Source organism: Vanellus vanellus (assembly GCF_965231255.1).
Source record: "Vanellus vanellus genome assembly, chromosome: Z".
NCBI classification, from domain to species: Eukaryota; Metazoa; Chordata; class Aves; order Charadriiformes; family Charadriidae; genus Vanellus; species Vanellus vanellus.
Window position 1 is genome coordinate 24,796,579 of NC_138908.1, and position 71,107 is coordinate 24,867,685.

At 52.6% G+C, this 71,107-nt stretch overlaps 1 protein-coding gene across 1 annotated transcript; it reads left to right on the forward strand.

Moving 5' to 3' along the window:
* Window positions 1-21,331: 21,331 nt before the first annotated feature.
* LOC309683168 (tektin-3-like) lies at window positions 21,332-26,447 on the forward strand (the record flags this gene model as incomplete). Its single annotated transcript, XM_082497369.1, has 7 exons — window positions 21,332-21,889; window positions 22,437-22,520; window positions 22,983-23,053; window positions 23,303-23,446; window positions 23,935-24,157; window positions 24,984-25,138; window positions 26,231-26,447. 7 exons carry the CDS (start codon window positions 21,332-21,334, stop codon window positions 26,445-26,447), a joined length of 1,452 nt encoding a protein of 483 aa, XP_082353495.1.
* Between the last annotated feature and the right edge of the window lie 44,660 nt (window positions 26,448-71,107).

A 71,107-nucleotide genomic window follows, 5' to 3' on the forward strand; every position in this document is an offset into this window, starting at 1 on the left:
ACCGAAGCGTGGAATACTAAGAACTACGTAGATACAGCATTTCCATCGCTTGAGCCTGCACTTGTTTGTGGCCTCAGAAGGGTCCGCACAGCTCCGTCATTTAAGAGAGCTGCTGCTCTAAAGGCAGGCACTCCAATGAAGAATTCTCAAGCAGTTCACCACACTCCATCATGAAGCTGCCTCTCCTGAACAATGCAGAAAACCAGGCTGCATATAAGGTGTTTCTAAGGAATCATTTTTCTGGTACTGGTTCAATAAGTCACACACCTACCTAAGCACTAAGGCTCTGCCTAAGAAAGCAACGGCACAGAGAATTGCTCACACCACAACTAGAAAGCACAAAGTTAAATCTTATCAAAATGAAATGGAAATATTGGAACGGTCAGGGGGTTGGGTTTGTTTTTGGTTTTTTTTTTTTTTAAATTTATTGGATGTCACCAGGTCTCTCTTTAAGCCATAAAGCACTGATTCAGCTGATGAAGAACATGACATGACATCATTGAGGCAATGAGCTCTGTGCTTGAGTTCTCTTCCCTCAACTCTGAAGGCACAGAGAGTCCCCACCAAGCAGCAGATCTTCTCTGTGCAACACCAGGGTGGGTCTGGCGTCATCTTCAACCACCCATTGGGTAGCTGAGGCAAGAACCGGCCGGGGACAGCAACCCGCCATGGGCCTTCCCGTCCGCAGACTGAACACCCCTCCTCCAGGCCCCAAGGACCTCGGTGGCCCTACAATGGACTCCTCCTGTCACCCCTGCGCAGCAGCATGCACCAGGCCAGGCCCTCTGACACTGTGGCCGCTGTCCTGTTGAGGCCTGGCACAAGGAGGGGGCTGGAGCCCAGGGCACACCAGGGGACATGGAGGGCAGACCCACTGCTCCAGGGGCAGCCTTTCTCTCTGGAAGCAAAAGGGCTGCCCGCAATGGGGCCTTCAGGGCCTCAGGGGCCCCCCTCCCAGCCACAGCAACGTCCGTTGGTGACATCACCGGCTGGCCGTTAGGCAAGCAGGCAGCCCTGTGGCTGGCCCACAGCTCGCTCAGCAGCCAGACACACTCACGCCAAGCCTGCTTGCGAGAGGAGGAGGCGGCCAAGGGAGGCGAGTGCCCACAGTGGGTGGCACCAGTGCCTACATTGAGTAGGCCCAGGGCCAAGAGGCTCATTGGAAGCCCTGAGGATGCCTCCCCAGCCCAGGAAACGCCAGTGGGCTGGTGCCAGCAGCAGCAGCCCTGCCCGGCGAGATGAGCCCATGGAGGTCGACCCACCAGAGAAGAGGGATGAGGAAGAGCCCATGGAGGTGGATCCCCCCGCAGATGACACAGAGCCCATGGAGGTGGATCCATCTCCCGCAGGCCTGGTGGGGCACACCACCACCACGGCCAGGCTGCCTCCAGCAGCACGCTGTCCAAAGCGCCGCAGGACCCTCGCGGGCTGCCAGGGACAGCCACAGCGCAACAAGCGGCGCCAGCCGCGCAGACGACGCTAGCCGTAAGTGGGCAGCGGATGGAGGGAGGTGATGGGTGCCCTCTGCTGTGTCCTGCTCTGGGCTCCCCCGTGCCAGACAGAGATGGCCATAGTGGAGAAAAGCCATGCCCCGGTGCCTCCCGGTAACCACCCAGCTTCCGTTGAGCTCCCAGTGTTTGTCAGTTGCAGCCAAGAGCCACCAGAGACAGCAGGATGGAGCTGTGCTGGCCCAAAGCAGCACCAGCAGCAGCACCCCGCATCCCATCCTTACTGTGGCTGCCTGGGCCGTGTCCTTTGGGCACGGCCAGGGTCCTCCAGTCCCGGGTGGAATGGGCCAGGCCAACTGCTGCTGTGGCTCTAGGTGGGCTCTCCCTGGGGCTCGGGGACACGTGGGCATGGCCGGGCCCCACAGCAGCAGCCTTTCACATACCCACCACTCTCTGCTCTGCAGGGAGCCTCTCAGAAAGGGCACGGCGGTGCTGAGCGTGGATGTGTGGTTGAGCCAGGGCTGCAAGAGAAGCCAGAGGTGCCTTTGCCTCCTCCAGCAGAAGCTGCTCATTGCCAAGTTGCAGTAAGTGCCTGCAAGCCCAGCCGCCTTTCCCCCAGCCCTGTCCCTGGCAGCGGGGCAGGGACACCCTGGCACCAGCCTCAGCCCCCGGGGGCACCTTGCTGCTGGATGCACCCATGTCTGCCCCAACAGCAGGCGGGGGACAGGGCTCCGGCAGGCTCCACCTCCAGCTCCCTGCCTGCCTCTCCGCTCTTCAGATGTGGCACCACCCTGCGCCCACAGCTCTGCCTGGCCCTGGACCAGCTGTGGGTGCTGAGTGCTGACAAGGAGGCAGCAAGAGCAGAAAAGGAAGGAAGTGATGAGGATGGGACCTCCATCATCCTCTCCTGGCCCAGCAGCTCCTGTGTTGCCACTTTCAGGTGAGTCATGGTGCCACGTCCCATGACTGGGCAGGAGAGGTTCCCAACTGGGCCCATAGCATCCTGTGAATGGCCTCTGCCCTCCGAGCAGAGCCTGGGCAGGGAACAGGCAGCACGCTGGCACATAGGAATAGGGGCATTTCTACATCCTGAATCCCCTGGTCACCTTTTGGTGCCCAGAAGGGAAGGGCAGAAGAAGCTGCAATGCCAAGAGAGGGGAGAAGAGGCAGCTTGGGCTTGACCCAGCTCCCTCCCTGTCCCTTCCTGGTGCACAGGACACCAGAAGGAGACAAGAGAGCCCGGGTGAGCTGCCTCCCATCCATCAAGCACCTGGAGAAGGAGCTGAGCCGCTGCCACGCTGTGAGTGTTTCTGTCCCTGAGCACTGCTCTTCCAGCCGAGCAGCAGATGCATCGCTGCTCAGCTTCTTCCACTCCTTCTTGCCCAGTGGAGGACATTCAATCCCAGGAGCCTGGAGAAGCTGCTAGAGGTCCAGGCAGAGGTGAGAATGGCCTTTCCCCCACCGCTGGCTGTGCCAGGATGTGTGGTGAGTGGGGTGAGCCCCGGAAGGCAGAGAGTCCCACCGCTAATGCTCTCAGGCTGCTGGTGCCGCCTGGCAGCTTGCCAGTGGCCCTTTCTGCTGCGAGGCTGCTCTCTAACCGCTCTCTGATTCTTGTAGGATGATCCCAAGCAAGCACCGCTGCTTGCCCCATCTGTCAATAAAGGAGGACATCACCGCTCAGGTAAGTTTTGGAAAGAAAGGCAGGGAGGGCCTTTTGTCCTCCTGCAAGCGGCACGTCTGCAGAATTGAGGATGCTGCTGCCCTTCACCCGGAGGAAGTCTGTGCCCATCACGCTGCAGCAGGAGAGAGCTCAGCCCTTGGTACCCTTCGACATTGCGGAGCGCTTGAGGTGCTTCCTGCTTCACTCCGTCCCCAGAACTAAATTGACCTCTGCTCCTCGGCCAGAGCCGGGAGGAGCCATGCTCACTTGTCCCTTGAGTGTCCCTATGCAGGTGTGGCAGCCCAAGGGAGGATGTCACCTGGAGGAGCAAGGGGACCCGCTGGGCAGCGGCTGCTGGACCTGGTTCTGCGGGGACACGGAGCCTCTGCTGCTGCCCACAGCTTGGATGAGGAGGGCAGGGCAAGGGCTGGGCAGGGCTGTCATGGTGGCATGCCGGCTCTCAGGAGCATCCCAGCTGGAACTGCTGAGCCAGAGCCGCGGTTCCAGCTGCTGGCCCCCTGCCCGTCCTGCCCCATCGCACCACGCTGCAGGCAGGGCAGGGCAGGGCAGGCTCTGGGAGCGCTGGGCTGGTGGTCTCCATTGACGGGCTCTTACTCTGTTTTCCTTTGCAGCGGGAGGGAGCAGCAGCAGCAGGAGGAGGAGGGGGCTGCCCTTCCCCCAGGTACAGGGGTAGCAGCCGTGGTGTACCAGGCAAAAGCTTTCCTGGAGGCACCACCCTCTCTGCTAGTCCTCAAGGAAGTAGAAGTGGCAGATACGGAGGCAGGATTGGAAATAGCAGAGGTATGGCAGGTCCACAAACACTGCAACAATGTGTCTCGTGGAGGAGGGTATGTCTTAATGAGTCCAAGGAGCTGCTGTGCCTCTTCCCAGCATTCATTGCCATGTGGCTTTGTATGGTTTTTTTTTATCCCCCAGAACAGGGCAGTGTAAGTGAAAGTGGAAAGGTGGTTTCTCCAATGCGTTAGGAATGTGCTTATTCAAAGGAAATACCTACAAAATACCTGCAGAAGGACAGACTCCAAAAGCAAAGCCTGCCACCGCAGAAGGGGGTGTTGCACCAAAGGGGTATCTGCAGAGTTCTGTCTCGGGAGGGCAGAAGAAACGGCAGGAGAAAGAAGTGGGCAAGCCTTTTCTTGCCCGCAGGGGACCGCAGGGTGTCTGCTGAATGGCCCCTGCAAATTAGCAGAGTGTCACACACCTGTGAGAACGTTGTGTTCGAAAGTGAGGCCCTTGGAAGAAAGGGCTAATGCCAACCAGCCCAAGGCACCTTCTCTAGAGAGCTAAGGGAGCAATTTGCCAAAAAATTGCTTACTCCTCCAGGGCATCCCTTGCCACCTGCTAACGCCAACATTTCTGGTTTAGGCAACCACCACTTTTCCTCCAACCGCCCCCGAGACCACGACAGAGTCCCTGCGATGTGCAGAAGATCAAAAGAACCTTTCAAAGGCACAAAGGTAAAAGGAGTGAGCTTGGGTTAAATGGAGAACTGATTGATCCAGTTGATCCTGGCTTTACCTCTCCAATCCACTGTGGGATGGAAAGGTTTGCAGGCTCCCTCCAGGAAACCGAAAACCAAAGCAAAAGGAAGAGACCAGAGGCCTGGGAAGAGGAGATGGAATGTAAACAAGAAGAAAAAAGAAGGAAGAGAGGAAGAAGACTGCGACTGAAGAGAAGAAGAAAGGTCCAGATGGTGAAGAAGCCCAGGTGAGTCCCAGGCTCTGCTGCCCATCTTTCCCAACTCCTTAAACTGCGCTAAGTCAGTCCAAGGGGCTGGCAAGGGTCGGCCAGGGATGGTGCCGTGCAGGCTTTGGGAAGAAGTCCATGGCAGCTCCCCAGGGGCTCCCGACGGAGCCCTGCTGCGTGGCACAGGCGCACTGTGCATCCCTGCAGACGCACAGTCTCAAAGGGCGTTCCCCATGGGGACAAGGCGCCAGAGCCACCCCCTGCTCAATGCCAGCTGGGCTAGAAACCCTTCCTTGCCGGCTGTGTTTCCCAAAGGAAGGGGAACCAAGTCCTGTCTCGTCCTGCCTTTGGGCTTTACCAGCGTTTTCTGACTCTGTCCTTGTAGGTGCCCGTTTCCTGTTAGTGCCTGAACCCCTGTGACTCCTGGGCTCCCGCACGCCATGTTCACAATAAAAGGATCTTTTCTCTCTTAATACAGTTGTGGATATAGTGTGCATGTGTCTTTAGTTTCTCTCTTTTTTTTGGTTGAGGTTTTCATTAAAGTAATTTAATTTCTTTTTTAAACGTGTAAGTCTCTTTTCTCTCTCATCCTCTCCCTCAGAGAGTTAAACTTACTGGAGTTGTGGGAACTTGTGCTGTGTGCCCAACTGCAAAAGATAACTTATGACGCCCTGGCAGAAACACGTATGACATATCCTGCACCACAAAAGGGGTAACCTGTCCGGCCTTCCCCACCCAGACCGTTCCTGTTTTCTGTCTTTTTAACAGACATGATGTACTCCACCAATGCCATCATGGGACAAATAGCATCTGTCCTTGTTTGAAGTAAAACGGAACCGATTCTCTCTTCAGTCACTTCACTTTTTAGCTAAGCCTCTTCTAACTACTGCAGAGAGCAGCCTATTATGCAGAAACCGTTCACTCTCAGAGTGACGAGACCTGTGTTGATAGTTGATGCCAGGCATGGTATGCAGAGAGGCTCTTGCTTAGACTTAGGGCTATAACACCCAAGGGCAGATAACGTGGTTATTTGCCCCGTTGGAGGGTGGGAAGCGGAAAAGCGCAGAGGGGTCGCACCTGCGGGGAGGAGCGGACTAGACAGGTGACCCAAAATTGCCCAACAGGGGATTCCATCCCATCTGCCTCACGCGCAGTAGAAAAGCTGAGGGATCAAAGGGTCAGCCCTCTTTCTTCGATGGTCGACGCCTGAGGAGGACTCTGTCTGTTCGTGTGCATTTGGTCTCGATCCTGAATGCAGCTCCGGAATCCAGTTCCCATCCGTCACTGAGTCCAGTCTGGGGCTTCCCCAGGGCCAGCTGGCGAGGTGACTGTCATCCTGGGAGCTCGATACGGTTTTCTATACATTTCATTATTTCCTTTTTACTTTTCTATTAATATTTCATTAAAGCCGTTTAGTTCCTTCTAAACTCGTATCTCTCTCTCTCTCTCTCTCTCTCCTGCCTCTCTTTTTTTTTTTACTGAAGAGAGGGAGCGGGGAGCATCTGTCACTTGCCTTGTGGCCGTTTTGGCCCAAACCATGAGAGGCAGGTAGAGTGTTTACAGGAGAGAGAGCAATATTCAAAAGTGGCATGAAAACGGCGACTTGGCAATGTTATGGGTACGTGTAGACTCATGACGGATGCTATAAAAGATCTGGATCGGGGTATTTTCAGAAGGGCAGCTTATGAGCCAGTGTAATCCTGTAGTAACGGACAGCAAGAACGTAGCGCTGCAACAGAAAGATGGACAGCTTTTGGCAGTCAATTTTGTGCTTAGGTGTCTAAGTAGTTAGATTCTCAGGGAGATACTTAGAGAAGTACTACTTGAACTAAGTAGTTTCGATAACTAGGCAGACCTGGGCTGATGTGCAGAAAATTGGCGCCCCTGCTTAGTATCTGCCGCACGTTTGCACCCTGGGTTTTCTTTTTTGGGACAAACTGTCTCCTCCCATGTCTATCAAAACTGGACATGCCTTAGCGCAACTGGGAGTGGTAGTTTTGTAATTTTAGTGAATTTGCTGCTGTTGGAGCTGTAGTCAAAATTAAGGAAGGAGTTTAATTACTTGCATAAAGGGAGAGCATGCGAGTAATCTACTGACTTTGGTGTGGTCCCCAGAGCACGAGGGATTTGGGGACCACTTACTACTGGGTGTAGTTGAGAACTTCGTGCTGGAGAGTCACTGTCCTGGTTTGAGGTAAAACAGAACCAATTTTGTTCAGTAACTTCACTTCTTAGCTGGGCCTCTTCTAACTACTGAAATTAACTGCATATTGTGCAGACAATGTTCACTCTCAGAGTGATAAGACCAATTGTTTGTAGCTGATGCCCAGACATGGTATGCAGAGAGGCTCCTGTTTATACTTATTGCTATAACCCCCAAGGCCAACCAACTTTGTTATTTGCCCCGTTGGAGGGTCGGAAGCGAAAAAGCATAGTGGAGTCCCACCTGCAGGGAGGAGCGGACAGGACAGGTGACCCAAAACTCACCAACAGGGTATTCCATCCCATCTGCCTCATGCTCAGTATAAAAGCTGAGGGATCAAAGGGTCAGCTCTTCCTTCAACGGCCGACGTCTGAGGAGGACTCTGTTTGTCTGCCTGTGATCCCGATCCTGAATCCAGATCCAGAATCCAGTTCCCGTCCGTCACTGCGTCCAGCCTGGGACTGCCCCAGTGCCAGCAGGTGATGTGATTGTCACCTCGGGAGCTTGATACGGTTTTGTATGTATTTTTCATTATTCCTTTTTATATTATTAATAATATTTCATCAAAGTACTTTAGTTCCTTCTAAACTCATAAGTCTCTTTTTCCTCCTCTGCCTCTCTTTGAAGAAGGGTAGAGGGGAGCACCTGTCGGTTCCATCTGGGGTGCCACAGGTCCCCAGTAGTGGATTTTGGCCTAAACCACGCCAGATTAATTGGCGCCCAACGTGGGGCCCGAGCAGTGCTCGATCAGACCTGTGATAAATTGCCCAAATAGTTTGAGTTCCAGCTTGCTCAGAGATTAGAACAGACAGCTTGCATCGTGTCATTCTTAGACGAAATCTTGTATCATGCCTTTAAGCAGCTTTGTTCGACCTTAATGCAGTCAGCTTGGTTTAACCTGCCAAATGTGTTTCAAAGTTCATTTATTCTTTGGCTTTTTATGTGAAGGTTTAAAGGTGCTGTTTTGGTGTGGTTCGCAATTCAGATGTATAACACGATGAGTTGGGTAAGGGCTCTACCTGTATATCTCGGGCCTCTCATGATGGATTCTGTGATTAATTATACATTCGGTTCTACCTGGGGAATGTTTACTTCGCCCTTTGATAATTATGCTAATGTGACACCATCAGAGGTGGGGCACGGCAACCTTCTGGGCTCTGAGGATAAGGATTGGTGCCCTGTTAAGACCGTGCTTTTGTTGTCAGTTTTCCTGAATGTGATGCAGGGGTGGTTTCATGTGAAACACCGGTGCAGGGAGAGCAGTAGGGGGACCGGGCGCTGCCGCCACTCAGACCCGCGCAGCCGCTCGGCGATCTGCAGCGGCGCAAACCGCGGCCCCGCCCGGCCCGGCCGCAGCCGCCCCCCCCCACCGCAACGGCACAGGCGCCTGCACCGCCGCGCCGCCGCCGCCTGCAGCGGCACCGGTACCACCGGCAGCCGACCCCCCCCCACACGCACACCGCAACGGCACAGGCGCCTCCGCCGCCTGCAGCGGCACCGGTACCACCGGCAGCCGACCCCCCACACACACACCGCAACGGCACAGGCGCCTCCGCCGCCCTTCCCGGCGCAAGCCCTGCCCCCGCCCTGCAGCGGCACAAGCCACGCCGCCGCCTGTCCCGGCACAAGCTACTCCAGCCACTACGAGTGTGATAAACTCAGTATCGTTTGTTCACCAAACCTAAAAACTTACATTTCCACAAGAAGGCAACTGCTTAACAAGAGGTGGCAAGATGGCCAACATTTTACTGTGTAAACAAGATATGCATGATTGTGCAGGCAAAACTAAGCTGCAGGGTCAAGTTATGTAGACAAAGTATAATAAATTGTGAAAAGACTTGAAGGAAAGAAACCTTCACCCCAAGACCACTGGCAATACTAGTGTTTAAGATGTTAATTTGTGTAATTTTAAAGGTGTTCGTTTAGTACTGCCAGAGTTTTAGAGATACCTATAGCACTTAGATAAATACTTTGAGAAAATGTTAGATGAAGAATCCTTATAGAATTTACTAACTCTTTAGAAAAAGGGGGGGGGACTAAGTCAAAGATATAGTACTAATTAACTAGTAGTAATTCATAACCTAAAAGACAGGCCTGATAAAAAATGGACGAAGCAAGAAGTCTTGAGGCATTGCCAAGGACAGCTCCTGATAACAAATAAAAGAAGGCCTTGAAAGGCGGCTGAAACCAACCCTGCAGTCTGGACAGAGACCAAAAAGAAAAACTGAGTCTGCGCAGGCACAAAAGGTTACTTGAAGTGATGAAGAAGAATTTGCAGCCTTCATCCTCAAGACCCTCAGCAACCACCACCACAAAGCATTGCGCAAGCACAGTTAGGAGGAGTTTATGAAAATGACTTCTTAAAGCTAATTTTAATACGAAGCGGGGATAGGTTATGCATATGTATAGCCGTATTAAGAGATCTTATGATTATGTAAAAAGTACCATATATATTTGAGAAAGCCGCTGCATTGAGTGCGCGCCGTCGGTGGAGTGAGACTCCCGGGCCGCCCAGCGCTGTTTTGCTTGCTGCCGCTTGCTAATAAATACTCCAAATTTTAATTGACTCTGTCTCACGTCAATTTTGTGAGATCAACTTATAACACGAGCAGTACCAAAACTACTCAATCTCCATCAAAATCGGTACAAGCTGCCCCAGTAACCAGGAAGAAGAGAAAGCAGTCAGATCGTTCCCCTGTCGCTCACGACAAGGACCAGCTGTCCCAAGACAGCTTGGGAGGGAGTTCTGAAGGAGATCCAGGAGAAGGCCCTTCTAGAGTAGATCCAGGAGAGGGTCCTTCAAGCAGCCAGGGACCAGGTTAGGAAAGCTAAAGGCCTGAAAGAATTAAATCTTGCCAGAGAGGTCAAGGGCAACAAGAAAAGCTTCTACAGGTATGTCGGTAATAAAAGCAAGACTAGGGAAAATGAAAGGAAGAGGAAAACATTAAAAATAGAAATGATCCAGAAAAAGCCAGGTCACTGAAGCCTACAAACAACTTAATACCTTGCAAATGGATAATGTTAGTTATACACGAATTTCAAGTCTTTGATCTAAAACACAGGACACAATTATAGTGTTGATCTTCTCTGCTAAAAGTTTGCTCCTAGCAAGAAAAAAAGCTCCTATAGAAAGTTCTTATTTCGGACAAAAGATGCTTAAGCACAAGGTGCATTAAACACAGTCGAACCACATCCATTTTTAGAAACACTTTGTGTCTGTTTCACAGATATTTATGGCCTACACAGTTGATTTGATTTCTCAGGCGCAAAGGATATTGCATTCTTCCTGACCTACACTATGTATTTTGAACCTGGGGCGTTTCCACACAAACAGATTGTTGAACCGAGTCCTGTGAAAGTCAGTGTGCCTCTGAGCAGGTGAAGAGCCTGCCAATACAGATGAGCCTAAAGGTAAGGATTGGAAGCCCACGTGCTTATGTTGTAGTATCGGAGGCTTATTTGCAAGCCAAGATGAGTCCACACTTAATTCTGACAGCAGGATGAAATAGATCAGCCTTTCAAGGTCCACAGGCCACTTGCTGTGCTTGTTGGGGACGGCAAACACTCCTTCATTAATGAGCGTGTACAGAGTTGGAAGTTTAACTTTAATGCTGCTTTACAGTTTGGGGATTTTCACTGCATCTCTTTTTTACGCCAAACTCTGTCTTTATTTTAAGAACTGCAACGTGACAGCGTCCTCCTTTATTCCCTTAACAATCAAACCAACTTTCGATTTAACTTAAATGGACATTTGTTCCTTAATGGAAAACTTTGTCATAATTTTGTCAATATCGTCCCAGAGCAGTTCCGTTTACCTATACAGATCGGACCTTGCAGACTATCTATGGAAACGACATCGCAGTTACTGTGGCTCTTCTCCTTTACTGATATCGGTCAGTGCTGTCTTGTCTCTCTGTCTTACTCTTTTCCACGCTGCAAAAAGGAAAAAGCAGACCTCGAAATCAATGCGAGTTCCTCTTTTCCCCAAATTAATCCTCAGGCCTCCTCTTTTGAGAGTGAGGGGAACAGGTCTCTCTGAAGAGCAGCAACAGTGACACCCAGTGGCCACCTACAAATTAGACTTGAAACAGCCCTCAGGGCACAGGAGGTCTGTGTTGTCTACCACTGAAAGTGAACAGCTCGAAAGAGTAGTTTAAAGTCATAACGGCCTGGGCAAGCTGGAGAGGCGGAGCTGCCGGCATCCCCAGCAAGGGCAGCTGTGGGGGTGCTGGGGAGCTGGCCCACGTTGTGTGTGGCAGGGCTGCCGGAGGGGGCTGGGCTGGGTGCAGGAGACCCTCCCCGGGAGGCAACAGGGCTGCCCTCCCACCCCCCAGGAGCATGGATGCCCTTCAGCTCCAGCACATGGTGGGCCCCCCTGCCGCACATTCGTGTCACAGCGTTGACAAGATCGTTCACAAACATCGCTGTGCGCTTACGTAGCAGGAGCCGCAGGAGCCAGACCAGGAGATCTTTGTCCGGTCCAAAGCTGACGAGGCAGGACAAGATAATGTCCTCTGCGATGGACGCCTGCTGATGGTGGTCCTCAAACATCAGCTCCAGCACCTGGCGCAGCCAGGGCAGCAAGTGTTGCAGGAGAAGCGAGTACTCCGCGAAAAGGCTTGCCCATTCGTGAGCCTCGAGCCTGTCCACTACAGCCATGGTCAGCTGTCCAGCAGCCCGTGGTGGAGAAGCTGCAGGGCTGTGGGGGGCCTGGTACGGGACGGCTAGTGATGCTGGAGGTGGTCTGACGGGATACTGTGGGAAGTAATAGTCCGTCTGCACTGAAGGTATGACGGCATCCACCTCCCTCTTGCAGAGGGGGTACTCGGGCTTTATCTCAGCCCACCGCCAGAAGCAGACGAGACAGAAGTGGTGGCAGCATGGCAACACATAGCTGGCTTCCTCCCAGCTGTCCAGGCATATGGGACAGTGGTCGTCCAGCTCTGTGGCCATGCTGTCTATCTGGGGAGGTGGGCTGGGGAGAGACAGCGATCACAAGCTGCTCCCTCTCACTGGTCCTCGCAGCAGCAGATGTCGCACTAGAAAAGGAAGCGAGGCCATGCTCATTGGCTGGCCTGGGCAGGGGTGGAGGAAATGCCCAGGCCCCTCAAGAGGGAAACCCTCCCAGTTCCCCAGGGTGAGGTTTCCCCGTACAGCTCACCTCTGCTGCTGCAAGCACGCCTCCTGGCTGCCCCGGCTGCCCGAACCTGGCAGGGCCGGGGAAAACCAGAACCCATCGCTCAGTGATGTCACTGTCCCTTCCTCGGGGACATGGCAATGGGCTGTCCTTGCCCACGGCGCTTGCCCTGGCAGTGCTGCGGACCCAGCACATGCCTCGGGGGTTACCGCAACGCCACTGCTCATTCCGTCTGCCACCTCTGGTCCCGTGCTCGGCGTCAGTGTTTCATGCCAGTGAGGTCTTGGCTGTGTCTTCCCAGGGTCCCGTCAGGTTCCGGTGGCCGTGGTACATATCTCCAGGCACATACAGCAAGAGGGTTCATTTGATAATGTCCCATGCCTCCCTGGGAGGCTGCAGGACAACGTCCCACAGGCTGTCCACGTACTCCAGGACTGTTGGCCAGCCCTTTGGGCTCCCCTGCTTCCTCCCACAGCACATCGAAGAACCAGCGCCTAAGGACAAATAGAAAGAGGGGAAGAGGCCTCCAAAGGCTGTGCCTCTCGTCCTCTGCCTCACCTCCAGGAATTCTTTTCCAGACTGGGTGGAAAGACATGTTCAGCTGCTGAGAAATATGCGCCTATGACACCATACACGGGAATGGGTGAAATCAATTCTATTTTGAAATAAAAATCTTCCTCCCCGCCTTGCTTTGAACTTTGCAAAATTTTTGAGATTTGTTGCTCCTGTTTACAACAGAGGATTTTATCTGGGATGCCCTGAATACCCCAGGGAATGCTCACAAACTCTGCGTGGAGACCAGTGATGCAACTTGATCAAAACAATTCAAGGATAAGATTACTTACCATATTGCATGGCCCTTCTCCTCGCTCACAGTGCGGTTTAGGGGGCACATTGCTATTCAGGAGTTAAAATCATTCCATTTCTAAATGAATACAGTGTGCTATAGGGAGTCTGGAAGCAAAGCATGGCCTCTACCTGTTTCTATATCCCCAGGTTCTTTATTTGAGTCTGACATTCTAACATATGTTGCCTCACGTTCTAACGTGATATACGTTTCCGCATGGGGAAACATATAGAAAAAAGAGTGAATGCCTTGCACTATCAGAAGCTGTCCTCTAATTTGATGGTATAGTTATAACCTGCTGTGCACGTGGTCACAAAGCAACCAACAAAGACAAGAAAAACAAGCCAGCAAGCAAAGTCTCACAGTCTCTCCCCACGCTTCAGCACTGCTGGCCAGCCCTCTTGGGCTCCCCTGGTTCCCCCCACGGGGAGTCAGGGGCAGCACTTGGCTCTCTTGCAGGGAGTTTTTCCAATTTTTCTTTCCTAGCCAGAGGGCGCAAGGCTGATCACCTCTGCTCAGCACCCATCAGGCCTCATCTGGGCACTGCGTCTTGTTTGGGGTTCAGCAATGGGCCCACGTTTTCTCTAGTGCTTGAGAGAACAGACCGGTGAATGTAGCATTACAGCGTTGGTGGATAAGGGAAGAGCAACTATCACCTACCCGGAAAGGATTTGACGCTGTCACACACAACGTTCACGTCTCCCAGTTGGAGAGACATGGGTTCCACGGATGGACTACTCGGTGGAGAAGGAATTGGCTGGGTGGCTGCACTCAAAGAGTTGCGGTCAACTGATCAATGTCCAAGTAGAGACCAGTGAGGAGCGGCATTCTTCAGGCGTCGCTATTGGGACTGGCGCTGTTTAGCGTCTTTGCCGGTGACATGGGTGTTGGGATGGAGCGCACCCTCGGCAAGTTTGCCAATGGCACCCAGCTGCGTGTTGCAGTCGACACGCTGGAGGGAAGGGATGCCATCCAGAGGGACCTGGACAGGCTGGAGAGGCGGGCCCGTGCCGAGCTCGTGATGTACAACAAGGCCAAGTGCAAGGTCCTGCACGTGGATCAGGGCAATCCCATGCACAAATACAGGCTGGGTGGAGAATGGATTGAGAGCAGCCTCGCCGAGAAGGACTTGGGGGTGCTGGCTGGTGGGAACCTGCTTAGCATGAGGCGGCAATGTGCGCTCACAGCCCAGAAAGCCAACTGCCTCCTTCTGGTACCTTCCTCATCACCACCTACCTGAAATATCAATAGTGGGTAGTAAGCTGATGTCTTAACCAGGGAAGGGAGTTTTCTCTGTATGTCCTTAATTCTGGCGCCAGGCAGGCAGCTGACTTCCCTGTGGGATGTCTCCGGTCTACAGATAGGGCCCTCTGTTCCCCTCAGAAGGGAGTCACCTACTACAATTACCTTGCTTTCTTTCTTGGTTGAGGAAGTCCTGAGGCGTGGGGGTGGGTGCCCAGCACTGGGCATCTCACTGGAGGGATCATCCTTTCCATCCTCAATCGCCTGGTCCTCGATTTCCAAAGCCCCATACCTATTATGCAAGGGCAATTGGGATGGTGAGGGGGGCTGTGAGGGGTTTCGCTTGCCTCTCCGAGGAGGGATCTGACTCCACTCCCCCTTATCCCTTGAGTTCTCTCCTTCTGCAAACTGATGAGCAAACCGATGAGTTGAGCAAACTGATAAACTGTTTGATAAACTAACCAAGGTGGAGGAAAAACTCATTCTTTCCCTGCACAGACCCATGTTGCAGCTGCTAAGAAGAAACGCCCTCCTACTCAAGAGAAAAAACACCCTCTGACTCAAGAGAAATCAAACCCGATACGAGATATCCTGTGGTTTTGCCTCTGTGAATATGGAGAAGACATGAAGAAACGGGATGAAGAACCTACGTCAGCCCTACAGGCACGGGTGCTTGAGTTGCAAAATGAAGCAGATAGAAGAAAGGATTCTTACAGGAGGAAGGCTGCTCTGACCTACGGTAGGCGATCCTACGGACCAGGTAGGAACCGATCTGATAATCGTAGGTACTACGGTCAACGTTAGAGGTGCCCTGCCTCCGGCCAGGAGGAGGAGAGGGACAACCGAATTTATGGGACTGTGTGGATTCGATGGCCTGGCACATTAGAGCCACAAAAGTATAAAGCCCTGGTGGACACTGGTGCACAGTGTACCCTATTGCCCTTGAATCATAAAGGGGCAGAAACTGTCACCATGTCTGGAGTGACAGGCGGATCTCAAGAACTGACTGTATTAGAGGCTGAAGTGAGCCTACCTGGGAATAAATGGGAGAAACACCCCATTGTTACTGGTCCAGATGCTCCGTGCATCCTTGGCATAGACTACCTCAAGAGAGGGTGTTTTAAAGACCAAAAAGGGTATCGGTGGGCTTTTGGTATAGCAGCTGTAGACACTGAGGATGTTACACAGCTGTCTACCTTACCCGGTCTTTCAGATGACCCTTCTGTTGTGGGACTGCTGAGGGTTGAAGATCAGCAGGTGCCAATTGCTACTGCCACGGTGCATCGACGACAGTATCGCACCAACCGAGACTCCCTGATTCCCATCCATCCCCTGATTCGCCGGCTAGAGAGCCAAGGAGTGATCAGCAAAACTCGCTCACCCTTTAACAGCCCTCTATGGCCAGTGCGAAAGTCTGACGGGGGACTGGAGATTAACAGTAGACTGTCGTGGCCTGAATGAAGTCACACCACCACTGAGTGCTGCTGTGCCAGACATGCTACAACTTCAGTATGAACTGGAGTCAAAGGCAGCCCAATGGTATGCTACAATTGACATTGCTAATGCCTTTTTCTCTATTCCTTTAGCAGCAGAGTGCAGGCCACAGTTTGCTTTCACCTGGAGGGGTGTCCAGTACACCTGGAATCGACTGCCCCAGGGGTGGAAACACAGCCCTACTGTTTGCCATGGACTGATCCAGACCGCACTGGAGAAGGGTGGAGCTCCAGAACACCTACAATACATCGATGACATCATTGTGTGGGGTAATTCGGTGGAAGAAGTTTTCCACAAAGGTAGGAAAATAATTAAGATTCTTCTGAAAGCAGGTTTTGCCATTAAAGGAGGTAAGGTCAAGGGACCTGCACGAGAACTCCAGTTCTTGGGAATTAAGTGGCAAGATGGCCGTCACCAGATCCCAACGGATATGATTAACGGAATAACATCTATGTCCCCACCTACTAACAAAAAGGAAAGACAAGCCTTTTTAGGTGTTGTGGGTTTCTGGAGAATGCATATTCCAGGTTATAGCCAGATTGTGAAACCTCTCTATGAAGTGGCTCGAAAGAAAAATGAGTTTCTGTGGGGCCCTGAGCAATGACAAGCCTTTGAGCAAATTAAACAAGAGATTGTGCATGCAGTAGCCCTTGGAGCAGTCCAAACTGGACGGGACATTAGAAATGCACTCTACACTGCAGCCAGGGACAATGGCCCTACCTGGAGCCTCTGGCAGAAAGCACCAGGGGAGACTCGAGGTCGACCCCTAGGATTCTGGAGTGGAGGATATAAAGGCTCCGAGGCCAACTATGCTCCAACTGAGAAAGAAATCTTGGCAGCATATGAAGGAGTTAGAGCTGCTTCAGAAGTAATTGGTACTGAGGCACAGCTCCTCCTGGCGCCCCGATTACCAGTACTGGGCTGGATGTTCAAGGGTAAAGTTCCTTCTACTCATCATGCCGCCGATGCTACCTGGAGTAAGTGGGTTGCCTTAATCACGCAGTGAGCTCGAATAGGAAAGCCAGATGGCCCAGGAATCGTAGAATTCATCACAAATTGGCCCGAAGGCAAAGACTTGGGGAAGGCACTAGAGGAGGTGGTGACACGTGCTGAGGAAGCTGCACCATATAATGAACTCTCAGATAATGAGAAACAGTATGCCTTGTTTACTGATGGGTCTTGTCGTATTCTAGGAAAACATGGAAGGTGGAAAGCTGCTGTGTGGAGTCCTACACGACAAGTCACGGAAGCTGCTGAAGGACAAGGTGAATCGAGTCAATTTGCAGAGGTAAAAGCCATCCAGCTGGCGTTAGATGTTGCTGAACGAGAAAAGTGTCCAATACTCTATCTCTATACTGACTCATGGATGGTGGCAAATGCTCTGTGGGGGTGGGTAAAGCAGTGGAAGCAGAGCAACTGGCAGCGCAGAGATAAACCCGTCTGGGCTGCTGAGCTGTGGCAAGACATTGCTGAGCGGCTAGCGAACCTAGTCGTAAAGGTACATCACGTAGATGCCCACGTACCCATGAGTCGGGCCACCGAGGAACATCAAAACAATCAGCAAGCGGATCAGGCTGCTCAAATTTTCCAGACAGACTTGGACTGGGAACATAAAGGTGAACTATTCTTAGCTCAGTGGGCCCGTGACACTTCCGGTCATCAAGGAAGGGATGCAACATATAAATGGGCCCATGACCGAGGGGTGGATTTAACCATGGACACTATTGCGCAGGTTATCCGCGACTGTGAAACATGCGCCGAAATCAAGCAAGCTAAATGGTTAAAACCTTTGTGGTATGGGGGACAGTGGCTGAAATATAGGTATGGGGAGGCTTGGCAAACTGATTACATCACGCTCCCTCAAACTCGCCAGGGTAAGCGCTATGTGCTTACAATGGTGGAAGCAAGCACCGGATGGTTGGAAAGCTCTGCCGTACCCCATGCCACTGCCCGGAATACTATCCTGGGCCTTGAAAAGCAAGTCGTGTGGCGACATGGCGGCCCAGAAAGAATTGAGTCAGACAACGGGACTCATTTTGAAAACAATCTTATAAGTAATTGGGCAAAAGAAGATGGCGTAGAGTGGATATATCCTATCCCCTATCATGCACCAGCTTCTGGGAAGATTGAGCGATACAATGGACTGTTAAAAACCACCCTAAAAGCAATAGGAGGGGTGGAACCTTTAAAAATTGGGACAAGCATTTAGAGCAAGCTACCCGGCTAGTTAACACCAGGGGATCCATCAATCGAGCTGGTCCTGCTCAATCAGACCTTTTACATACTGTAGAAGGGGATCAAGTCCCTGTGGTGCATGGAAGGAATTTGTTAGGGAAAACTGTTTGGGTTTTTCCTGCTTCAGGCAAAAGCAAACCCATTCGTGGGACTGTTTTTGCTCAAGGACCTGGATGTACTTGGTGGGTGATGCTGAAGGATGGAGAAGGTCAATGTGTACCTCAAGGGAATTTAACCCTTGGTGAGAATACTCAATCCTGAGCAGTATGATGCTGATCACTACATAATACTAACAGTGTTCCATACGTGCTTTTCAGGATAATAGAGAGGTGATGAAACCTGAGATAGCTTCATCAAGTGGCATCCAGCAAGCTCTTCAAGATGAACATGCTATCCGTGGGCACAAACCAGAGTGAATTTCGTACCATCTTTCCTGCCCTGAGATGAGATCCTGCAATCATGAACTAAATGGACTTTTGCATATAACTTTTGTAGGTAAATGTAAACCATAGATGAGTGACCTGCATGTATCCATCTCATATATATAATCTGTGTGTGTGTAAATTTGATAGATAAAAGTAATAGTAATCTGAGCAAGATGCAAATGGTATGGAATAAGGGGTGGAATGTCCTGGTTTGAGGTAAAACAGAACCAATTTTGTTCAGTAACTTCGCTTGTTAGCTGGGCCTCTTCTAACTACTGAAATTAACTGCATATTGTGCAGACAGTGTTCACTCTCTCAGAGTGATAAGACCACTTGTTTGTAGCTGATGCCCAGACATGGTATGCAGAGAGGCTCCTGCTTATACTTATTGCTATAACCCCCAAGGCCAACCAACTTTGTTATTTGCCCCGTTGGAGGGTCGGAAGCGGAAAAGCATAGTGGAGTCCCACCTGCAGGGAGAAGCGGACAGGACAGGTGACCCAAAACTCACCAACAGGGTATTCCATCCCATCTGCCTCATGCTCAGTATAAAAGCTGAGGGATCAAAGGGGCAGCTCTTCCTTCAACGGCCGACGTCTGAGGAGGACTCTGTTCATCTGCCTGTGATCCCGATTCTGAATCCAGATGCGGAATCCAGTTCCCGTCCGTCACTGCGTCCAGCCTGGGACTGCCCCAGTGCCAGCCGGTGACGTCATTGTCATCTCGGGAGCTTGATAGGGTTTTGTGTCTATTTTTCATTTTTTCTTTTCTTTTATTATTAATACTTCATTAAAGTACTTTAGTTCCTTCTAAACTCATAAGTCTCTTTTTCCTCCTCTGCCTCTCTCTTTGAAGAGGGGTAGAGGGGAGCATCTGTCGGTGCCATCTGGGGTGCCTCAGGTCCCCAGTAGTGGATTTTGGCCTAAACCACGACAGTCCCGTAGCTTGTGAATTTGTCTGGTTTCCCTGTGCCATGAAGTCGATTTTAACCCGACTAAAGCAAGACATGTATTTAAAGTGAAATCAAAGTGTGCTAACCTTTGTATACAGAAAACAGTTGGAGTTCTTCTCTATCTCAGATCTTTGGCAGCAGAGGCATTGCTTTCTCATGGAGGCCGGCTCCGTGTGTATGTGTGCACAGAAAGCAGGAGCGGTGGGGCAGGGTGTCAGTGCACCCCTGAGAAGCTGTAAAACATTTGGTCCGGTCTCAGTGTGCAGCTGCAATAGCTGGGAAAACGGGAGGAAACCAAAGGCGGCAATGAGAAGACAGCTGTATCAGCCTGAGTATTTGATGAGCCATATACATAGCTCACAGTTAACCTCAAGTGGTAACATGAAGGAAATGAAAATGTTTCTTCTGGGGACAATGGGGCACAGGGGTGCTGACAGTTGGCTTGATGGGTGTTATCAAAAGTTGGAGACAAGTCCCCTTGATTGGCCGGAGCAGACGCCCAAAGGCTGTACTGGGTTGCCCATGGATGGCAGCGGGAGCTGTCCAGGGACGGGATCAATTGTCCCAGCAAAGGCAGTCTGGTTGCCCAGAGTCTGCACTGAGCTGCCCACGGGTGGCCCCGGGTTGCCCATCAAGAGCACCGGGCACCAAAGTGCTGCATCAGGTTGCCATAGCGGCTGCAGGGAGCTGCCCGGGCAGAACCCGGTCCCTGAGCGCCCTGCGCCCCTGGCAACGCTGCCCTGGTTCTGTGTCACACAGGGCACTGGGGACGCTGCAGTGTCTGGCAGTGCTGCCACCGAACCCCACAGCACAGCAGTGAGTAGCCGCCCTCCCGGGCACTCCCAAGCCTCTGGAGGTTTCGGGTGAGTATGTACCATTATGGGAAAGTATTTTTTATGCAAACTTCCCATTTTTGAAGGACTCAAGTGGCTTTCATGCTGTAACAGATGGGATTGAGCACATGCTTTGTGTCAAACCCCACTCCCACCCAGGCCTCTTGTTGCAGCACACCAGTGTCCTCACCTTTCACTGGGCTCTGAGCCAGGCTGGGAGCTGTGGGGAGGGGATGGGGTACCTCCTGAGTCGCCTCCTGAGGGTTTGGCCTCAGATGCGGTGTGTTAGGGACATTTGCTGGCCCTCTGCATGATGTTTCTGACAACAACTGACTGATACCCTGAATCTGAAAAGAGCAGTAGCACCCACAATGCCGTATGCAGTTCTCGGTAGCAAAATCTTCACGTGTGGCCATTCCTCCTAGGGCTCCTGCAAGGCTGCTGTTTACACACCCCTCTGAAAAGACTGTCTGGGATTTCTCCTTTCCAAGTGCATCGATTTTACGTCAGGTGAGGCGTAGGCATTTTTCTTCCTTTGCAAGTCAAGAGAGGGCTGTTCTCTTGAGACTGAAATAGCTGGAGGGGGGTCAAATTTGGATATAGATCTGCAAAGCATCAATGCAAGTGAAGGTGGGGGGTGAGGATTGAGTCCCTGACCCACCAATCACACTGGGTTGGTCCAAAGGGGCGCAGCTATCGGGGCTGGAAAGGGCACTTTGAAAGAGAAAAGGACATCTGGAGTACTAGAAGATCAGCACATACGCCAACCAAAAGAAGCCAATGAACACAAGACAATCACCAGCTACACTTTCACGGGATTGACAGATTTGAGGAGAATGAAGGCTAATATCTGTCATTCTCCTGAGCAGCCATGCTTTGCTTTTCTCCGCATTTCAATACTTGAGGCTAGATACTAAACAAATTCAAATCCCTTTCCAGATACAAATGCTTGGGGTGCTGTGAGAAGGCATTTGCTTTCAAGAGTTTTAGGCCTGTACAGGTGACCAGTGGGTGCTGTGTGCGTTGCTGTTTGTGTTAGAAGCTGCATGTGTTGCTGTAAGAAGGAAGGCAAGTGCAGGAGCTGACTGAGGGAAGTTGTCTTCTATCTCCTCCTCTGTGCAGGACAAGTACTTGAAGAGCAGTGGTCAGGAATGGAGGCTGTCGGCTTTCCCTTAACGGCAAGACGTGCCAAGGTTCTGCCTGCCATCAACACCATGACTGCCAGCTATAAGGACCGTTTCCCGTACTACCCGTTGCCTCAGAGCTCCAGCCTCCCCTGGATGCCCAGCACCTACTCTAAAAGAGATGCCATCAAACCAGCTTTGGCTCCCTTTTCCAAAACTTCCCAGGGGATGACCACCAGCGAGAAGCTCCCTTACATTTCCAACAGAACAACCCTCTTCACCCGCTACACCCCTGACGACTGGTACAGGTCCAACCTGACCAAGTACAAAGAGTCAGAGACTTCCCGGCACAATGCGGAGGCTCTGAGAGTTGATACCACCCGCATGATTGGGGATAAATACCAGCAGACAAAGAAAACACAAGCAGAAAGCACCAAAAGCCTGGGAGGACGTGTGAATGCTATTGAGTTTTGGAAAGGGGAGCTCTGCCGTGAGCTGGATGAGATGATCGGGGAGACCAACACGCTCACAGACATGAAGAAGAGACTGGAGAGAGCCTTGGCCGAGACGGAGGCCCCTCTCCAGGTAAGCACTCTGTCCAGTGGGCTGCAAGCTGTAGCCTACTGCTGGAACAACTGCAGCCATTCAAATGTCTAACTAAGTTCCACTGCAGCTCCGCAAGACCTAGAGAGTTTTTATGAAGAGACCATAAGTTAAGTTTGCAATGTCTTCCCATCTGCTGCATCCCCTATCAGCCCGTTATGAGCTCATCACAATTCTATTTGCTTAACCAAATATTTGTGTAGGCGGAACATCCAAATTCCTGGACTGGGAGACAGAAGCCCATGTCTTCCTACAACACCCTGGGGAGGTCAGCATCAAGGCTGACACAGGTGCCTGTGCCACAGCTCTGGTTGCAGCTGGGACACGCGTGCTTCCTCATGTTGATTTGATGCATACGGTGCAGTTCGGTTTCTTGTAGTCAGCTGAAGCAGCCGCCCTGGGCACTTTGTTCCCCTGGTGTCCCCTCTGTGCCCGCCTAGAATTTCTTTTCTTCCATTTCTTGAGATGGGGACTCTCCCTATAGAGAATCCTGCCTCTGCACCCGACAGTGATGGCATGTCCCCAACAGGTCGCTCAGCAGTGCTTGCTTCAGCGGGAGAAGAGGATGGGCATTGACCTCGTCCATGATGATGTGGAGAAAGAGCTCTTCACGGTAAGTTGGGCCACCCAGATCATGTGTTAAAGCCAGTTTTACCTAAACTGCCCTACTGAGGCTTTGCAGCCTTCTTCCCTACCTGGCTCCTTACCGCTGGGGAGGTGCTCAGCTCTTCAACCCCCCCAAAACCTGCTGGGCCAGGGGATGGGGTTCCCCCAGGCAGCAGCATGCCCACGCCGTGTGGGTATGACTTGGCCGTACAGAGGAAGGAATAGCTGAAGAGCAGCTGCGTGTTTGGGTAGCGTGTGGGGGTTCTGTGACCATCTTCAGGGAGTAGTGCACTAAAGACATGCACGCAGTTTGGGGGCACTTTCTCCACTCCCTGCCTGTTTACTCTGGGCAGAAAGACAAGCAGGCAAGTTCTTGCTGTGTGCAGGGTTGGGGAGGTCTGAGGGGACGAGTGGCATCAGGACAACTGAGTACAGACACTGATGATGGGGCCATGTGTCCTTTACCCAGGAAGTCAATGTCATCAGGTCGTGCCAGGAGAAGATGCAGCGGTACCTGGATGAAGCCAAAGCCCAGCTCGCGTAAGGAGGAGCTCCTTATGTCATGCTGTAGGGCTGATGTGCATTTGCAGTTGTGATGTGGACCCCCAGCAGACCCCGACCTCTCCCCACACCCTGCAGATGGAAAAGCCAGGCGGGCTCCCCGGGAAGTGGGCAGTGATGCTCATGGGAGGACAGAGCTGCGTGGGAGGGAGCTGCGGGGAACTGGAGCGGGGAGGAAGCCCTTCCACCTGAACATCCCCAGCGATGGCTGTTGTTTGCATGTTGAAGGTCCAACAGGGCGGCCCAGCACGAGCTGGAGAGGGACCTGGCCCACAAGCAGGCGGCCCACCGCATCGATGACAAGTGTCACCACCTGAGGAGCACCTCCCACGGCATCAGCTACTACCCAGCGGTGGAGTGGGTCGATGCCACGTGAGTGCACGCTGGGCGGCACGCCAGCAGCAAGCTGTGCCCGGGATGCACGGTGCCTCTCCCTGGCAGGGAGCTGCTTGTCCCCAGCCCACTGTCAAGGCACGTGCATCCCGCCTGGAGACAGCTGCCTGAGTGGGACCGTTTCTCTCTGCTTATTGTTATTCTTACTGTTATTGTTATTGTTAACCTTACCTTTATTCTTACCCTTACTCGTACTCTTCTTCTCATTCTTATTTTCTGTTGTTGTTCTATTAAACTGTCTCTATCTCCACCCGTGAGTCCTGGTCTTTCTCTTTCCCCTCCATTGAGAGTGGCTGTGTGGTCCTAGCTGCTGGCCAGAGTTAAACCACAACCTATGCTCAAATTAAAGACGGAGATTTCAGATACGTTTAATCAGTGCTGCTCCCAGGCAGGCTTCATGCCTGCCCACGTCCAGCTTCAGCACTACGGGCTTACCGGGGCCTCTTCTTCCCCCTCACCTCCTGAAGGATCTCGGTGCCGGACTCTTGGGCCAAGATCACAGACGACAACATCCTCCGCTCACAGAGCCAACGGGCGGCCTCCTCCAAGCTGCGGGACAACATCGAGAACCTGCTGGTGGTGGTGGCAAACGAGATGCGGAGCCAGTTCAACAGGGTGAACATCGCCTTCACCAAACGCATCAGCGAGACAGCCGATGCCAAGAGCAAGATCCGGACCCACCTGGCCAAGGTAGTCGGAACCCCTCCCTTTCGGTGTGTCACTGTCACTTCCTAGTGACGCCCCTGAGGTGGGACCCTTAGGAGTTGGCACCGTAATTTCATCTCAAGGGGTCTGTTTTTGCTAGGGCATCCTCACTGGCAGCCTGGGAGCACAGGGATTGCCAGCAGAAAATGCCAATGCTGGTTGCATCTCCTGGTAGTTCCTTCAGAAGCGCTGGCTGCCCTCCAGAACGGCCTTGCTGGGCCTCTGCTGGGCTGCCTGCTGGGGGGGTTGCAGGCTTGCTTCTCCTCCAAGGACGTGCTTTCACTCTCCGTGCTCTGGGGCTGCTGCACGGGCATGCGTGTGTTTGCTTTGCCAAGCAGAGTCAGTGGAAATCAGTGATGGACACCTGCCTCAGAGCTGTGGGTCTCATAGAAAGCTTCCTGAAACGTGCCCGACACTGTATTGAGTAACTGAGGGAAGACGGGGCTTGCAGCACTGCGAGCTGATGCCACGTCTTTCAGTGAGGATCCATGAAGAACCTTCCCTCTCTGAGTTACTGTTGATGGATGATTAGTTCCAGCAAGCGGTAATTTTGGGAAGCTGGGAATTCAATAGGTCCATCAGTGCTCCAAAACCTCCTCTGATGTGACAGCAAGAGCCAAGAGAGGTTTTTCCCTGAAGAAAAATTACTCTTGGCTCTGCGCCTTGATGTGTAGCAGAATGACAGGGGTCTGAGCCCAGGGTCTGCTTATTGAACTTGTTTTGTTCTGCAGATGGACAAGAGGAAAGGGTAATTATGTTGTCACTTGAGAAGATACATTTAATTTGTGCATGGGTTTCTTTTTTACGCCAGACGCTGCAGGAAATCTTCCAGGTGGAGAAGACCATCGAAGCCATCCAAAAGGCCATTAGGGACCAAGGGCCTCCCTTAAAAGTGGCTCAGAGCCGTCTGGACGAGCGCACACGCAGACCAAACGTGGAGCTGTGCCGGGACACTGCCCAGCTCCGGTAAGGCAGGAGCGTGGGTCTGGTGGGCTCCTTGAGGAGTTACGGCTGGTAGCACCCGGGGGTAGCACTGCATGAAAAATTAAGCATGGGCTTTTCTTTCAACAGTCCTTCCATAAGCGCACTGCTATAATCAAAAGCAATGAGCAGGTATTGCAGCCTTTGGGTGCTGGGAGAGCTCTGCGCCCACAAAGGAGGCTGTACACCATGGCCGGGTATAGCCTGATGGCACCCCATGAGGGGATGGATTCTTCCCGCTTGGGTAAGCCCCATCTTCTCTCCAGCCTGCTTCCCGGCAGTTGGATGTGCTCAGTTTTGAAGGACGAGCCCTTTACTCTCCAACAGGATCCTGCTGAGATCCCTTAGGCCCTTCCTTTTGGGGAACTGCAAGGAAGGGTGCCCCCTATGGAGAAGCAGAAAGGGCTGTCCTCACCTTCTCCGAGGACACTGGAAATCCTTTCAAGGACACAGTGGTCTGTTTGGGATTGCACGCCGAGGAGCTGTGGAGAAGTAGGCTGGCCTGAGCGCCCAGCAGCACCCCCTCTGAGGCACCCCAAAGTTCACCCCTCCTGGGAGCCCGTTGGGCAAGACTCCAGCTGAAGCCTTTTCAGAGCAATTGAAACCCAGCCCCACAGCCTTTGCAGCATCTCGTACAACAAGGGTTTTTTCCATCCTCCCCTTGTTTCACATTCACTTTTAGCCTCTCCCAGATGTCCTGTTTTCTTTGTGTGCATCTGTGGGCATGGGGAGGATGCCTGCACAGGGAAATCCAGGAGGGGGAGCCAACAAACCCCCCAAACCAAGCAGGAACAGGAAACCACACCTGCTCATCCCTCTTCTTGCTGGCCCGAGCTGCTCTGGGAGAGGCGGCTGCGCATTGCCAAAGCCTTTGAGCAGACTTAACCATGCCTCCCCGCTGAGGTCTGGAGGAACTCTGCCCTCAGCTTTCCCATGCGTCTGCCAGAAACGGGGGTCTGAGTTAGTCTGAGCACGCTGAAGGGGGAAATCCTGTGACCAAGGGGCCCTTCAGCAATGCCACGCTAGAAACCACCCCCACGATGGCACTGTTAACCAGGGTTTCTTGCTGTTTTCCAGCCTTGTCAACGAGGTCCACAAAATCAACGAGACGGTCCAGAGCCTCCAGCAGCGCCTGAGAGACACCGAGGACACCCTGCAAATGCTGGTTCATACCAAGTCGGTCTTGCAGCATGACCTGGCCGTCAAAGCCAACACACTCTTCATTGATGAGGAGAAGTGCATGGGCATGCGCAAGACCTTTCCCAGCACGGTGCGGCTGCTGGGTTCCATTTAGGCTCAGCTGAACTCACTGAATCTGTTGTGGGAGGGATTCCCAGTTTGGCTAAGAGGCTTTGGAAATACTTGATTAGAGTTTCACTTCCTGGTGAAAGCCATGAGTAGAAATTAAATGATCTGTTTGTGTGTTATACGGTCTACCGGTATTTTTTTTGCCTTTGGTTTTTCTCTTTCCACTGTACTTTCACGGTGTGCCAGAAAGTCACTGAAAATACTTTGTAAGCGACTAAGAGTAAATCCACCCACGGGGATTCAGTCCTACCCTCTCAGTCGGTGATTTTAGGAGAAAAACTGTCGTGTCTGCCTCCTTTTGAGGCACCTTCTTATCACCTTCTTAGAGGAACACCTTTTCATTCCTTGGTGTTTCCTTCTTGCCTCATCGCTGGAAGACTTCAGGTGTCCTGCAGCGTAGCCAGCACATCTCAGAGCAACAGCCTGTGGGCCCTCGCTAGCACCCTGTCCCTCTAACCTTGGCGTGTCATCTCACAGCTTGTCACAGGTAAGCCTGATATTGTCCCCCTCTCCCTTCAAGCCTCGTTTTAAGCGCTGTCAGGGAGCCCTGATAGCTGGTGAGCAAAGACCTTCTTCCCCCTTTGAGACAAGTGAATCCCATCTGACGCCGGCAAGCCTGGTGCTGTGTAGGCCATCCCCTTATCAAAAAAAACAAAATTCTGTTGGTCACACCAGCCATGGAGCCACCTATTAATAGACTGGGCTTGTCTGTATGTTTCTTCCAATGTCGCTGCCTGTAACTGGAAGGAAAGAGGAAAAAATAACCTGTGCCCCACATCCCCTTACCAACCGTCCCAAGGCCCTGAAGTCTCTTTTGATCGCCATAGGAGGAAATGTTGCAGCTTCACCACCACACACACGGAAGAGCAATAATGGGTAATAGTCCAGGTGAGCTGTGTGGGGACATCGCACCCTGGGGAGCTGGGAGGGTTTCTTTCTTGAGGGACCTGGGCATTTCTTCCAGCCCTCCTCAGGCCAGCCAGTGACCGTGGCCTCTCTTCCTTTTCCAGCCTGACACCGGCTGCTGCAGCGCCACAGGGAGGGAGCACTTGGTCACCCCCAGCTGCCCCTAGCACGATGCAGCGAGTGGAGAGCATGGCAATGGACCTGGACAACCGCTGCCCAGTGTGCCTGGACAGCTGGGACGATGCCGCCTATGCCATGCCATGCCTCCACCAATTCTGTTACCAGTTCATCCTGCGCTGGGCTAACAGCAAGCCCGAGTGCCCTCTCTGCAAGAGGAGAGTGCGATCCATCGTGCACTCGGTGAGGGCAGACAATGACTTCGAAGAGGTTGCCATCGCGTCATCTGCCTCAGCCCCCGCACCAGTTGGCACCCGGCAGGCCGGAGGAGCGCCCAGGCACCCAGACACCCACAGCCCCCCTCGCCGCTCTGTAACACCTCAGCCGCTGGCAGTGGAGTCGGTGCCCAGGGCTCTGGTGGGCGGCCTCCAGCCCCATACCTGGGCGTTCCTCTTTGACGACCACCCGGCTCTCCTCCAACGCTTTCTGCCCTGGCTCCAACAGCAGCTGGGGCTGATCTTTGCCGAGGAGCCTTCAGCAGCCGTTGTGATGGAGGACCTCATCTTGGCCGTCCTGGGCTTCTTTGGTCTGGACGAAGAGGTCCTGGTCCGGCTGCTGCAGGTCAGCCTCCAGGATCGCGCGGCGACATTTGTACAGCAGCTTATCAACGTCGCCGTGCAACGCTGCAGCGCGGAGGCCCACCGTCTGCTGGGCCTCGAGGACAGCCATGCTGCCGAGGAGCGGGAGGGCAGCCCCGTGGCTGTCCCTCCTCCTGCTGCCTCCAGAAGGGGGTCTCCTGGCCCTGGCCAAGCCACCTCCCGCAGCCCTGCCGCAGACGATGAAGAGGAGCGACCCAACACCTCCACCGCTGCTCTTCATGGGGCTCCCGGCAGCTGCCCGATGCCCCTGTTCCAACCAACGGGGAACAGGAGGAGCTGCATGACGATCCAGGGGAGGTTGCCGCAGGTCCCTCTACTCCCAGCCGCAGCAGGGACCTCTCCCGTGGGGGGCCACGGCGAGGCCCGAAGAGGAGGGCCAGCAGCTCCCAACATTCACCTCAGCCACCCAAGAGGCCACCCCGCCGGCACAACTAGAACAAGGCCCCAGGAGCTGCCAAAACCAGGGCCAGGCCAGCAGCTGGGACACATGCCGGCCAACGGTTCAGTCAGAAGGGGGACTCCAGGGCTGGACCATGCCCCACTGCCAAACGTCCCATGCCTGGTCTCCTCCTCACCACATCATCTGCCCCCACCTCCCGGGGATCTGCTCTCCTACCAGCCTCTACTGCCCCGTCATGCCCTGCAACACTGGCACCCAAATCTTTCCTCCTGCTCAGAGTCTGCACCACTTGGCTCTGCCCTCTGCATCACCCCATGCTCACACCCTGCCAAGGCAGGAGCCACAAGAAGTTCAACAGGAGAAAGAAGTGAAGTCCAGAACCTGGCGAGGGACAACCCCAGGAACCAGCACATTTGGCGCGCTGCTCGGCTGGAAAGCAGCTTGGCGTAAAAAGCCCTGCAGGTCCTGGTGGCCACCCAGCTGATCATGAGCCAACAGTGTGCCCTTGCCACCAGGAGCACTGATGGTGTCCTGGGCTGGACTGGAGAGAGAGTCTGGAGAGAGAGTCTGGCAAAGGAGTGTGAAGATGATAAAGGCACTGCAGCATCTCTCCTCTGAGGAAGGGCTGAGCGAGCTGGCACCGCTTAGCCTGGTGAAGAGAAGGCTCGCAGGGGAATTGATCAATGCATAAAAAGCCTGATGGGAGGCTGCAGAGAAGATGGAGCCAGACCCTGGCTGAGCGGCGCTGGCTGTCTCTGCTGCAGCAGGCGGCCTTCGCAAGATGACATCCAGAGGTCCCTTCCAACCTCAGCCTTTCTGTCATTCAGTGAAAGTATTTGAATTGCCTAAAGAATCTATATGAATAACTTCAGTGCTGTTCTATAAAGTCAATAAAGAAGAGAAAGTAGTACAAACTTGCTGACGTTCCTCAAACTCTATTGATCGAATCATTAATACTGTGAAGTTCCAACACGCAGGGACGTCCCCAAATTCACTTATATGTTCTGGAAGACTGCCTCAGCTCAGTGAGCATGACCCCGACATGGGGTACAATTCTGCTGTGCTTATACTTAGTTGCCATCCTCAGGACACGTACCAGATGTATGACACAGGTGCAGGTTCTGCTGCTGAATAAAAGGACTGTAATCTAGGGCTGCTAAGAAAGACCCATAACAATTATGCTATAGAAGAAATATTTCCTCTCTCTTCTGCTGATCTTGCAATTTTTAGTTTAGTGGAAACTGCTCAGTTTTCTTCACCTTACTTTGAGTATTTCCCACTGTTATGCCTGTCCTCAAGGATAAAAAAAACAACAGCAACAAAATCACACATCTCTACTTCCACTATTACACGTAAAACCATTCTGGGAGCTCAATACAGTTTTGTATATATTCATTATTTCCTTTTTATTTTATTCTTAACGTTTTAGTCAAGTAGTTCAGTTCCTTCTGAAATCCTGAGTCTCTCTTTCTCTCTCCTGCCTCTCTTTGAAGACACGTTGACGAGAGCATCTGTCCTGCCACCCAGTGGCCAATCCGGCCCAAACCACAACAGCCATAGAGAATCATACCTCCAGTATCAACTCTGTGCTACAGCTCATAATCAAACCTTACCAGCTATTTAGTCCTCTCAGTTTTTATTGACACAGAGCAAGTTTTGCAGACCCAGTCCAGTTTTGTTCCGGGGAAATTCTATCTGGCCTCATCTTTCCAGGGCCAGGCATCACACACCGCAGCAGGTAAAACATCCTGTCCTGCAGAACGCCCGTTTTCATGGGGGAGGGAAACAGCACTGCGGGTAGCATGATAACGTAGACCACAGAAGCAAGTGGGCAGAGCTCCATGAAAACACTGCCAGGCTTTTTGCCACACAAGGACTACCCCTGCAGTCTTGTCAGAGGTTGCTTACTTAGCTTATAGCAGTCCACCCCTCCAACGTCAAAGGTGTCGCTGCAAGACTGAGACCCCAGAGATGCCACAGAAAGCACCATCTCCACCCCTTTACCAAAGCGGTTCCCGGTTAAGTACCAACAGCAGGAATTGCTGCTGCCCACTGCTCTGGGCATCCGCCACCATCCACCCCACACAAAGGGCCAGCTGGGTATCTCCCCCATGGGCACGCCAACTCTGCAGACTCCTTTCAGGTGTCTTTTCAGGCAGAGCAGACACAGACCAGATGAGTTTCAAGCTGAAACACGACTTTGTCATGCAGGCAGAGAAAAAAGCTCTCAGAACTTGAGAGTTTTATTTCACAATCTGAAAAATGACACACAGCGTAGGTACAAAGACAAGGAGACGCTACAGTCCACAGCAGGAGCGGTGGTCAGGCACTCTCCCTGCACCTCTTTGCCAGGGACGGTGCTCTTGCACAGGCAGAGGTATCTTCTCCCCTCCCCAAAAGCGCACCGACCCCACAGACAGACATTTCTCCCACACCTCCTCTGAAGGAAGGCTACCAGCGTCCCACCTGCAGAATTAGCCAGAGACTTCTCAGCACCTTATCATGCCGCTGTGCTTTCAGTCAGAACGGCATTTTTGATTATAAGCAACTAAGGGCAGAACTAAAGTAAATCTCCATCAAAATGCAGCAAAACCATGACACTGTTCTTATTCCTCCGGCTTCTTTCCAGAGTCATTTACAAAATACCATTCCTCTCTAGGCCACTCCTAATGGACAGCCTTTCAAGATTTTTCAAATCCACAGCAGCATCTTCTTTAAGAGTTTAGCACCCAACACAGAGCTGAAGGCATTTCTCCTTCTCCTAAGAAAGCCCAGCTCAATCTCTACTTTGCTTCCCATCTTCCCCACCCCAACTCACACCAACACAGCGCACGCACCTCCTCAAGCAACACTTTCTTTCACCAAAACACAGGACCTGTTTCTGAAGTCAACTGCCGGAGGGACCAGCGAGAACTGCTTGGGCTCTTCTACCTGTGACATTGAAAGGGATGTTGAAGTGGGATTTCAGTAGTGAACTCAACATGACAAACTCCAGCAGAGGTAAGAAAAACACATTTTTTAGGAACTAGTTCAAAACAGGGCCCAGGAGCACCACTAAGTGTTTCAGTGCCACATCCCCCCTCTCCAGTAACACCAGAGTCGCAGCAGAACTCTCATCTGTAACAATAAACGTACGAGGCACATACTGCCTGTAAAAGCAGAATATCCAAAACTGCAGGCAAATCCTCACTGGCACAGAGCAGCACACTTCAGTCCTCCTCAGGGTCTCTGTTGAAAGGGTGGTAACTGGAGCAACGGGATTTGCCACTGCCTCCTTTCTTCCTACAGAAGAAAGCTATCGAGTATTGCCATACATTTGCCTTTCTGCTCTGGCAGAGCCCTTTCTTCCGCAGGCCTCTCTGAAGTCCTTGGGAAGTGCGGAGTGCCCACAGCTCTCCTGTTCCACCCCCAGCGCTGGAGGCAACCCAGGGGAGAATTAGAGCAGTCGAGAAGCTGCTCTGGCTTGCGTTGCTGTGTGAACGCATGCCGACCACCTCCACAGACGCAAGGCTAACGGCAACCCACCAGCAAGGAACGCTTCTTGCACCAGCCTTCTTCAATACCTACATACTTTTGTGGGCCTAAGCCCAGGTCTCCCATGACAATTTTCATTAAGCTGCATTCTAAGTGATGATTTTTCAAAACACTCTGGAGATTGTCCTTTCTTAGCAGCTTTCTAACTGCTCAATCAATGCAAAGTATTATTTTTCCCACACAAATGGAAACTCATTGGTCTCAACCTGATATTACTCGGTGTTCCTCAAGAGTATCAGCCTTTTCTCCCAGCTGACACTTCAAGAGCAGATGCAGCAGCTCAGCCATTTCCCAAGAAATTCTACACAAATTTGCAGTACCTGGAACTAGGTGCCTACACAGAAGTCACATCTCATGGGAAAACACACGTTTAAGGCCATCCCTCACACTCTGGTGTTGCTGGCCTTCTTTTGCATACATTTGTTTTCCTAGGTATAAGGATTAACAAAACCATGAATCATTTGGGTCAGTCTGCCACACCCTGCAGGTAATACTGCATAGCATGTTTTCCAAGTGTTCACGGCCCTGGGAGTCACGCTTGCCCACATGGAACAATAAATGCTCAATAATGCCCAGATCACAAAGCCAATACGCTGCTTGTGTGCACCAAATAGAAGGCAAAAGCACAGGAACTCCTATGCAACAAGGGTCCGAAGAAGCAGAAGAAGCTGCAAGTCGAAACCTGAGTCATCAGATCCCAAATTTGGTCCAGTTGTTTTGTGAGTACGAGTAGCAATGAAGACACACAGAGCGACAAACACAGCAATCCTCTTGGTGTCTTCAGGAAGAACCTAAATCATTAGGCACAGTCAGAAATGGTGAGCGTCCTCAGATCATGTGCCTGAGCTCAAAAAGGAAACGTTTCTCCTCCAGACTGGCACAACCTGTGGAAATAAGACTATCAGGAATGCTGCTGAGAAGGAGAGAGATTAAGATGGGCAGATCAAAAGTCAGCATGTTGCACCTTAACCTGCGGAGGGACAAGGGCAAAAGGTTACAGAATTTGCAAACGCGTGCTCAGGGAACAAAGAAATACTGGAAGCAAAGCCGCGGCTCCCCAAGGCTTGTGTCCTGGGCTCATGGGAAGGAAGCACGGCTAGCAGCTTGGAAACCTGCCAACCTGATGCTCAGGCTTTCCTGAGATAAGGCTCCAAGGCAATCCTCAACAGCTGTCTTTTCCCTCTACTTCCAGGAGCTGCAACAACAGAGAGGAAAGAAGGAGGAGAGAGACAATGGGGGAAAGAGGAATGAAACCAAGCCCACCAAGTGCCAAGGTATAGCCATCCCTGCTGAAAGGAGCACTCCCCCATTGTTTAAATCCTTCCTTTCTGCTCCTTGGCTCCGTCAGGATCCTGCCAGCCTGTGCTTTCAGCAGCAGCCTTTCTCTCCCGGGTGAAAGCAGAGCGCTCCAGCTCGCTCTTAGCTGCCCTTGAGCATCTGCCCGTGACAGCACACACACCCAACTTCACGCATCTCCTGCCACGGGCAGCCGAATCCCAGAGGCGTGCATGCAGCAGCTCTCTTCTCCCCCAAACACTCTTGCTGGCATGTTACCCACCTGCCTACTCAGAGGTCGACAACTGCTTAGAGGGTCTGCTATCTTAACCGGCAGTCAAGTAGTGCCAGACTATCCAGTCCACAAGCCAGCTGTAGCTCGCAAATCTCTGGGTGGGGGTTCAGCACACAAGTAAAAATTTTGCTGCCACCCACCCACTGATGCTCCGTGGATTCCCTCCTGTGCTGCAGCCCTGACTTCTGTGGCTCCCTTTGCTCAGGGGCACTTCAGACTTGCAGCAAATTGTGCTCAGATTCCAGCCCTTCAAATACAAGCCGCATGTTTTAGTCATTCCACATAGGGGAATCAACCCAAGATCACAGTACATCATCAATCAAGTTCATAAAGAAAAAGGCTGTCAGTAGGTGAGGGGTTTGGGGGTATTTTATAGGAAAGAGCACCTGCTCTTCCAGGTGTCTCAGCCTTCCAAGACCAAAGCGTGGAATACTAAGAACTACGTAGATACAGCATTTCCATCGCTTGAGCCTGCACTTGTTTGTGGCCTCAGAAGGGTCCGCACAGCTCCGTCATTTAAGAGAGCTGCTGCTCTAAAGGCAGGCACTCCAATGAAGAATTCTCAAGCAGTTCACCACACTCCATCATGAAGCTGCCTCTCCTGAACAATGCAGAAAACCAGGCTGCATATAAGGTGTTTCTAAGGAATCATTTTTCTGGTACTGGTTCAATAAGTCACACACCTACCTAAGCACTAAGGCTCTGCCTAAGAAAGCAATGACACAGAGAATTGCTCACACCACAACTAGAAAGTACAAAGTTAAATCTTATCAAAATGAAACGGAAATATTGGAACGGTCACAGGTTTGTTGTTGTTTTAGTTTTGTTTTTTTTTTTAAATTTATTGGATGTCACCAGGTCTCTCTTTAAGCCATAAAGCACTGATTCAGCTGATGAAGAACATGACATGACATCATTGAGGCAATGAGCTCTGTGCTTGAGTTCTCTTCCCTCAACTCTGAAGGCACAGAGAGTCCCCACCAAGCAGCAGATCTTCTCTGTGCAACACCAGGGTGGGTCTGGCGTCATCTTCAACCACCCATTGGGTAGCTGAGGCAAGAACCGGCCGGGGACAGCAACCCGCCATGGGCCTTCCCGTCCGCAGACTGAACACCCCTCCTCCAGGCCCCAAGGACCTCGGTGGCCCTACAATGGACTCCTCCTGTCGCCCCTGCGCAGCAGCATGCACCAGGCCAGGCCCTCTGACACTGTGGCCGCTGTCCTGTTGAGGCCTGGCACAAGGAGGGGGCTGGAGCCCAGGGCACACCAGGGGACATGGAGGGCAGACCCACTGCTCAAGGGGCAGCCTTTCTCTCTGGAAGCAAAAGGGCCGCCCGCAATGGGGCCTTCAGGGCCTCAGGGGCCCCCCTCCCAGCCACAGCAACGTCCGTTGGTGACATCACCGGCTGGCCGTTAGGCAAGCAGGCAGCCCTGTGGCTGGCCCACAGCTCGCTCAGCAGCCAGACACACTCACGCCAAGCCTGCTTGCGAGAGGAGGAGGCGGCCAAGGGAGGCGAGTGCCCACAGTGAGTGGCAACAGTGCCTACATTGAGTGGGCCCAGGGCCAAGAGGCTCATTGGAAGCCCTGAGGATGCCTCCCCAGCCCAGGAAACGCCAGTGGGCTGGTGCCAGCAGCAGCAGCCCTGCCCAGAGAGATGAGCCCATGGAGGTCGACCCGCCACAGAAGAGGGATAAGGAAGAGCCCATGGAGGTGGATCCCCCCACAGATGACACAGAGCCCATGGAGGTGGATCCATCTCCCGCAGGCCTGGTGGGGCACACCACCACCACGGCCAGGCTGCCTCCAGCAGCACGCTGTCCAAAGCGCCGCAGGACCCTCGCAGGCTGCCAGGGACAGCCACAGCGCAACAAGCGGCGCCAGCCGCACAGACGACGCTAGCCGTAAGTGGGCAGCGGGTGGAGGGAGGTGATGGGTGCCCTCTGCTGTGTCCTGCTCTGGGTTCCCCCGTGCCAGACAGAGATGGCCATAGTGGAGAAAAGCCATGCCCCGGTGCCTCCCGGTAACCACCCAGCTTCCGTTGAGCTCCCAGTGTTTGTCAGTTGCAGCCAAGAGCCACCAGAGACAGCAGGATGGAGCTGTGCTGGCCCAAAACAGCACCAGCAGCAGCACCCCGCATCCCATCCTTACTGTGGCTGCCTGGGCCGTGTCCTTGGGGCACGGCCAGGGTCCTCCAGTCCCGGGTGGAATGGGCCAGGCCAACTGCTGCTGTGGCTCTAGGTGGGCTCTCCCTGGGGCTCGGGGACACGCGGGCATGTCCGGGCCCCACAGCAGCAGCCTTTCACATGCCCACCGCTCTCTGCTCTGCAGGGAGCCTCTCAGAAAGGGCACGGTGGTGCTGAGCATGGATGTATGGTTGAGCCAGGGCTGCAAGAGAAGCCAGAGGTGCCTTTGCCTCCTCCAGCAGAAGCTGCTCATTGCCAAGTTGCAGTAAGTGCCTGCAAGCCCAGCCGCCTTTCCCCCAGCCCTGTCCCTGGCAGCGGGGCAGGGACACCCTGGCACCAGCCTCAGCCCCCGGGGGCACCTTGCTGCTGGATGCACCCATGTCTGCCCCAACGGCAGGCGGGGGACAGGGCTCCGGCAGGCTCCACCTCCAGCTCCCTGCCTGCCTCTCCGCTCTTCAGATGTGGCACCACCCTGCGCCCACGGCTCTGCCTGGCCCTGGACCAGCTGTGGGTGCTGAGTGCTGACAAGGAGGCAGCAAGAGCAGAAAAGGAAGGAAGTGATGAGGATGGGACCTCCATCATCCTCTCCTGGCCCAGCAGCTCCTGTGTTGCCCCTTTCAGGTGAGTCATGGTGCCACGTCCCATGACTGGGCAGGAGAGGTTCCCAACTGGGCCCATGGCATCCTGTGAATGGCCTCTGCCCTCCGAGCAGAGCCTGAGCAGGGAGCAGGCAGCACGCTGGCACAGAGGAATAGGGGCATTTCTACATCCTGAATCCCCTGGTCACCTTTTGGTGCCCAGAAGGGAAGGGCAGAAGAAGCTGCAATGCCAAGAGAAAGGGAGAAGAGGCAGCTTGGGCTTGACCCAGCTCCCTCCCTGTCCCTTCCTGGTGCACAGGACACCAGAAGGAGACAAGAGAGCCCGGGTGAGCTGCCTCCCATCCATCAAGCACCTGGAGAAGGAGCTGAGCCGCTGCCACGCTGTGAGTGTTTCTGTCCCTAACAACCGCTCCTCCAGCCGAGCAGCAGATGCATCGCTGCTCACCTTCTTCCACTCCTTCTTGCCCAGTGGAGGACATTCAATCCCAGGAGCCTGGAGAAGCTGCTAGAGGTGAGAATGGCCTTTCCCCCACCCATGGCTGTGCAGGATGTGTGGTGAGTGGGGTGAGCCCCGGAAGGCAGAGGGTCCCACCGCTAATGCTCTCAGGCTGCTGGTGCCGCCTGGCAGCTTGCCAGTGGCCCTTTCTGCTGCGAGGCTGCTCTCTAACCGCTCTCTGATTCTTGTAGGATGATCCCAAGCAAGCACCGCTGCTTGCCCCATCTGTCAATAAAGGAGGACATCACCGCTCAGGTAAGTTTTGGAAAGAAAGGCAGGGAGGGCCTTTTGTCCTCCTGCAAGCGGCACGTCTGCAGAATTGAGGATTCTGCTGCCCTTCACCCGGAGGATATCTGTGCCCATCACGCTGCAGCAGGAGAGAGCTCAGCCCTTGGTACCCTTCGACATTGCGGAGCGCTTGAGGTGCTTCCTGCTTCACTCCGTCCCCAGAACTAAATTGACCTCTGCTCCTCGGCCAGAGCCGGGAGGAGCCATGCTCACTTGTCCCTTGAGTGTCCCTATGCAGGTGTGGCAGCCCAAGGGAGGACGTCACCTGGAGGAGCAAGGGGACCCGCTGGGCAGCGGCTGCTGGACCTGGTTCTGCGGGGACACGGAGCCTCTGCTGCTGCCCACAGCTTGGAGGAGGAGGGCAGGGCGAGGGCTGGGCAGGGCTGTCGTGGTGGCATGCCGGCTCTCAGGAGCATCCCAGCTGGAACTGCTGAGCCAGAGCCGCGGTTCCAGCTGCTGGCCCCCTGCCCGTCCTGCCCCATCGCACCACGCTGCAGGCAGGGCAGGGCAGGGCAGGCTCTGGGAGCGCTGGGCTGGTGGTCTCCATTGACGGGCTCTTACTCTGTTTTCCTTTGCAGCGGGAGGGAGCAGCAGCAGGAGGAGGAGGAGGGGGCTGCCCTTCCCCCAGGTACAGGGGTAGCAGACGTGGTGTACCAGGCAAAAGCTTTCCTGGAGGCACCACCCTCTCTGCTAGTCCTCAAGGAAGTAGAAGTGGCAGATACGGAGGCAGGATTGGAAATAGCAGAGGTATGGCAGGTCCACAAACACTGCAACAATGTGTCTCGTGGAGGAGGGTATGTCTTAATGAGTCCAAGGAGCTGCTGTGCCTCTTCCCAGCATTCATTGCCTTCTGGCTTTGTGTGGGTTTGTTTTATCCCCCAGAACAGGGCAGTGTAAGTGAAAGTGGAAAGGTGGTTTCTCCAATGCGTTAGGAATGTGCTTATTCAAAGGAAATACCTACAAAATACCTGCAGAAGGACAGACTCCAAAAGCAAAGCCTGCCACCGCAGAAGGGGGTGTTGCACCAAAGGGGTATCTGCAGAGTTCTGTCTCGGGAGGGCAGAAGAAACGGCAGGAGAAAGAAGTGGGCAAGCCTTTTCTTGCCCGCAGGGGACCGCAGGGTGTCTGCTGAATGGCCCCTGCAAATTAGCAGAGTGTCACACACCTGTGAGAACGTTGTGTTCGAAAGTGAGGCCCTTGGAAGAAAGGGCTAATGCCAACCAGCCCAAGGCACCTTCTCTAGAGAGCTAAGGGAGCAATTTGCCAAAAAGTCGCTTACTCCTCCAGGGCATCCCTTGCCACCTGCTAACGCCAACATTTCTGGTTTAGGACACGACCACTTTTCCTCCAACCGCCCCCGAGACCACGACAGAGTCCCTGCGATGTGCAGAAGATCAAAAGAACCTTTCAAAGGCACAAAGGTAAAAGGAGTGAGCTTGGGTTAAATGGAGAACTGATTGATCCAGTTGATCCTGGCTTTACCTCTCCAATCCACTGTGGGATGGAAAGGTTTGCAGGCTCCCTCCAGGAAACCGAAAACCAAAGCAAAAGGAAGAGACCAGAGGCCTGGGAAGAGGAGATGGAATGTAAACAAGAAGAAAAAAGAAGGAAGAGAGGAAGAAGACTGCGACTGAAGAGAAGAAGAAAGGTCCAGATGGTGAAGAAGCCCAGGTGAGTCCCAGGCTCTGCTGCCCATCTTTCCCAACTCCTTAAACTGCGCTAAGTCAGTCCAAGGGGCTGGCAAGGGACGGCCAGGGATGGTGCCGTGCAGGCTTTGGGAAGAAGTCCATGGCAGCTCCCCAGGGGCTCCCGATGGAGCCCTGCTGCGTGGCACAGGCGCACTGTGCATCCCTGCAGACGCACAGTCTCAAAGGGCGTTCCCCATGGGGACAAGGCGCCAGAGCCACCCCCTGCTCAATGCCAGCTGGGCTAGAAACCCTTCCTTGCCGGCTGTGTTTCCCAAAGGAAGGGGAACCAAGTCCTGTCTCGTCCTGCCTTTGGGCTTTACCAGCGTTTTCTGACTCTGTCCTTGTAGGTGCCCGTTTCCTGTTAGTGCCTGAACCCCTGTGACTCCTGGGCTCCCGCACGCCATGTTCACAATAAAAGGATCTTTTCTCTCTTAATACAGTTGTGGATATAGTGTGCATGTGTCTTTAGTTTCTCTCTTTTTTTTGGTTGAGGCTTTCATTAAAGTAATTTAATTTGTTTTTTAAACTGGTGAGTCTCTTTTCTCTCTCATCCTCTCCCTCAGAGAGTTAAACTTACTGGAGTTGTGGGAACTTGTGCTGTGTGCCCAACTGCAAAAGATAACTTATGACGCCCTGGCAGAAACGCGTATGACATATCCTGCACCACAAAAGGGGTAACCTGTCCGGCCTTCCCCACCCAGACCGTTCCTGTTTTCTGTCTTTTTAACAGACATGATGTACTCCACCAATGCCATCATGGGACAAATAGCATCTGTCCTTGTTTGAAGTAAAACGGAACCGATTCTCTCTTCAGTCACTTCACTTTTTAGCTAAGCCTCTTCTAACTACTGCAGTGAGCAGCCTATTGTGCAGAAACCGTTCACTCTCAGAGTGACGAGACCTGTGTTGATAGTTGATGCCAGGCATGGTATGCAGAGAGGCTCTTGCTTAGACTTAGAGCTATAACACCCAAGGGCAGATAACGTGGCTATTTGCCCCGTTGGAGGGTGGGAAGCGGAAAAGCGCAGAGGGGTCGCACCTGCGGGGAGGAGCGGACTAGACAGGTGACCCAAAATTGCCCAACAGGGGATTCCATCCCATCTGCCTCACGCGCAGTAGAAAAGCTGAGGGATCAAAGGGTCAGCCCTCTTTCTTCGATGGTCGACGCCTGAGGAGGACTCTGTCTGTTCATGTGCATTTGGTCTTGATCCTGAATGCAGCTCCGGAATCCAGTTCCCATCCGTCACTGAGTCCAGTCTGGGGCTTCCCCAGGTCCAGCTGGCGAGGTGACTGTCATCCTGGGAGCTCGATACGGTTTTCTATACATTTCATTATTTCCTTTTTACTTTTCTATTAATATTTCATTAAAGCAGTTTAGTTCCTTCTAAACTCGTATGTCTCTCTCTCTCTCTCTCCTGCCTCTCTTTTTTTTTTTACTGAAGAGAGGGAGCGGGGAGCATCTGTCACTTGCCTTGTGGCCGTTTTGGCCCAAACCATGAGAGGCAGGTAGAGTGTTTACAGGAGAGAGAGCAATATTCAAAAGTGGCATGAAAACGGCGACTTGGCAATGTTATGGGTACGTGTAGACTCATGACGGATGCTATAAAAGATCTGGATCGGGGTATTTTCAGAAGGGCAGCTTATGAGCCAGTGTAATCCTGTAGTAACGGACAGCAAGAACGTAGCTCTGCAACAGAAAGATGGACAGCTTTTGGCAGTCAATTTTGTGCTTAGGTGTCTAAGTAGTTAGATTCTCAGGGAGATACTTAGAGAAGTACTACTTGAACTAAGTAGTTTCGATAACTAGGCAGACCTGGGCCGATGTGCAGAAAATTGGCGCCCCTGCTTAGTATCTGCCGCACGTTTGCACCCATGGTTTCTTTTTTGGTGAGCTAAAATGGTCGAGGCTTTGGGACAAACTGTCTCCTCCCATGTCTATCAAAACTGGACATGCCTTAGCACAACTGGGAGTGGTAGTTTTGTAATTTTAGTGAATTTGCTGCTGTTGGAGCTGTAGTCAAAATTAAGGAAGGAGTTTAATTACTTGCATAAAGGGAGAGCATGCGAGTAGTCTACTGACTTTGGTGTGGTCCCCAGAGCACGAGGGATTTGGGGACCACTTACTACTGGGTGTAGTTGAGAACTTCGTGCTGGAGAGTCACTGTCCTGGTTTGAGGTAAAACAGAACCAATTTTGTTCAGTAACTTCACTTCTTAGCTGGGCCTCTTCTAACTACTGAAGTTAACTGCATATTGTGCAGACAATGTTCACTCTCAGAGTGATAAGACCAATTGTTTGTAGCTGATGCCCAGACATGGTATGCAGAGAAGATCCTGTTCATACTTATTGCTATAACCCCCAAGGCCAACCAACTTTGTTATTTGCCCCGTTGGAGGGTCAGAAGTGGAAAAGCATAGTGGAGTCCCACCTGCAGGGAGGAGCGGACAGGACAGGTGACCCAAAATTCACCAACAGGGTATTCCATCCCATCTGCCTCATGCTCAGTATAAAAGCTGAGGGATCAAAGGGTCAGCTCTTCCTTCAACGGCCGACGTCTGAGGAGGACTCTGTTCATCTGACTGTGATCCCGATCCTGAATCCAGATCCAGAATCCAGTTCCCGTCCAGCCTGGGACTGCCCCAGTGCCAGCCAGTGACATCATTGTCATCTTGGGAGCTTGATACGGTTTTGTATATATTTTTCATTATTTCTTTTTATATTATTAATAATATTTCATCAAAGTACTTTAGTTCCTTCTAAACTCGTAAGTCTCTTTTTCCTCCTCTGCCTCTCTCTTTGAAGAAGGGTAGAGGGGAGCATCTGTCGGTGCCATCTGGGGTGCCTCAGGTCCCCAGTAGTGGATTTTGGCCTAAACCACGACAGATTAATTGGCGCCCAACGTGGGGCCCGAGCAGTGCTCGATCAGACCTGTGATAAATTGCCCAAATAGTTTGAGTTCCAGCTTGCTCAGAGATTAGAACAGACAGCTTGCATCATGTCATTCTTAGACGAAATCTTGTATCATGCCTTTAAGCAGCTCTGTTCGACCTTAATGCAGTCAGCTTGGTTTAACCTGCCAAATGTGTTTCAAAGTTCATTTATTCTTTGTCTTTTTATGCGAAGGTTTAAAGGTGCTGTTTTGGTGTGGTTCGCAATTCCTATGTATAACATGATGAGTTGGGTAAGGGCTCTACCTGTATATCTCGGGCTTCTCGTGATGGACTCTGTTATTAATTATACTTTCGGTTCTACCTGGGGAATGTTTACTTCGCCCTTTGATAATTATGCTAATGTGACACCATCAGAGGTGGGGCACGGCAACCTTCTGGGCTCTGAGGATAAGGATTGGTGCCCTGTTAAGACCGTGCTTTTGTTGTCAGTTTTCCTGAATGTGATGCAGGGGTGGTTTCATGTGAAACACCGGTGCAGGGAGAGCAGTAGGGGGACCGGGCGCTGCCGCCACTCAGACCCGCGCAGCCGCTCGGCGATCTGCAGCGGCGCAAACCGCGGCCCCGCCCGGCCCGGCCGCAGCCGCCCCCCCCACCGCAACGGCACAGGCGCCTGCACCGCCGCGCCGCCGCCGCCTGCAGCGGCACCGGTACCACCGGCAGCCGACCCCCCCCCCCCACACACACACACCGCAACGGCACAGGCGCCTCCGCCGCCTGCAGCGGCACCGGTACCACCGGCAGCCGACCCCCCACACACACACACCGCAACGGCACAGGCGCCTCCGCCGCCTGCAGCGGCACCGGTACTACCGGCAGCTGACCCCCCCCCCCCACACACACCGCAACGGCACAGGCGCCTCCGCCGCCCGTCCCGGCGCAAGCCCTGCCCCCGCCCTGCAGCGGCACAAGCCACGCCGCCGCCTGTCCCGGCACAAGCTACTCCAGCCACTACGAGCAGTACCAAAACTACTCAATCTCCATCAAAATCGGTACAAGCTGCCCCAGTAACCAGGAAGAAGAGAAAGCAGTCAGATCGTTCCCCTGTCGCTCACGACAAGGACCAGCTGTCCCAAGACAGCTTGGGAGGGAGTTCTGAAGGAGATCCAGGAGAAGGCCCTTCTAGAGTAGATCCAGGAGAGGGTCCTTCAAGCAGCCAGGGACCAGGTTAGGAAAGCTAAAGGCCTGAAAGAATTAAATCTTGCCAGAGAGGTCAAGGGCAACAAGAAAAGCTTCTACAGGTATGTCGGTAATAAAAGCAAGACTAGGGAAAATGAAAGGAAGAGGAAAACATTAAAAATAGAAATGATCCAGAAAAAGCCAGGTCACTGAAGCCTACAAACAACTTAATACCTTGCAAATGGATAATGTTAGTTATACACGAATTTCAAGTCTTTGATCTAAAACACAGGACACAATTATAGTGTTGATCTTCTCTGCTAAAAGTTTGCTCCTAGCAAGAAAAAAAGCTCCTATAGAAAGTTCTTATTTCGGACAAAAGATGCTTAAGCACAAGGTGCATTAAACACAGTCGAACCACATCCATTTTTAGAAACACTTTGTGTCTGTTTCACAGATATTTATGGCCTACACAGTTGATTTGATTTCTCAGGCGCAAAGGATATTGCATTCTTCCTGACCTACACTATGTATTTTGAACCTGGGGCGTTTCCACACAAACAGATTGTTGAACCGAGTCCTGTGAAAGTCAGTGTGCCTCTGAGCAGGTGAAGAGCCTGCCAATACAGATGAGCCTAAAGGTAAGGATTGGAAGCCCACGTGCTTATGTTGTAGTATCGGAGGCTTATTTGCAAGCCAAGATGAGTCCACACTTAATTCTGACAGCAGGATGAAATAGATCAGCCTTTCAAGGTCCACAGGCCACTTGCTGTGCTTGTTGGGGACGGCAAACACTCCTTCATTAATGAGCGTGTACAGAGTTGGAAGTTTAACTTTAACGCTGCTTTACAGTTTGGGGATTTTCACTGCATCTCTTTTTTACGCCAAACTCTGTCTTTATTTTAAGAACTGCAACGTGACAGCGTCCTCCTTTATTCCCTTAACAATCAAACCAACTTTCGATTTAACTTAAATGGACATTTGTTCCTTAATGGAAAACTTTATCATAATTTTGTCAATATCGTCCCAGAGCAGTTCCGTTTACCTATACAGATCGGACCTTGCAGACTATCTATGGAAACAACATCTCAGTTACTGTGGCTCTTCTCCTTTACTGATATCGGTCAGTGCTGTCTTGTCTCTCTGTCTTACTCTTTTCCATGCTGCAAAAAGGAAAAAGCAGACCTCGAAATCAATGCGAGTTCCTCTTTTCCCCAAATTAATCCTCAGGCCTCCTCTTTTGAGAATGAGGGGAACAGGTCTCTCTGAAGAGCAGCAACAGTGACACCCAATGGCCACCTACAAATTAGACTTGAAACAGCCCTCAGGGCACAGGAGGTCTGTGTTGTCTACCACTGAAAGTGAACAGCTCGAAAGAGTAGTTTAAAGTCACAACGTCCTGGGCAACCTGTTGTAGGTGACCCTGCTTGAGCAGAGGGTTGGAGTACGCAATGACCGGAGGTCTCTGCCTACCTCGGTCACTCTGGGATCTTGGATCCAAATTCTGAGATGTGATAATCAGCTGTGATCGAGTTTGGAATGTTTAGCACTGATGGCAAGTAGCCCAAACTGGTTTGTGACCACATAACAGTTATTTCCTAATAGAAAAAAAGAAAGATGAGTGTCTCTAGACCTACTTTACTTGACAGCCTTTGTCTCCCATTTATCTTGAAAACTTTATGCAATTTTCACATTGAAATAAGTAAATGAACTAATACTGTTGTTACCACTCCATAGTAAGAGAAAGCAACTCATCACAATTAATCAAACATGCATGGGTAGTCTGAATATACCCTACTAGAAAACTTGCATTTTCATTTCCTCAGACTGGCAGACTCACTTGAAAAAAAAAAAAAAACAACCCAGAAAATTCCATGAGATGGAATTCAAGTAGGGCCACTGTAAGAGCACGGGGCCGGGTGCCATGGCACTGTGCTCAAGGGAAATGGGCCCTGCAAGAGCAGAGGGCCAAGACCCAGGGGGCTGTGCTCTGGGGAGAGATGCACTCTGAGAGTAACAGGGGAGTAACTACCCTGGGGTAGTCCAAGCAGGGTAACGAGGTTGTGCCAGACCAGAGGGGGAAGCCCCGTGCTGCTCTTCTAAGAACACAGAGAGGAAACAGCGGGTATAGCACCGGGAAAAGACAGCACGGGTGAGGATAGCAACGCCACCTGCATTGTTAGGAACACGGAGACTGTTTCTGGAGCTTTCGTGCCTTTATTCCTCTCTCTGATCACTACATCCAGACTACTAAGGAGAGGCTTCTGATCTTCCTGGGGGCTGGCACATGCCCTAGATGATGGCCCAGCCCTGGTTTCAGCAGCTCCTGGGTCGTTCTTCTAGCGTTGCTGGTGGGCTGGCCTCTTGTTGGGTGGTGAAGAGTCCTCAGGGCTGCCAGCCCTCCTCTTTGCGGGTCGCTGTGTCTCCCCAGGGGAGCGTTCCCTGCCCTGGCTGGAAGTGGAGGGACCTGGCGCAGTGTCCTCTGGCTCCTCCTGCAGCTCTTCTTGCTCCTCTGGGATGGGAATGGGGGCAGAGGCGGAGCTGCCGGCATCCCCAGCAAGGGCAGCTGTGGGGGTGCTGGGGAGCTGGCCCACGTTGTGTGTGGCAGGGCTTCTGGAGGGGGCTGGGCTGGGTGCAGGAGACCCTCCCCGGGAGGCAACAGGGCTGCCCTCCCACCCCCCAGGAGCATGGATGCCCTCCAGCTCCAGCACATGGTGGGCTGCCCCGGCTGCCTGAACCTGGCAGGGCCGGGGAAAAGCAGAACCCATCGCTCAGTGATGTCACTGTCCCTTCCTCGGGGACATGGCAATGGGCTGTCCTTGCCCACGGCGCTTGCCCTGGCAGTGCTGCGGACCCAGCACATGCCTCGGGGGTTACCGCAACGCCACTGCTCATTCCGTCTGCCACCTCTGGTCCCGTGCTCGGCGTCAGTGTTTCATGCCAGTCAGTGAGGTCTTGGCTGTGTCTTCCCAGGGTCCCGTCAGGTTCCGGTGGCCGTGGTACATATCTCCAGGCACATACAGCAAGAGGGTTCATTTGATAATGTCCCATGCCTCCCTGGGAGGCTGCAGGACAACGTCCCACAGGCTGTCCACGTACTCCAGGACTGTTGGCCAGCCCTTTGGGCTCCCCTGCTTCCTCCCACAGCACATCGAAGAACCAGCGCCTAAGGACAAATAGAAAGAGGGGAAGAGGCCTCCAAAGGCTGTGCCTCTCGTCCTCTGCCTCACCTCCAGGAATTCTTTTCCAGACTGGGTGGAAAGACATGTTCAGCTGCTGAGAAATATGCGCCTATGACACCATACACGGGAATGGGTGAAATCAGTTCTATTTTGAAATAAAAATCTTCCTCCCCGCCTTGCTTTGAACTTTGCAAAATTTTTGAGATTTGTTGCTCCTGTTTACAACAGAGGATTTTATCTGGGATGCCCTGAATACCCCAGGGAATGCTCACAAACTCTGCGTGGAGACCAGTGATGCAACTTGATCAAAACAATTCAAGGATAAGATTACTTACCATATTGCATGGCCCTTCTCCTCGCTCACAGTGCGTTTTAGGGGGCACATTGCTCTTCAGGAGTTAAAATCATTCCATTTCTAAATGAATACAGTGTGCTATAGGGAGTCTGGAAGCAAAGCATGGCCTCTACCTGTTTCTATATCCCCAGGTTCTTTATTTGAGTCTGACATTCTAACATATGTTGCCTCACGTTCTAACGTGATATACGTTTCCGCATGGGGAAACATATAGAAAAAAGAGCGAATGCCTTGCACTATGAGAAGCTGTCCTCTAATTTGATGGTATAGTTATAACCTGCTGTGCACGTGGTCACAAAGCAACCAACAAAGACAAGAAAAACAAGCCAGCAAGCAAAGTCTCACAGTCTCTCCCCACGCTTCAGCACTGCTGGCCAGCCCTCTTGGGCTCCCCTGGTTCCCCCCACGGGGAGTCAGGGGCAGCACTTGGCTCTCTTGCAGGGAGTTTTTCCAATTTTTCTCCCCTAGCCAGAGGGCGCAAGGCTGATCACTTCTGCTCAGCACCCATCAGGCCTCATCTGGGCACTGCGTCTTGTTTGGGGTTCAGCAATGGGCCCACGTTTTCTCTAGTGCTTGAGAGAACAGACCGGTGAATGTAGCATTACAGCGTTGGTGGATAAGGGAAGAGCAACTATCACCTACCTGGAAAGGATTTGACGCTGTCACACACAACGTTCACATCTCCCAGTTGGAGAGACATGGGTTCCACGGATGGACTACTCGGTGGAGAAGGAATTGGCTGGGTGGCTGCACTCAAAGAGTTGCGGTCAACTGATCAATGTCCAAGTAGAGACCAGTGAGGAGCGGCATTCTTCAGGCGTCGCTATTGGGACTGGCGCTGTTTAGCGTCTTTGCCGGTGACATGGGTGTTGGGATGGAGCGCACCCTCGGCAAGTTTGCCAATGGCACCCAGCTGCGTGTTGCAGTCGACACGCTGGAGGGAAGGGATGCCATCCAGAGGGACCTGGACAGGCTGGAGAGGCGGGCCCGTGCCGAGCTCGTGATGTACAACAAGGCCAAGTGCAAGGTCCTGCACGTGGATCAGGGCAATCCCATGCACAAATACAGGCTGGGTGGAGAATGGATTGAGAGCAGCCTCGCCGAGAAGGACTTGGGGGTGCTGGCTGGTGGGAACCTGCTTAGCATGAGGCGGCAATGTGCGCTCACAGCCCAGAAAGCCAACTGCCTCCTTCTGGTACCTTCCTCATCACCACCTACCTGAAATATCAATAGTGGGTAGTAAGCTGATGTCTTAACCAGGGAAGGGAGTTTTCTCTGTATGTCCTTAATTCTGGCGCCAGGCAGGCAGCTGACTTCCCTGTGGGATGTCTCCGGTCTACAGATAGGGCCCTCTGTTCCCCTCAGAAGGGAGTCACCTACTAGAATTACCTTGCTTTCTTTCTTGGTTGAGGAAGTCCTGAGGCGTGGGGGTGGGTGCCCAGCACTGGGCATCTCACTGGAGGGATCATCCTTTCCATCCTCAATCGCCTGGTCCTCGATTTCCAAAGCCCCATACCTATTATGCAAGGGCAATTGGGATGGTGAGGGGGGCTGTGAGGGGTTTCGCTTGCCTCTCCGAGGAGGGATCTGACTCCACTCCCCCTTATCCCTTGAGTTCTCTCCTTCTGCAAACTGATGAGCAAACCGATGAGTTGAGCAAACTGATAAACTGTTTGATAAACTAACCAAGGTGGAGGAAAAACTCCTTCTTTCCCTGCACAGACCCATGTTGCAGCTGCTAAGAAGAAACGCCCTCCTACTCAAGAGAAAAAACACCCTCTGACTCAAGAGAAATCAAACCCGATACGAGATATCCTGTGGTTTTGCCTCTGTGAATATGGAGAAGACATGAAGAAACGGGATGAAGAACCTACGTCAGCCCTACAGGCACGGGTGCTTGAGTTGCAAAATGAAGCAGATAGAAGAAAGGATTCTTACAGGAGGAAGGCTGCTCTGACCTACGGTAGGCGATCCTACGGACCAGGTAGGAACCGATCTGATAATCGTAGGTACTACGGTCAACGTTAGAGGTGCCCTGCCTCCGGCCAGGAGGAGGAGAGGGACAACCGAATTTATTGGACTGTGTGGATTCGATGGCCTGGCACATCAGAGCCACAAAAGTATAAAGCCCTGGTGGACACTGGTGCACAGTGTACCCTATTGCCCTTGAATCATAAAGGGACAGAAACTGTCACCATGTCTGGAGTGACAGGCGGATCTCAAGAACTGACTGTATTAGAGGCTGAAGTGAGCCTACCTGGGAATAAATGGGAGAAACACCCCATTGTTACTGGTCCAGATGCTCCGTGCATCCTTGGCATAGACTACCTCAAGAGAGGGTGTTTTAAAGACCAAAAAGGGTATCGGTGGGCTTTTGGTATAGCAGCTGTAGACACTGAGGATGTTACACAGCTGTCTACCTTACCCGGTCTTTCAGATGACCCTTCTGTTGTGGGACTGCTGAGGGTTGAAGATCAGCAGGTGCCAATTGCTACTGCCACGGTGCATCGACGACAGTATCGCACCAACCGAGACTCCCTGATTCCCATCCATCCCCTGATTCGCCGGCTAGAGAGCCAAGGAGTGATCAGCAAAACTCGCTCACCCTTTAACAGCCCTCTATGGCCAGTGCGAAAGTCTGACGGGGGACTGGAGATTAACAGTAGACTGTCGTGGCCTGAATGAAGTCACACCACCACTGAGTGCTGCTGTGCCAGACATGCTACAACTTCAGTATGAACTGGAGTCAAAGGCAGCCCAATGGTATGCTACAATTGACATTGCTAATGCCTTTTTCTCTATTCCTTTAGCAGCAGAGTGCAGGCCACAGTTTGCTTTCACCTGGAGGGGTGTCCAGTACACCTGGAATCGACTGCCCCAGGGGTGGAAACACAGCCCTACTGTTTGCCATGGACTGATCCAGACCGCACTGGAGAAGGGTGGAGCTCCAGAACACCTACAATACATCGATGACATCATTGTGTGGGGTAATTTGGTGGAAGAAGTTTTCCACAAAGGTAGGAAAATAATTAAGATTCTTCTGAAAGCAGGTTTTGCCATTAAAGGAGGAAAGGTCAAGGGACCTGCACGAGAACTCCAGTTCTTGGGAATTAAGTGGCAAGATGGCCGTCACCAGATCCCAACGGATATGATTAACGGAATAACATCTATGTCCCCACCTACTAACAAAAAGGAAAGACAAGCCTTTTTAGGTGTTGTGGGTTTCTGGAGAATGCATATTCCAGGTTATAGCCAGATTGTGAAACCTCTCTATGAAGTGGCTCGAAAGAAAAATGAGTTTCTGTGGGGCCCTGAGCAATGACAAGCCTTTGAGCAAATTAAACAAGAGATTGTGCATGCAGTAGCCCTTGGAGCAGTCCAAACTGGACGGGACATTAGAAATGCGCTCTACACTGCAGCCGGGGACAATGGCCCTACCTGGAGCCTCTGGCAGAAAGCACCAGGGGAGACTCGAGGTCGACCCCTAGGATTCTGGAGTGGAGGATATAAAGGCTCCGAGGCCAACTATGCTCCAACTGAGAAAGAAATCTTGGCAGCATATGAAGGAGTTAGAGCTGCTTCAGAAGTAATTGGTACTGAGGCACAGCTCCTCCTGGCGCCCCGATTACAGTACTGGGCTGGATGTTCAAGGGTAAAGTTCCTTCTACTCATCATGCCGCCGATGCTACCTGGAGTAAGTGGGTTGCCTTAATCACGCAGTGAGCTCGAATAGGAAAGCCAGATGGCCCAGGAATCGTAGAAGTCATCACAAATTGGCCCGAAGGCAAAGACTTGGGGAAGGCACTAGAGGAGGTGGTGACACGTGCTGAGGAAGCGGCACCATATAATGAACTGTCAGATAATGAGAAACAGTATGCCTTGTTTACTGATGGGTCTTGTCGTATTCTAGGAAAACATGGAAGGTGGAAAGCTGCTGTGTGGAGTCCTACACGACAAGTCACGGAAGCTGCTGAAGGACAAGGTGAATCGAGTCAATTTGCAGAGGTAAAAGCCATCCAGCTGGCGTTAGATGTTGCTGAACGAGAAAAGTGTCCAATACTCTATCTCTATACTGACTCATGGATGGTGGCAAATGCTCTGTGGGGGTGGGTAAAGCAGTGGAAGCAGAGCAACTGGCAGCGCAGAGATAAACCCGTCTGGGCTGCTGAGCTGTGGCAAGACATTGCTGAGCGGCTAGCGAACCTAGTCGTAAAGGTACATCACGTAGATGCCCACGTACCCATGAGTCGGGCCACCGAGGAACATCAAAACAATCAGCAAGCGGATCAGGCTGCTCAAATTTTCCAGACAGACTTGGACTGGGAACATAAAGGTGAACTATTCTTAGCTCAGTGGGCCCGTGACACTTCCGGTCATCAAGGAAGGGATGCAACATATAAATGGGCCCATGACCGAGGGGTAGATTTAACCATGGACACTATTGCGCAGGTTATCCGCGACTGTGAAACATGCGCCGAAATCAAGCAAGCTAAATGGTTAAAACCTTTGTGGTATGGGGGACAGTGGCTGAAATATAAGTATGGGGAGGCTTGGCAAACTGATTACATCACGCTCCCTCAAACTCGCCAGGGTAAGCGCTATGTGCTTACAATGGTGGAAGCAAGCACCGGATGGTTGGAAAGCTCTGCCGTACCCCATGCCACTGCCCGGAATACTATCCTGGGCCTTGAAAAGCAAGTCCTGTGGCGACATGGCGGCCCAGAAAGAATTGAGTCAGACAACAGGACTCATTTTGAAAACAATCTTATAAGTAATTGGGCAAAAGAAGATGGCGTAGAGTGGATATATCCTATCCCCTATCATGCACCAGCTTCTGGGAAGATTGAGCGATACAATGGACTGTTAAAAACCACCCTAAAAGCAATAGGAGGGGTGGAACTTTTAAAAATTGGGACAAGCATTTAGAGCAAGCTACCCGGCTAGTTAACACCAGGGGATCCATCAATCGAGCTGGTCCTGCTCAATCAGACCTTTTACATACTGTAGAAGGGGATCAAGTCCCTGTGGTGCATGGAAGGAATTTGTTAGGGAAAGCTGTTTGGGTTTTTCCTGCTTCAGGCAAAAGCAAACCCATTTGTGGGACTGTTTTTGCTCAAGGACCTGGATGTACTTGGTGGGTGATGCTGAAGGATGGAGAAGTTCAATGTGTACCTCAAGGGAATTTAACCCTTGGTGAGAATACTCAATCCTGAGCAATATGATGCTGATCACTACATAATACTAACAGTGTTCCATACGTGCTTTTCAGGATAATAGAGAGGTGATGAAACCTGAGATAGCTTCATCAAGTGGCATCCAGCAAGCTCTTCAAGATGAACATGCTATCCGTGGGCACAAACCAGAGTGAATTTCGTACCATCTTTCCTGCCCTGAGATGAGATCCTGCAATCATGAACTAAATGGACTTTTGCATATAACTTTTGTAGGTAAATGTAAACCATAGATGAGTGACCTGCATGTATCCATCTCATATATATAATCTGTGTGTGTGTAAATTTGATAGATAAAAGTAATAGTAATCTGAGCAAGATGCAAATGGTATGGAATAAGGGGTGGAATGTCCTGGTTTGAGGTAAAACAGAACCAATTTTGTTCAGTAACTTCGCTTGTTAGCTGGGCCTCTTCTAACTACTGAAATTAACTGCATATTGTGCAGACAGCGTTCACTCTCTCAGAGTGATAAGACCACTTGTTTGTAGCTGATGCCCAGACATGGTATGCAGAGAGGCTCCTGCTTATACTTATTGCTATAACCCCCAAGGCCAACCAACTTTGTTATTTGCCCCGTTGGAGGGTCAGAAGCGGAAAAGCATAGTGGAGTCCCACCTGCAGGGAGGAGCGGACAGGACAGGTGACCCAAAACTCACCAACAGGGTATTCCATCCCATCTGCCTCATGCTCAGTATAAAAGCTGAGGGATCAAAGGGTCAGCTCTTCCTTCAACGGCCGACGTCTGAGGAGGACTCTGTTCATCTGCCTGTGATCCCGATCCTGAATCCAGATCCAGAATCCAGTTCCCGTCCGTCACTGCGTCCAGCCTGGGACTGCCCCAGTGCCAGCCGGTGACGTCATTGTCATCTCGGGAGCTTGATAGGGTTTTGTGTCTATTTTTCATTTTTTCTTTTCTTTTATTATTAATACTTCATTAAAGTACTTTAGTTCCTTCTAAACTCATAAGTCTCTTTTTCCTCCTCTGCCTCTCTCTTTGAAGAGGGGTAGAGGGGAGCATCTGTCGGTGCCATCTGGGGTGCCTCAGGTCCCCAGTAGTGGATTTTGGCCTAAACCACGACAGTCCCGTAGCTTGTGAATTTGACTGGTTTCCCTGTGCCATGAAGTCGATTTTAACCCGACTAAAGCAAGACATGTATTTAAAGTGAAATCAAAGTGTGCTAACCTTTGTATACAGAAAACAGTTGGAGTTCTTCTCTATCTCAGATCTTTGGCAGCAGAGGCATTGCTTTCTCATGGAGGCCGGCTCCGTGTGTACGTGTGCACAGAAAGGAGGAGCGGTGGGGCAGGGTGTCAGTGCACTCCTGAGAAGCTGTAAAACATTTGGTCCGGTCTCAGTGCGCAGCTGCAATAGCTGGGAAAACAGGAGGAAACCAAAGGCGGCAATGAGAAGACAGCTGTATCAGCCTGAGTATTTGATGAGCCATATACATAGCTCACAGTTAACCTCAAGTGGTAACATGAAGGAAATGAAAATGTTTCTTCTGGGGACAATGGGGCACAGGGGTGCTGACAGTTGGCCTGATGGGTGTTATTAAAAGTTGGAGACAAGTCCCCTTGATTGGCCGGAGCAGACGCCCAAAGGCTGTACTGGGTTGCCCATGGATGGCAGCGGGAGCTGTCCAGGGACGGGATCAATTGTCCCAGCAAAGGCAGTCTGGTTGCCCAGAGTCTGCACTGAGCTGCCCACGGGTGGCCCCGGGTTGCCCATCAAGAGCACCGGGCACCAAAGGGCTGCATCAGGTTGCCATAGCGGCTGCAGGGAGCTGCCCAGGCAGAACCCGGTCCCTGAGCGCCCTGCGCCCCTGGCAACCCTGCCCTGGTTCTGTGTCACACAGGGCACTGGGGACGCTGCAGTGTCTGGCAGTGCTGCCACCGAACCCCACAGCACAGCAGGGAGTAGCCGCCCTCCCGGGCACTCCCAAGCCTCTGGAGGTTTCAGGTGAGTATGTACCATTATGGGAAAGTATTTTTTATGCAAACTTCCCATTTTTGAAGGACTCAAGTGGCTTTCATGCTGTAACAGATGGGATTGAGCACATGCTTTGAGTCAAACCCCACTCCCACCCAGGCATCTTGTTGCAGCACACCAGTGTCCTCACCTTTCACTGGGCTCTGAGCCAGGCTGGGAGCCGTGGGGAGGGGATGGGGTACCTCCTGAGTCCCCTCCTGAGGGTTTGGCCTCAGATGCGGTGTGTTAGGGACATTTGCTGGCCCTCTGCATGATGTTTCTGACAACAACTGACTGATACCCTGAATCTGAAAAGAGCAGTAGCACCCACAATGCCGTATGCAGTTCTCGGTAGCAAAATCTTCACGTGTGGCCATTCCTCCTAGGGCTCCTGCAAGGCTGCTGTTTACACACCCCTCTGAAAAGACTGTCTGGGATTTCTCCTTTCCAAGTGCATCGATTTTACGTCAGGTGAGGCGTAGGCATTTTTCTTCCTTTGCAAGTCAAGAGAGGGCTGTTCTCTTGAGACTGAAATAGCTGGAGGGGGGTCAAATTTGGATATAGATCTGCAAAGCATCAATGCAAGTGAAGGTGGGGGGTGAGGATTGAGTCCCTGACCCACCAATCACACTGGGTTGGTCCAAAGGGGCGCAGCTATCGGGGCTGGAAAGGGCACTTTGAAAGAGAAAAGGACATCTGGAGTACTAGAAGATCAGCACATACGCCAACCAAAAGAAGCCAATGAACACAAGACAATCACCAGCTACACTTTCACGGGATTGACAGATTTGAGGAGAATGAAGGCTAATATCTGTCATTCTCCTGAGCAGCCATGCTTTGCTTTTCTCCGCATTTCAATACTTGAGGCTAGATACTAAACAAATTCAAATCCCTTTCCGGATACAAATGCTTGGGGTGCTGTGAGAAGGCATTTGCTTTCAAGAGTTTTAGGCCTGTACAGGTGACCTGTGGGTGCTGTGTGCATTGCTGTTTGTGTTAGAAGCTGCATGTGTTGCTGTAAGAAGGAAGGCAAGTGCAGGAGCTGACTGAGGGAAGTTGTCTTCTATCTCCTCCTCTGTGCAGGACAAGTACTTGAAGAGCAGTGGTCAGGAATGGAGGCTGTCGGCTTTCCCTTAACGGCAAGACATGCCAAGGTTCTGCCTGCCATCAACACCATGACTGCCAGCTATAAAGACCGTTTCCCGTACTACCCGTTGCCTCAGAGCTCCAGCCTCCCCTGGATGCCCAGCACCTACTCTAAAAGAGATGCCATCAAACCAGCTTTGGCTCCCTTTTCCAAAACTTCCCAGGGGATGACCACAAGCGAGAAGCTCCCTTACATTTCCAACAGAACAACCCTCTTCACCCGCTACACCCCTGATGACTGGTACAGGTCCAACCTGACCAAGTACAAAGAGTCAGAGACTTCCTGGCACAATGCGGAGGCTCTGAGAGTTGATACCACCTGCATGATTGGGGATAAATACCAGCAGACAAAGAAAACACAAGAAGAAAGCACCAAAAGCCTGGGAGGACGTGTGAATGCTATTGAGTTTTGGAAAGGGGAGCTCTGCCGTGAGCTGGATGAGATGATCGGGGAGACCAACACGCTCACAGACATGAAGAAGAGACTGGAGAGAGCCTTGGCCGAGACGGAGGCCCCTCTCCAGGTAAGCACTCTGTCCAGTGGGCTGCAAGCTGTAGCCTACTGCTGGAACAACTGCAGCCATTCAAATGTCTAACTAAGTTCCACTGCAGCTCCGCAAGACCTAGAGAGTTTTTATGAAGAGACCATAAGTTAAGTTTGCAATGTCTTCCCATCTGCTGCATCCCCTATCAGCCCGTTATGAGCTCATCACAACTCCATTTGCTTAACCAAATATTTGTGTAGGCGGAACATCCAAATTCCTGGACTGGGATACAGAAGCCCATGTCTTCCTACAACACCCTGGGGAGGTCAGCATCAAGGCTGACACAGGTGCCTGTGCCACAGCTCTGGTTGCAGCCGGGACATGTGTGCTCCCTCATGTTGATTTGATGTGTATGGTGCAGTTCGGTTGCTTGTAGTCAGCTGAAGCAGCCGCCCTGGGCACTTTGTTCCCCTGGTGTCCCCTCTGTGCCCGCCTAGAATTTCTTTTCTTCCATTTCTTGAGATGGGGACTCTCCCTATAGAGAATCCTGCCCCTGCACCGACAGTGATGGCATGTCCCCAACAGGTCGCTCAGCAGTGCTTGCTTCAGCGTGAGAAGAGGATGGGCATTGACCTCGTCCATGATGATGTGGAGAAAGAGATCTTCACGGTAAGTTGGGCCACCCAGATCATGTGTTAAAGCCAGTTTTACCTAAACTGCCCTACAGAGGCTTTGCAGCCTTCTTCCCTACCTGGCTCCTTACTGCTGGGGAGGTGCTCAGCTCTTCAACCCCCCAAAACCTGCTGGGCCAGGGGATGGTGTTCCCCCAGGCAGCAGCATGCCCACGCCATGTGGGTATGACTTGGCCGTACAGAGGATGGAATAGCTGAAGAGCAGCTGCGTGTTTGTGTAGCGTGTGGGGGTTCTGTGTCCCTCTTCAGGGAGTAGTGCACTAAAGACATGCACGCAGTTTGGGGGCACTTTCTCCACTCCCTGCCTGTTTACTCTGGGCAGAAAGACAAGCAGGCAAGTTCTTGCTGTGTGCTTGGTTGGGGAGGTCTGAGGGGACGAGTGGCATCAGGACAACTGAGTACAGACACTGATGATGGGGCCATGTGTCCTTTACCCAGGAAGTCAATGTCATCAGGTCGTGCCAGGAGAAGATGCAGCGGTACCTGGATGAAGCCAAAGCCCAGCTCACGTAAGGAGGAGCTCCTTATGTCATGCCCTAGGGCTGATGTGCATTTGCAGTTGTGATGTGGACCCCTAGCAGACCCCGACCTCTCCCCACACCCTGCAGATGGAAAAGCCAGGCGGGCTCCCCGGGAAGTGGGCAGTGATGCTCATGGGATGACAGAGCTGCGTGGGAGGGAGCTGCGGGGAACTGGAGCGGGGAGGAAGCCCTTCCACCTGAACATCCCCAGCGATGGCTGTTGTTTGCATGTTGAAGGTCCAACAGGGCGGCCCAGCACGAGCTGGAGAGGGACCTGGCCCACAAGCAGGCGGCCCACCGCATCGATGACAAGTGTCACCACCTGAGGAGCACCTCCCACGGCATCAGCTACTACCCAGCGGTGGAGCGGGTCGATGCCACGTGAGTGCACGCTGGGCGGCACGCCAGCAGCAAGCTGTGCCCGGGATGCACGGTGCCTCTCCCTGGCAGGGAGCTGCTTGTCCCCAGCCCACTGTCAAGGCACGTCCATCCCGCCTGGAGACAGCTGCCTGAGTGGGACCGTTTCTCTCTGCTTATTGTTATTCTTACTGTTATTGTTATTGTTAACCTTACCTTTATTCTTACCCTTACTCGTACTATTCTTCTCATTCCTATTTTCTGTTGTTGTTGTATTAAACTGTCTCTATCTCCACCCGTGAGTCCTGGTCTTTCTCTTTCCCCTCCATTGAGAGTGGCTGTGTGGTCCTAGCTGCTGGCCAGAGTTAAACCACAACCTATGCTCAAATTAAAGACGGAGATTTCAGATACGTTTAATCAGTGCTGCTCCCAGGCAGGCTTCATGCCTGCCCACGTCCAGCTTCAGCACTACGGGCTTACCGGGGCTTCTTCTTCCCCCTCACCTCCTGAAGGATCTCGGTGCCGGACTCTTGGGCCAAGATCACAGACGACAACATCCTCCGCTCACAGAGCCAACGGGCGGCCTCCTCCAAGCTGCGGGACAACATCGAGAACCTGCTGGTGGTGGCGGCAAACGAGATGTGGAGCCAGTTCAACAGGGTGAACATCGCCTTCACCAAACGCATCAGCGAGACAGCCGATGCCAAGAGCAAGATCCGGACCCACCTGGCCAAGGTAGTCGGAACCCCTCCCTTTCGGTGTGTCACCGTCACTTCCTAATGACACCCCTGAGGTGGGACCCTTAGGAGTTGGCACCGTAATTTCATCTCAAGGGATCTGTTTTTGCTAGGACGTCCTCACTGGCAGCCTGGAAGCACAGGGATTGCCAGCAGAAAATGCCAATGCTGGTTGCATCTCCTGGTAGTTCCTTCAGAAGCGCTGGCTGCCCTCCAGAACGGCCTTGCTGGGCCTCTGCTGGGCTGCCTGCTGGGGGGGTTGCAGGCTTGCTTCTCCTCCAAGGACGTGCTTTCACTCTCCGTGCTCTGGGGCTGCTGCATGGGCATGCGTGTGTTTGCTTTGCCAAGCAGAGTCAGTGGAAATCAGTGATGGACACCTGCCTCAGAGCTGTGGGTCTCATAGAAAGCTTCCTGAGACGTGCCCGACACTGTATTGAGTAACTGAGGGAAGACGGGGCTTGCAGCACTGCGAGCTGATGCCACGTCTTTCAGTGAGGATCCATGAAGAACCTTCCCTCTCTGAGTTACTGTTGATGGATGATTAGTTCCAGCAAGCGGTAATTTTGGGAAGCTGGGAATTCAATAGGTCCATCAGTGCTCCAAAACCTCCTCTGATGTGACAGCAAGAGCCAAGAGAGGTTTTTCCCTGAAGAAAAATTACTCTTGGCTCTGCGCCTTGATGTGTAGCAGAATGACAGGGGTCTGAGCCCAGGGTCTGCTTATTGAACTTGTTTTGTTCTGCAGATGGACAAGAGGAAAGGGTAATTATGTAGTCACTTGAGAAGATACTTTTTAATTTGTGCATGGGTTTCTTTTTTACGCCAGACGCTGCAGGAAATCTTCCAGGTGGAGAAGACCATCGAAGCCATCCAAAAGGCCATTAGGGACCAAGGGCCTTCCTTAAAAGTGGCTCAGAGCCGGCTGGACGAGCGCACACGCAGACCAAACGTGGAGCTGTGCCGGGACACTGCCCAGCTCCGGTAAGGCAGGAGTGTGGGTCTGGTGGGCTCCTTGAGGAGTTACGGCTGGTAGCACCCGAGGGTAGCACCCGGGAGTAGCACTGCATGAAAAATTAAGCATGGGCTTTTTTTTCAACAGTCCTTCCATAAGTGCACTGCTATAATCAAAAGCAATGAGCAGGTATTGCAGCCTTTGGGTGCTGGGAGAGCTCTGCGCCCATAAAGGAGGCTGTACACCATGGCCGGGTATAGCCTGATGGCACCCCATGAGGGGATGGATTCTTCCCGCTTGGGTAAGCCCCATCTTCTCTCCAGCCTGCTTCCCGGCAGTTGGATGTGCTCAGTTTTGAAGGACGAGCCCTTTACTCTCCAACAGGATCCTGCTGAGATCCCTTAGGCCCTTCCTTTTGGGGAACTGCAAGGAAGGGTGCCCCCTATGGAGAAGCAGAAAGGGCTGTCCTCACCTTCTCCGAGGACACTGGAAATCCTTTCAAGGACACAGTGGTCTGTTTGGGATTGCATGCCGAGGAGCTGTGGAGGAGTAGGCTGGCCTGAGCGCCCAGCAGCACCCCCTCTGAGGCACCCCAAAGTTCACCCCTCCTGGGAGCCCGTTGGGCAAGACTCCAGCTGAAGCCTTTTCAGAGCAATTGAAACCCAGCCCCACAGCCTTTGCAGCATCTCGTACAACAAGGGTTTTTTCCATCCTCCCCTTGTTTCACATTCACTTTTAGCCTCTCCCAGATGTCCTGTTTTCTTTGTGTGCATCTGTGGGCATGGGGAGGATGCCTGCACAGGGAAATCCAGGAGGGGGAGCCAACAAACCCCCCAAACCAAGCAGGAACAGGAAACCACACCTGCTCATCCCTCTTCTTGCTGGCCCGAGCTGCTCTGGGAGAGGCGGCTGCGCATTGCCAAAGCCTTTGAGCAGACTTAACCATGCCTCCCCGCTGAGGTCTGGAGGAGCTCTGCCCTCAGCTTTCCCATGCGTCTGCCAGAAACGGGGGGTCTGAGTTAGTCTGAGCACACTGAAGGGGGAAATCCTGTGACCAAGGGGCCCTTCAGCAATGCCACGCTAGAAACCACCCCCACGATGGCACTGTTAACCAGGGTTTCTTGCTGTTTTCCAGCCTTGTCAACGAGGTCCACAAAATCAACGAGACGGTCCAGAGCCTCCAGCAGCGCCTGAGAGACACCGAGGACACCCTGCAAATGCTGGTTCATACCAAGTCGGTCTTGCAGCATGACCTGGCCGTCAAAGCCAACACACTCTTCATTGATGAGGAGAAGTGCATGGGCATGCGCAAGACCTTTCCCAGCACGGTGCGGCTGCTGGGTTCCATTTAGGCTCAGCTGAACTCACTGAATCTGTTGTGGGAGGGATTCCCAGTTTGGCTAAGATGCTTTGGAAATACTTGATTAGAGTTTCACTTCCTGCTGAAAGCCATGAGTAGAAATTAAATGATCTTTTTGTGTGTTATACGGTCTACCGGTATTTTTTTTGCCTTTGGTTTTTCTCTTTCCACTGTACTTTCACGGTGTGCCAGAAAGTCACTGAAAATACTTTGTAAGCGACTAAGAGTAAATCCACCCACGGGGATTCAGTCCTACCCTCTCAGTCGGTGATTTTAGGAGAAAAACTGTCGTGTCTGCCTCCTTTTGAGTCTGTCTGATGTGGGAAAAGCACAGGGTGAAGCCATGCCGGCTGTCTCGAATCACCTCCCTGTCCTCCACGGGCCTTAGCATAGCTTCAAGGAGAGTCCGTTCCAGGATCTTCCCAGGCACAGAGGTGAGGCTGACAGCTGGGGACTTCCCAGGCTCCCCCTTTCCCCCTTTTTCAAAAATGGGTGCCACATTTCCCTTCTTCCAGTCACTGGGGACTTCCCCTGACTGCCATGACTTTTCAAATATCACCTTCTTAGGTGATATCACCCTTTCATTCCTTGGAGGTATTTCACTGGTGTTTCCTTCTTGCCTCATCGCTGGAAGACTTCAGGTGTCCTGCAGCGTAGCCAGCACATCTCAGAGCAACAGCCTGTGGGCCCTCACTAGCACCCTGTCCCTCTAACCTTGGCGTGTCATCTCACAGCTTGTCACGGGCAAGCCTGATATTGTCCCCCTCTCCCTTCAAGCCTCGTTTTAAGCGCTGTCAGGGAGCCCTGATAGCTGGTGAGCAAAGACCTTCTTCCCCCTTTGAGACAAGTGAATCCCATCTGACGCCGGCAAGCCTGGTGCTGTGTAGGCCATCCCCTTATCAAAAAAAACAAAATTCTGTTGGTCACACCAGCCACGGATCCACCTATTAATAGACTGGGCCTGTCTGTATGTTTCTTCCAATGTCGCTGCCTGTAACTGGAAGGAAAGAGGAAAAAATAACCTGTGCCCCACATCCCCTTACCAACCGTCCCAAGGCCCTGAAGTCTCTTTTGATCGCCATTGGAGGACATGTTGCAGCTTCACCACCACACACACAGAAGAGTAATAATGGGTAATAGTCCGAGGGCCGTACCAGGCTTGGAAGTTTCCTAGTGATATCCTTAAGCTGGGGCCCAGGGAGGAAGCAGACATCCCATCGGAAGAATAAGGGTTTGGACCAATTTATGTCATTCATGTTCATGGTATGAAAATAATCTTGTATGTTATGAAATAATCTTGCCGGCCAGCTTGGGTCAAGTGCTCACGTCTCACTCCTCCTCATCCCTGCGCCTGGCAAGCTCAAAATCTCTGAGCCCTTGAAACCCACACACCATAGCCAGCTATAAAGTACATATTTTCACAAGTTCAGACACTGGAGTCTTCTAAAAGTGCAGGCTTCCCAACTATTAGAAGAGAAGTTAGTCCTGTGTCGCTCAAAGCAGGACACACTATAACAGTTTTTCATCGCAGGAGAGAGCATATTATTCTCTTTGCATAACCTCATGCAAAATGACTGCAATTCAAAGTGCAGAGCACTCAGGCCTGGTGGCCCTATCTCCCTTAAGCTCTCAGTTTCGCAGCTGCTCACTGAGTTCACGAAAAACACAGTCAGAGTTTTTATTCATTAAGCACAGTCTTTAAGGCAGCTATCTTGTCAGGTTTTGAAAGCCGAGCTCTTGTCCTCAGCTCCTCTGCTCTTCTCCTGGGCACACAGTAGCTACTGGAAACAGCTGAAGAGGCACTGCTCATTGTGTGTTGCTATCAACATATTTACATTAGTTTAGTCTAAAATACACCCCGTGATTATGTAAAGGTTTGGAAAGGACCAGGCCAAGTCGGGACAGCTGAGGCCACCTGGGCTAGTATCAAGGCTGATTTGGTACTAGCAGACGATTGTTTCTCTTTGGAAGAGCAATTACACAAAACAGTGAAGGTGATCTGAAGCTTTGTTGAGGCGGATGCACTGCATACCCTGACCTCTGAGTTCATGATCTGCTTCTCCTCCTAATCAATGGGCAGAAATAGCACTTCTTTGATACAGTTCCAGTGACTTCAGACATTGGTTTTAACAGATTTTGACTTGACGCACAGAGGCACGCGTCTTTCCACTGAAAGAGGGTTTAGTTCATGACGAGGCAGGAAGTTGCAATAATACTGTTAGGTGAGATTGCATCCACTATGAACAGCCATGCAAGGATGATGATGGTTTTGAAAAGAATCAAAATTTTTATCACAGCTCCCATAAAATTCAATAGAGCCCAAAACCTCTGGTGCAAACTGTAGGAACAAATCTCAAGAATGTGGCAAAGTTCAAAGCAAGGAGGGGAGGAAGATTTTTATTTCAAGATAAAAGTGATTTCACCCCTTCATGTGCATGCTGTCCTATCCTCCCAGCAGCTAAATGTGTATTTCCACCCAGCCTGGACACAATTCCCCGAGCCGAGACAGAGGACAAGAGACACAGCTTTGGGAGGCCTCTGCATATCTCCCGGATGGTCCCTGCCTGGGTGAACAACGCTCACATCTGCCCCTTCACACTGGGTTATACCAACAACCAAACCACTCAAGTGCCCCTACTGGAAGAGGCCTCTTGTGCAACTCGGAGACGGCTCAGGGAAGGGTCAACAAGGAATATAGACCTGGATGCTCTGGAGTGTGGCATCGCAGGTCTGGACGGATTGACCTCCAGGCTCAGGGATCCCACAGCCTCTCTGGCAACCCACTCCACTGCTTTATGAGTCTCACAAGGATTTTCTTCTGGATTCCTGCTCTCCAGCCTGAACCTCTCCACTTTCAGGAGATGCCACCAGGCAGTGCTGGCAAGACGTTCCAAGTGATGGGTTCTGTTGTCACCGAGGGATGGGCTCTGATGTCACCAAGCAACGGATTGTGAACACGTGCCCCTCGCTGCTTAAATCCGGGCGCCGAGTCCCATCCAGCTGGTTCATACCCGCATTCCAGCTGAGCAGTTGGCGAGGCTGGAGTGTTGAGCCAAGCCTTGGCGCTGGTGTCCTGACTGGGGAGTTAGTTGCTCGCGGCAGCTCTCCATCTGTGCCCCAGAGCCCGCAAAGGATTTTCCCTGGCCCTGTCAGCTTCAGGCAGCCGGGGCAGTCAGGAGGCACGCTCGCAGCAGCAGAGGTGAGCTGTGTGGGGACACCGCACCCTGGGGAGCTGGGAGGGTTTCTTTCTTGAGGGACCTGGGCATTTCTTCCACCCCTCCTCAGGCCAGCCAGTGACCGTGGCCTCTCTTCCTTTTCCAGCCTGACACCGGCTGCTGCAGCGCCACAGGGAGGGAGCACTTGGTCACCCCCAGCTGCCCCTAGCACGATGCAGCGAGTGGAGAGCATGGCAATGGACCTGGACAACCGCTGCCCAGTGTGCCTGGACAGCTGGGACGATGCCGCCTATGCCATGCCATGCCTCCACCAATTCTGTTACCAGTGCATCCTGCGCTGGGCTAACAGCAAGCCCGAGTGCCCTCTCTGCAAGAGGAGAGTGCGATCCATCGTGCACTCGGTGAGGGCAGACAATGACTTCGAAGAGGTTCCCATCGCGTCATCTGCCTCAGCCCCCGCACCAGTTGGCACCTGGCAGGCCGGAGGAGCGCCCAGGCACCCAGACACCCACAGCCCCCCTCGCCGCTCTGTAACACCTCAGCCACTGGCAGTGGAGTCAGTGCCCAGGGCTCTGGTGGGCGGCCTCCAGCCCCATACCTGGGCGTTCCTCTTTGACGACCACCCGGCTCTCCTCCAACGCTTTCTGCCCTGGCTCCAACAGCAGCTGGGGCTGATCTTTGCCGAGGAGCCTTCAGCAGCCGTTGTGATGGAGGACCTCATCCTGGCCGTCCTGGGCTTCTTTGGTCTGGACGAAGAGGTCCTGGTCCGGCTGCTGCAGGTCAGCCTCCAGGATCGCGCGGCGACATTTGTACAGCAGCTTATCAACGTCGCCGTGCAACGCTGCAGCGCGGAGGCCCACCGTCTGCTGGGCCTCGAGGACAGCCATGCTGCCGAGGAGCGGGAGGGCAGCCCCGTGGCTGTCCCTCCTCCTGCTGCCTCCAGAAGGGGGTCTCCTGGCCCTGGCCAAGCCACCTCCCGCAGCCCTGCTGCAGACGATGAAGAGGAGCGACCCAACACCTCCACCGCTGCTCTTCATGGGGCTCCCGGCAGCTCCCCCGATGCCCCTGTTCCAACCAACGGGGAACAGGAGGAGCTGCATGAGGATCCAGGGGAGGTTGCCGCAGGTCCCTCTACTCCCAGCCGCAGCAGGGACCTCTCCCGTGGGGGGCCATGGCGAGGCACGAAGAGGAGGGCCAGCAGCTCCCAACATTCACCTCAGCCACCCAAGAGGCCACCCCGCCGGCACAACTAGAACAAGGCCCCAGGAGCTGCCAAAACCAGGGCCAGGCCAGCAGCTGGGACACATGCTCAATACAGTTTTGTATATATTTCATTATTTCCTTTTTATTTTATTCTTAACGTTTTAGTCAAGTAGTTCAGTTCCTTCTGAAATCCTGAGTCTCTCTTTCTCTCTCCTGCCTCTCTTTGAAGACACGTTGACGAGAGCATCTGTCCTGCCACCCAGTGGCCAATCCGGCCCAAACCACAACAGCCATAGAGAATCATACCTCCAGTATCAACTCTGTGCTACAGCTCATAATCAAACCTTACCAGCTATTTAGTCCTCTCAGTTTTTATTGACACAGAGCAAGTTTTGCAGACCCAGGCCAGTTTTGTTCCGGGGAAATTCTATCTGGCCTCATCTTTCCAGGGCCAGGCATCACACACCGCAGCAGGTAAAACATCCTGTCCTGCAGAACGCCCGTTTTCATGGGGGAGGGAAACAGCACTGCGGGTAGCACTGATAACGTAGACCACAGAAGCAAGTGGGCAGAGCTCCATGAAAACACTGCCAGGCTTTTTGCCACACAAGGACTACCCCTGCAGTCTTGTCAGAGGTTGCTTACTTAGCTTATAGCAGTCCACCCCTCCAACATCAAAGGTGTCGCCGCAAGACTGAGACCCCAGAGATGCCACAGAAAGCACCATCTCCACCCCTTTACCAAAGCGGTTCCCGGTTAAGTACCAACAGCAGGAATTGCTGCTGCCCACTGCTCTGGGCATCCGCCACCATCCACCCCACACAAAGGGCCAGCTGGGTATCTCCCCCATGGGCACGCCAACTCTGCAAACTCCTTTCAGGTGTCTTTTCAGGCAGAGCAGACACAGACCAGATGAGTTTCAAGCTGAAACACGACTTTGTCATGCAGGCAGAGAAAAAAGCTCTCAGAACTTGAGAGTTTTATTTCTCAATCTGAAAAATGACACACAGCGTAGGTACAAAGACAAGGAGACGCTACAGTCCACAGCAGGAGCGGTGGTCAGGCACTCTCCCTGCACCTCTTTGCCAGGGACGGTGCTCTTGCACAGGCAGAGGTATCTTCTCCCCTCCCCAAAAGCGCACCGACCCCACAGACAGACATTTCTCCCACACCTCCTTTGAAGGAAGGCTACCAGCGTCCCACCTGCAGAATTAGCCAGAGACTTCTCAGCACCTTATCATGCCGCTGTGCTTTCAGTCAGAACGGCATTTTTGATTATAAGCAACTAAGGGCAGAACTAAAGTAAATCTCTATCAAAATGCAGCAAAACCATGACACTGTTCTTATTCCTCTGGCTTCTTTCCAGAGTCATTTACAAAATACCATTCCTCTCTAGGCCACTCCTAATGGACAGCCTTTCAAGATTTTTCAAATCTACATCAGCATCTTCTTTAAGACTTTAGCACCCAACACAGAGCTGAAGGCATTTCTCCTTCTCCTAAGAAAGCCCAGCTCAATCTCTACTTTGCTTCCCGTCTTCCCCACCCCAACTCACACCAACACAGCGCACGCACCTCCTCAAGCAACACTTTCTTTCACCAAAACACAGGACCTGTTTCTGAAGTCAACTGCCGGAGGGACCAGCGAGAACTGCTTGGGCTCTTCTACCTGTGACATTGAAAGGGATGTTGAAGTGGGATTTCAGTAGTGAACTCAACATGACAAACTCCAGCAGAGGTAAGAAAAACACGTTTTTTAGGAACTAGTTCAAAACAGGGCCCAGGAGCACCACTAAGTGTTTCAGTGCCACATCCCCCCTCTCCAGTAACACCAGAGTCGCAGCAGAACTCTCATCTGTAACAATAAACGTACGAGGCACATACTGCCTGTAAAAGCAGAATATCCAAAACTGCAGGCAAATCCTCACTGGCACAGAGCAGCACACTTCAGTCCTCCTCAGGGTCTCTGTTGAAAGGGTGGTAACTGGAGCAACGGGATTTGCCACTGCCTCCTTTCTTCCTACAGAAGAAAGCTATCGAGTATTGCCATACATTTGCCTTTCTGCTCTGGCAGAGCCCTTTCTTCCGCAGGCCTCTCTGAAGTCCTTGGGAAGTGCGGAGTGCCCACAGCTCTCCTGTCCCACCCCCAGCGCTGGAGGCAACCCAGGGGAGAATTAGAGCAGTTGAGAAGCTGCTCTGGCTTGCGTTGCTGTGTGAACGCATGCCGACCACCTCCACAGACGCAAGGCTAACGGCAACCCACCAGCAAGGAACGCTTCTTGCACCAGCCTTCTTCAATACCTACATACTTTCGTGGGCCTAAGCCCAGGTCTCCCATGACAATTTTCATTAAGCTGCATTCTAAGTGATGATTTTTCAAAACACTCTGGAGATTGTCCTTTCTTAGCAGCTTTCTAACTGCTCAATCAATGCAAAGTATTATTTTTCCCACACAAATGGAAACTCATTGGTCTCAACCTGATATTACTCGGTGTTCCTCAAGAGTATCAGCCTTTTCTCCCAGCTGACACTTCAAGAGCAGATGCAGCAGCTCAGCCATTTCCCAAGAAATTCTACACAAATTTGCAGTACCTGGAACTAGGTGCCTACACAGAAGTCACATCTCATGGGAAAACACACGTTTAAGGCCATCCCTCACACTCTGGTGTTGCTGGCCTTCTTTTGCATACATTTGTTTTCCTAGGTATAAGGATTAACAAAACCATGAATCATTTGGGTCAGTCTGCCACACCCTGCAGGTAATACTGCATAGCATGTTTTCCAAGTGTTGACGGCCCTGGGAGTCACGCTTGCCCACATGGAACAATAAATGCTCAATAATGCCCAGATCACAAAGCCAATACGCTGCTTGTGTGCACCAAATAGAAGGCAAAAGCACAGGAACTCCTATGCAACAAGGGTCCGAAGAAGCAGAAGAAGCTGCAAGTCGAAACCTGAGTCATCAGATCCCAAATTTGGTCCAGTTGTTTTGTGAGTACGAGTAGCAATGAAGACACACAGAGCGACAAACACAGCAATCCTCTTGGTGTCTTCAGGAAGAACCTAAATCATTAGGCATAGTCAGAAATGGTGAGCGTCCTCAGATCATGTGCCTGAGCTCAAAAAGGAAACGTTTCTCCTCCAGACTGGCACAACCTGTGGAAATAAGACTATCAGGAATGCTGCTGAGAAGGAGAGAGATTAAGATGGGCAGATCAAAAGTCAGCATGTTGCACCTTAACCTGCGGAGGGACAAGGGCAAAAGGTTACAGAATTTGCAAACGCGTGCTCAGGGAACAAAGAAATACTGGAAGCAAAGCCGCGGCTCCCCAAGGCTTGTGTCCTGGGCTCATGGGAAGGAAGCACGGCTAGCAGCTTGGAAACCTGCCAACCTGATGCTCAGGCTTTCCTGAGATAAGGCTCCAAGGCAATCCTCAACAGCTGTCTTTTCCCTCTACCTCCAGGAGCTGCAACAACAGAGAGGAAAGAAGGAGGAGAGAGACAATGGAGGAAAGAGGAATGAAACCAAGCCCACCAGATGCCAAGGTATAGCCATCCCTGCTGAAAGGAGCACTCCCCCATTGTTTAAATCCTTCCTTTCTGCTCCTTGGCTCCGTCAGGATCCTGCCAGCCTGTGCTTTCAGCAGCAGCCTTTCTCTCCCGGGTGAAAGCAGAGCGCTCCAGCTCGCTCTTAGCTGCCCTTGAGCATCTGCCCGTGACAGCACACACACCCAACTTCACGCATCTCCTGCCACGGGCAGCCGAATCCCAGAGGCGTGCATGCAGCAGCTCTCTTCTCCCCCAAACACTCTTGCTGGCATGTTACCCACCTGCCTACTCAGAGGTCGACAACTGCTTAGAGGGTCTGCTATCTTAACCGGCAGTCAAGTAGTGCCAGACTATCCAGTCCACAAGCTAGCTGTAGCTCGCAAATCTCTGGGTGGGGGTTCAGCACACAAGTAAAAATTTTGCTGCCACCCACCCACTGATGCTCCGTGGATTCCCTCCTGTGCTGCAGCCCTGACTTCTGTGGCTCCCTTTGCTCAGGGGCACTTCAGACTTGCAGCAAATTGTGCTCAGATTCCAGCCCTTCAAATACAAGCTGCATGTTTTAGTCATTCCACATAGGGGAATCAACCCAAGATCACAGTACATCATCAATCAAGTTCATAAAGAAAAAGGCTGTTAGTAGGTGAGGGGTTTGGGGGTATTTTATAGGATAGAGCACCTGCTCTTCCAGGTGTCTCAGCCTTCCAAGACCGAAGCGTGGAATACTAAGAACTACGTAGATACAGCATTTCCATCGCTTGAGCCTGCACTTGTTTGTGGCCTCAGAAGGGTCCGCACAGCTCCGTCATTTAAGAGAGCTGCTGCTCTAAAGGCAGGCACTCCAATGAAGAATTCTCAAGCAGTTCACCACACTCCATCATGAAGCTGCCTCTCCTGAACAATGCAGAAAACCAGGCTGCATATAAGGTCTTTCTAAGGAATCATTTTTCTGGTACTGGTTCAATAAGTCACACACCTACCTAAGCACTAAGGCTCTGCATAAGAAAGCAACGACACAGAGAATTGCTCACACCACAACTAGAAAGTACAAAGTTAAATCTTATCAAAATGAAACGGAAATATTGGAACGGTCACAGGTTTGTTGTTGTTTTAGTTTTTGGGTTTTTTTTAAATTTATTGGATGTCACCAGGTCTCTCTTTAAACCATAAAGCACTGATTCAGCTGATGAAGAACATGACATGACATCACTGAGGCAATGAGCTCTGTGCTTGAGTTCTCTTCCCTCAACTCTGAAGGCACAGAGAGTCCCCACCAAGCAGCAGATCTTCTCTGTGCAACACCAGGGTGGGTCTGGCGTCATCTTCAACCACCCATTGGGTAGCTGAGGCAAGAACCGGCCGGGGACAGCAACCCGCCATGGGCCTTCCCGTCCGCAGACTGAACACCCCTCCTCCAGGCCCCAAGGACCTCGGTGGCCCTACAATGGACTCCTCCTGTCGCCCCTGCGCAGCAGCATGCACCAGGCCAGGCCCTCTGACACTGTGGCCGCTGTCCTGTTGAGGCCTGGCACAAGGAGGGGGCTGGAGCCCAGGGCACACCAGGGGAGATGGAGGGCAGACCCACTGCTCCAGGGGCAGCCTTTCTCTCTGGAAGCAAAAGGGCCGCCCGCAATGGGGCCTTCAGGGCCTCAGGGGCCCCCCTCCCAGCCACAGCAACGTCCGTTGGTGACATCACCGGCTGGCCGTTAGGCAAGCAGGCAGCCCTGTGGCTGGCCCACAGCTCGCTCAGCGGCCGGACACACTCACGCCAAGCCTGCTTGCGAGAGGAGGAGGCGGCCAAGGGAGGCGAGTGCCCACAGTGAGTGGCAACAGTGCCTACATTGAGTGGGCCCAGGGCCAAGAGGCTCATTGGAAGCCCTGAGGATGCCTCCCCAGCCCAGGAAACGCCAGTGGGCTGGCGCCAGCAGCAGCAGCCCTGGCCGGCGAGATGAGCCCATGGAGGTCGACCCGCCACAGAAGAGGGATGAGGAAGAACCCATGGAGGTGGATCCCCCTGCAGATGACACAGAGCCCATGGAGGTGGATCCATCTCCCGCAGGCCTGGTGGGGCACACCACCACCACGGCCAGGCTGCCTCCAGCAGCACGCTGTCCAAAGCGCCGCAGGACCCTCGCGGGCTGCCAGGGACAGCCACAGCCCAACAAGCGGCGCCAGCCGCGCAGACGACGCTAGCCGTAAGTGGGCAGCGGGTGGAGGGAGGTGATGGGTTCCCTCTGCTGTGTCCTGCTCTGGGTTCCCCCGTGCCAGACAGAGATGGCCATAGTGGAGAAAAGCCATGCCCCGGTGCCTCCTGGTAACCACCCAGCTTCCGTTGAGCTCCCAGTGTTTGTCAGTTGCAGCCAAGAGCCACCAGAGACAGCAGGATGGAGCTGTGCTGGCCCAAAGCAGCACCAGCAGCAGCACCCCGCATCCCATCCTTACTGTGGCTGACTGGGCCATGTCCTTTGGGCACAGCCAGGGTCCTCCAGTCCCGGGTGGAATGGGCCAGGCCAACTGCTGCTGTGGCTCTAGGTGGGCTCTCCCTGGGGCTCGGGGACACGCGGGCATGGCCGGGCCCCACAGCAGCAGCCTTTCACATACCCACCACTCTCTGCTCTGCAGGGAGCCTCTCAGAAAGGGCACGGCGGTGCTGAGCGTGGATGTGTGGTTGAGCCAGGGCTGCAAGAGAAGCCAGAGGTGCCTTTGCCTCCTCCAGCAGAAGCTGCTCATTGCCAAGTTGCAGTAAGTGCCTGCAAGCCCAGCCGCCTTTCCCCCAGCCCTGTCCCTGGCAGCGGGGCAGGGACACCCTGGCACCAGCCTCAGCCCCCGGGGGCACCTTGCTGCTGGATGCACCCATGTCTGCCCCAACGGCAGGCGGGGGACAGGGCTCCGGCAGGCTCCACCTCCAGCTCCCTGCCTGCCTCTCCGCTCCTCAGATGTGGCACCACCCTGCGCCCACGGCTCTGCCTGGCCCTGGACCAGCTGTGGGTGCTGAGTGCTGACAAGGAGGCAGCAAGAGCAGAAAAGGAAGGAAGTGATGAGGATGGGACCTCCATCATCCTCTCCTGGCCCAGCAGCTCCTGTGTTGCCACTTTCAGGTGAGTCATGGTGCCACGTCCCATGACTGGGCAGGAGAGGTTCCCAACTGGGCCCATGGCATCCTGTGAATGGCCTCTGCCCTCCGAGCAGAGCCTGAGCAGGGAGCAGGCAGCACGCTGGCATGG